Source organism: Mya arenaria, chromosome 16, assembly GCF_026914265.1.
Source record: "Mya arenaria isolate MELC-2E11 chromosome 16, ASM2691426v1".
Taxonomy (NCBI): Eukaryota; Metazoa; Mollusca; class Bivalvia; order Myida; family Myidae; genus Mya; species Mya arenaria.
The window spans coordinates 52,387,516-52,458,735 of NC_069137.1; the positions used below are offsets into that span (position 1 = coordinate 52,387,516).

The 71,220-nt window shown below is 34.6% G+C and overlaps 4 protein-coding genes across 6 annotated transcripts; 1 reads left to right on the top strand and 3 right to left on the bottom strand.

The window, feature by feature from the left end:
• Positions 1–22,666: 22,666 nt before the first annotated feature.
• Positions 22,667–27,903, bottom strand: LOC128221036 (uncharacterized). Its single transcript, XM_052929439.1, has 9 exons — positions 27,603–27,903; positions 27,185–27,487; positions 26,591–26,908; positions 26,050–26,331; positions 25,843–25,962; positions 25,422–25,473; positions 25,177–25,193; positions 24,655–24,752; positions 22,667–24,290 (listed from the first exon to the last, which is right to left on the bottom strand). Exons 1-9 carry the CDS (start codon positions 27,877–27,879, stop codon positions 24,111–24,113), a joined length of 1,647 nt encoding a protein of 548 aa, XP_052785399.1. The 5' UTR covers positions 27,880–27,903; the 3' UTR covers positions 22,667–24,110.
• A 189-nt stretch (positions 27,904–28,092) lies between these two features.
• LOC128221792 (uncharacterized) lies at positions 28,093–30,317 on the bottom strand. Its single transcript, XM_052930394.1, has 3 exons — positions 30,273–30,317; positions 29,477–29,794; positions 28,093–28,433 (listed from the first exon to the last, which is right to left on the bottom strand). Exons 1-3 carry the CDS (start codon positions 30,310–30,312, stop codon positions 28,093–28,095), a joined length of 699 nt encoding a protein of 232 aa, XP_052786354.1. The 5' UTR covers positions 30,313–30,317.
• A 15,193-nt stretch (positions 30,318–45,510) lies between these two features.
• LOC128221038 (uncharacterized) lies at positions 45,511–51,509 on the bottom strand. Of its 2 annotated transcripts, none has more exons than XM_052929441.1 (10): positions 51,419–51,509; positions 50,835–51,152; positions 49,694–49,990; positions 49,141–49,446; positions 48,722–49,024; positions 47,421–47,534; positions 47,044–47,095; positions 46,847–46,863; positions 46,181–46,278; positions 45,511–45,838 (listed from the first exon to the last, which is right to left on the bottom strand). In XM_052929441.1, the coding sequence occupies exons 1-10, from the start codon at positions 51,468–51,470 to the stop codon at positions 45,659–45,661; spliced, it is 1,737 nt and encodes a 578-aa protein (XP_052785401.1). In that variant the 5' UTR covers positions 51,471–51,509; the 3' UTR covers positions 45,511–45,658. The 2 variants fall into 2 exon arrangements, with proteins under 2 accessions (XP_052785401.1, XP_052785400.1); XM_052929440.1 differs by having other exon boundaries at positions 46,181–46,284.
• A 1,586-nt stretch (positions 51,510–53,095) lies between these two features.
• LOC128221039 (uncharacterized) lies at positions 53,096–60,265 on the top strand. 2 transcript variants are annotated; one of them, XM_052929442.1, is made up of 3 exons: positions 53,096–53,282; positions 53,855–54,003; positions 57,089–60,265. In XM_052929442.1, exon 3 carries the CDS (start codon positions 57,090–57,092, stop codon positions 59,562–59,564), a length of 2,475 nt encoding a protein of 824 aa, XP_052785402.1. In that variant the 5' UTR covers positions 53,096–53,282; positions 53,855–54,003; position 57,089; the 3' UTR covers positions 59,565–60,265. The 2 variants fall into 2 exon arrangements, with proteins under 2 accessions (XP_052785402.1, XP_052785403.1); XM_052929443.1 differs by having other exon boundaries at positions 53,855–53,998.
• Positions 60,266–71,220: the final 10,955 nt, after the last annotated feature.

A 71,220-nucleotide genomic window follows, 5' to 3' on the forward strand; every position in this document is an offset into this window, starting at 1 on the left:
AAGAAACAATTATTTCACGCCTTCTTTTCGTACTTACGCTTCCATGTAAGACTTTTATCAACAGAAATTTCGTTACAGTTAATAAATTTCATAATATATCAACAATTTAAGCATATGTAACTGCGCAACATGTCTCTGACGTTCTTCATCAATAAATCAAAGGTATAATTAATACATACATTTCAACTGTGTTGAGTGCGTTGACCTTTTGCCGTTTAAGAAATATATACCCTGAAACAGATTTTCATACATTTGAAACATATATTCTACATTTTTTCCAAATAGTTTTGTTTGAAGTGTCTATGTAGATAGTATTTTTATTTTGTGATAGTTTTACAATTTGAAAAGATGTATAAAACTGCATGCTTATACTAAATATTTTTCGCACAAACATTTATATTCCCTTGTTGGCCTTTGCCTATAATTCAATCCTTAAACCTACTATTAAATATTGTGCTGTTAAACGGACTGTTGTTTCTTTTTCTAAATCAAACAATACAATTTGAATAAAGAGTTTGTCCACGCCAGTAAATCTTCTTAAAACTGCACCTTCTGACTTATTTGCAGAAACGTTTCACTTTATTGAAAAAATCCTTACTTCCCATTGCAAACACGATGCAGAGGCCACACAGAACACCTGTTCCAATTAAAAGGTTCTTGACAGGAAATCGGAATTTCGGAGAAAATGTCTGATTGTCATTGTCCTGGCATTGCATTCCTGCATTAGCATTTTTTATATCATTAAAAATATCGAAGACATTTCATTTATTAAAATGTAATAGATAAACAACTGAAAACTACCAACCATATGTTGGGGAATACGTTACTATTGGGGAGACGTTATTAATGTTATTAGAACTTGTGTCCAACCGATTTGGTTTTATTTATACTATATATCATTGTTGTAAATACCGATCATGTTGAATGAAAAAAGGCAATAAAATATGTAAAATCACTAACCATCTGTCCTTGAGCTAAAAACGATCAAGGAATTTATCAGATGCTCTTCTGATTTCCAAGCAGTGCAAGTGTATGTATTTTCCACTTCTCCTGTATGATTGAGTCTTAACAAGCATCCCCCTGTTTCATTACAATACTTTATAACAGTGCTATTTTCATCTTCCCAGCGAAGCGTCCATTGCTCTTTAGCATTGCACCCATCCACAAGACATTTTACTGTCAATGTAGTTTTCGGACATAAATTAACATGTGATGTCGTGTTCAAATTAAGAGTTGGACAATCTGAAATGTTGTGTAGCAATTGTTGAGAAACTAGTTATCACACCTAATAGAAAACAATAGATATTTGCATAGTGTAAGGTTTCTATCATCTCATCCCTGATACATGTTTATAAATCACCTCGAATAAAAGATATGATAAATAAAATACGTTTCGGAAGATAGATCCTGAGGAAAAATGTACATGAACATAGCAGTCTCGGGTTTAGAGTGAGAACGAAATATAATAAAATCGAGTACCTACCTGAAAAATTTATTGTATAGTCTTTATATAAATGCGATGGGAAATGGTTACATTTTGTTGCACATGTAATTGTTTCCCCACCATTTTCTTCAGTGACATTATAAAGCACGTTGAACACAGAACGGTAACTCCCATTTTTACCAATCGTCCAGTTGTTGCTATGAACGACTGTTATATTATTGTTGTCGCTTGACCATTTTATTTTGCAAGGCGGATTGGATTCATTCGTTTCACAAAACATGCTTAAGTAACTGACTGAAACAGTGTTGTTATATTTCAGTATTTTGTTGACGTATATAAAAAGGTCTGATGGCGGATCTGAAAACAGAAGTAAAAAAGTGTTTCCGTTTCTAATTTAAAATATATCGTTTATTTTCCAATGATACGAACTCACACACACATCAATAATACAATAATTTCCTATGTGAAATGAAGTCATATTAAATGTGTTTTTCTTATCACAATTTTAACTTTAACTGTGTTTTAAACAAACCTTATGAGTTTTACTTACATTTTATACTGATAATTTTGCATACTGACACAGCTTTGAAACCAAAATAATATTTGCTTTGCCTTTTGCAACACATATCTTTTCCATTCCACGTGTTATTAGTATTTGTTCTCTTTGCCCGACTTGTAAACATATAAGAAGATGTATTGAATGAATCAGTTTGTTGAACATCAGTTAGCAATTCATTGCCAACGTATATTTCTATTGCCGGAGCTGGGAAAGCATTGCGCACTTCACATACTGTTGTTGCGTTTTCTCCAACAACGAATTCGGGAACTGTTAGTTCGGGCGAGCTTCCTTCCTCTGGAATTGAAACAAAATGATAATAATTAAACAGCATTCAATATGATGCAATACGTTTAACCTCCACTAAACCACTAATCAAAGCTGGTTATTATGCGTCTCATGTTTTTTTACCTACGGTACATAGGATGCCGTGCACTTCGTAAGGTGTTTCAAGGGCTGCATTTGAAACTTGGCACGTCACATTCCGTCTCGACAGTCCAACCATATGCTGATGAACGTTATGAAAACGGTACAACCCTTTGTTCTCTTTGCTTTCAGCAAGAACAAATGAATCATTGCCAATTAAAAGTACGACTTGTACGGGTTCGGTTCCATTGTGAGTTATGCAATACACGTCAGAGCCACTATAAACATAAATGCATCCTGTTATATTAAAGTCAGGGGACATTGGACCGAGTACTGGGTAACTCGGTCGCTCTGAAAAGAAACAGAATTCATTTAAATCATTTAACATATTGCATATCATTTAAAACTACATAACAAAAGGTTTTTACATTGCTGCTTATGCACTAATTATTATGATCATATACTATTTTTACAACACTGGCTCATGGTTATACTTAATACATTCGTAACAAAACTCTCGTTTATATAACCAAATTTATTATAAATAACAAATATTTCAATAGTTGGTGAAGAACAATGAAAGTACCCTGCATATAAAGGTGTACTGATTCAGTGTTTCCTCCTTGATTGCACTCTAAAATATATGTTCCCTCGTCTGTTTCATCAAAGTTGAATACCGTTAATTTGTAAAAATATTCAGAAACTTTGTTTTCTTCGTAAGAACCGTTTCGTAGCTGTATCACGTTTATGTTTTTCTTCCATGTTCGTGTATTGTTTGTTTGGCGCTTTATATAATGATCAGCTGGAAAATATCCCATTTCGACGTTTGCGCCGCGTATAACCGGGCTTAACAGCACGAGAGCTCCACATTGTCCAACAATATCTGTTAATCATACGAAATGATAAAAAAGACTTAATCTACTTATGTTTTTGTAATTTCAGGTTGTAATTAATTAAATTTCACTTCTAAAAAGACAAACATATATTCATAGGTATTTTAGGGATACGGGCCCAGAAACAAATAATAGTACAACAGAAACTACATTGGGAGGCCCAGTGCCAAACACACTACCCTGATTGTGTAGATATACTTAGAACACCATGGCCTCTCGCTTATATTATTAATATATTACTGTTTATGTCATCATTTCTGTCTAGGTACCAAGTGGTTAAAATGCCCTTGAATTCATTTTCATATTATTTCTCTATGGTCACTGGCAGGTATCAATTGTACATTCTGAGGATAGGTGGAACAGTCAATCGCGTAAGTATTTGTTTCGGATGTCTCGATGACTTGAATAATATTAAGGTCCAGTCATTTGGTAATATCTTACTGTGCTTGATATTATCGAAGAGCAAGAGACTTCGACCTTGTGTTCAATCAATCAGTCAAAAGAGTTTGGCTTAGCTCAATTATACTTCACGGATTATTTTGATTCACAATTAATGGCTATAACCAGTAACATTCTTTAAGAAGTATCATTTGATGTTGACACATTATGTCATTTAACTATCAGGTGAATTATAAAAAGTTTTTGAATGACATAGTCGAGTTTCAGGTCAAATTGGAAGTATATAAGGCTGATATGGGCCTTTGTCGCGAATTTCAAGGGATTCTAGAAAGATCTGCAGAGTGGTTAAATCTAAGAGTATGTAAATGGTGTTAAATCTGTGGGACTGTGGACCGAGTTTGAGGCAGTCTGCTTCTGGTTAAGATGCGGATTTTACTTTTCTCTCCCTTGAAAGAATTAAAGCACTTGACAACAAAAAAAATAATATTTATGAACATTAAAACATGTATTATCGGACTTGGCTGTCATAAAATACGGTTTAACGGCTACGCTACAGGACACAAATTAGTGCGACCGTGCTATATCTTTAATGATGATGGAGCAAATGCAACAAACATTATTTTTAAACATAATACAACCAAAACAATACAAGCTGTGGTTATAGCCTAAAACAGTATTTTATATTTACCTTTCATATTTAAAGATACCATGCTTGTTCCTATCGACGTGTTTGTTGAACATACTGCGTAGAAGTCAGCGTTCTCATATTCAATTGTAGCCATCCATTTAAAAAAGAATGACCCATCTTCCGAATATCTTTTAACTTTCGTCCCAGTCATTGTTTGGAATGTTGTGCTGCCCTCCCTCATGCATCTCCATTCTACATCACATCCCCAAGGAAAGGAAGGGGTCATTTTCAGTGTAACCTCCCTGTTCACAAAAGCTGGACCTACCACTGATACCGTTCCATATTGGTTCCCGGCTGAACAGGCGAAGCCAAAAAGACCTGGAATAGAGGTTGCAAACCAACAACAAGTACATGTTTTACCACAAATAACGCTATTTGACATTTTATCTCAAATTAAGTCTAATTATTGACAGTAACATATTTCAGGTTTGAAGAGCTGTTACAATCCGATGTTTCACGACGGAGAATATCAAGTTAAAGCTATGAAGAGTATGTGAATATCGAAACATGAAGCTGCACAGATTCCTTGATAAGACTTAACCACAACCGACAAAATCTTGAAAAATTAAACAAAATAAGAAATTCAAATACAAATAAAACTTTATCATTATCTAAATACTAATTTATTTATTATAAACAATTTGAAAAGGAATATCAGGCATTCTTCGACTAGTAAAATTGTTGTAAGACTCTGCATCACAGATGAACGTTTTAAAGTACGCAACAGCTACATAATAATGATGTTCACACAACGTCATTACAACGAAAATGCTTACCGAGATCAAATATCAGGGTTAACAGGCAGCACCTATCCATTACACTTGCGCGGTACCATGAAGAAATGTGCATTGATACGTAGCGGTTGTTAGACATGTGCCACTAGTTAGATACTACAGAAAATGGTTGCCTCACGCTTTCAGTTAACAATAATAGTCCAAAGTCTTAAATTCTTTCAAAATCATTAAAATGACACATGTAACCCCACAATGCAATACCATTTAATTTCCGCCGAAACATGAGTAAACAATATCCACTCGTGTTGGCAACTCAGTTGACACTTCCTGTTCCAACATTTGTTCTTATAACATACAAATTCTTATTATCTGCCGCGTATTCTACCGCCTCCTTCCGTCCTCACATAGAGGCCAACAACAAACGGAAATGATGATGTTTATGAAATAAATAGATGTTTCCTTGAGTGTAGTTAATAATTAAGCCGAGGTTCAGTCATATTCGGAGGCTGGCCGCTCACCAAAGGCTATATTGCCAGATGTGATGTGTAACATTAAGGATATTATACAAAATATTTTCATTTTACCTACCGAACTACATTGTTATAAATTTAAAACAAATCTCTCAAACAAGTAAAATTGTGTTGAAAGATGAAATAATGTAGAAAGGGAATGTTTCTTTTTATAATTTATTGAAACTTCAAATTGTATCAATGATATATTTAACCCTCAAATGAATACTAGTAACTAATATGCTTAAGTATACAGAAATACATAGGAATAAGTTCAAACATCTCACATACAGTGCACCCATTTAATCGGGAATATTGACAGTTGTGTCTACAAGCTATGAATCGCAAAGCTAAAAATATCAATTTGGACATTGAATCCATAGACTTTGATGAACACTTTGCAACTCAATATAATGATATTTTTTTCTCAATAAGAGTATTTAAGCAAGCGGTGATATATAATATATTTAAGAATTGTGCTGCTGCCCTAGTCTTTGGGGAACTGAAATTGTATAAGGTACAAAGAAACACATTCTTTCCTTGATAAGGTAATTCAAGACTTACATTGATGCAGGCACTTAAACCCATATCGACAGTGTTATCACTGACACAATACCCGGCCTTTCAGTATGAAGTGGTTTTGTACATCATTCGAAACCTACATTGCTATAGGCGTTTACTTCCCCCCACACCTACCAATAAAGCTTAATTGCTTGCTGTCAAGAAATTTACTAAATTATCCCCGACCTTTTATTATATAGTGCTGTAGGTACATCATTCAATACTTGTAATCTTGATATAACAAATCATTTGCATCATATAACCCAACGGTAACTGTAAGTATTATCCCTCGTTCATCTATCTTCAGTTTTTATTGTTCTGTTAATTCATTTTTTTCCCACAAGATGGAAAAAAACAACATTTGTTTAGTAAGGCAAGACAAAAGGGTCAATGAATGTGATCTACAATTAAGAAGAATACATATGTACGTGAAAGTTTAACTGTAAAATGTCTAAACCCGAACTTTGTTTCACAGCGGCTTAATATTTTACCCTATCACAGCTTAAATGAATTAGAATTCAGCTTATTTCAATCATTATCTTTAAAACAATGTTATATATGTTATGTCAAATTAATTCATCATTTCAAATACTTGAAAGTAAAAATATCTTGGTTTAAGAAATGTGAAAAATATTCTTCTGCTGCATTAGTCGTAAGTGTTTGAAGGCACATCATTTAAAACCTACATTGTGACAGACCTTAACAACAACCCCCACGCCCCCCTCCACACCAATTATGCTTGATTGTTTGCCGTCATGAATTTTACTGAGCTATACCCGACCTTTTAGTATTAAGTTATGTAGGAACAAAATTCAAAACCTACATTGCTGTAGGTATTAAACTTCCCCCTCCACCAATTACGCGTAATTGCTTGCTGTCGTGAATTTCACTGAATTGTCCCCGACCTTTCATTATATAGTGTTGTAGGTACATCATTCAATACATGCATTGCTAAACATTTAGTTATGTACATATCATTGACTAAATCTAATCATAAAGAACCGTATCGATGTACTATTTCAATTATGTAGGATAATCTTGATATTTTAAATCACTTACATTTTCATCATAAATACCCCAACGTTAACTGTAATTATTATCTCTCGTTCATCTATCTTCAGTTTTTATCGTTTAATCCAATTGTTTTCCTACCAGATGTAAGTAATAAACTTGAAGACAAGACAAAAGGGTCAGTCTAGGAAATATACAATTCAGGAGATATATACATATTTACGTTAATTTTTCACTGTAAAATGCCTACAACAGAACTTATTTTGTATATAACTGAATTTAGCAAAGCATTTTAACATTTAAAATATGATCAGTAGATGTAGATAGAAACAATAAAATGATACTGTCAAAACATGCATTTAAATCCGCACTGGAAACACGAATAAATGTCAAATACAACGAACATGAACAGTTTTACAGCGGCTTAACGGTCTTCCTTATCACATTTTAAATGCACTGAAATGTAGCTCATTAATTCATTACACTGTTACCATATATAATTTGTCAACTATATTTAATGCCTATACATTGAATGTTTCAGACTCAATGACTGTGTTATTGTTTAATCGAATGTTTTTTAACCGTTCATTTCATTTTATATTTTAGAATGTTATACATATCTATTGTTGAAATGATACATTTTCTTTTGTTGAACTTTCTGTTCAGTTTAACCGATTCGATAATTATTGTTATTTTGTTCATGCTGATTTTGTTGCTGTTTCTTTTTTCTTATTTTTTGTATTGTTGCTGTTGTTTGTGTTTTTAGTGTTGTTATTGTTTCCATTGTTGATAAATTATGTAAGAAGTTCGAAATGGGAAGATAGTGATTTAATATTTATATTGCCCGCTCGTTTTGGCATAATCCATACAAAAAGAACAATTACGTGAGTGGTAACGTAGTTTTGGTTATAAAAACAAACATTTTCGAAAGAGGGGCTAAGTATTGCTGCATCTATATGTATGTTAAAGATTATTAATTCTCCTTTTCTTTATGCAAAAAGTATTCCCATAACAATCGTAGATCGAATGTCAAATTTAAGCCAATAACGGTGCAAATAATTTAACCAAATGTTCATTGAGTCTAAATAAACATCTTGCACACGCTTGATTTTTTGCAGTTGTTGGCAGTTGTGATTCCTTCGGATCGCAATACAAATAGGTTCTTAATCCCCAGTTTGACACAAAATCATTAATAACCATTTTTGGTGTGTGTTTTTTTTAAACATTTTTATACAGCACCATTTTACAAAAATTTGGTTTAAGGTACAATTTTACAAATCCCTGAAAGAACAATCCACTGCCTGAACAAAAAAGGCAAAAACAGAAACATAGTTGCCATTAAAAATAGCCTTTGTAAATAAATGTTTTTGCTATTGCATCAAACCAAACAGGGAAAACATGAGTAGCAAGCTTGAAAAATGAGACAAACCTGTTAACAATAGTCCGTTTGGAAATTGTGTTTACGGGCTAAATATACAATGTGAGGTAAATTTGATATCGGGCCAAACCGGTTTACGATACAAGGTGAGTAAACATGGAAATGGTGAACACGGTTTAAGATACAACGTGAGCACACTTGGGAATGGGGAAAATTTGGTTTACTTTACAAGATGTCTCAACATGTAAATGAGGACAACCGGTTAACGATACCAAGTGTGTTCACTGGATAATGGGGAAACAGGTCTACGATACAACGTCAGTTCACTTGGAAATGGGGAAAACCTATTTATTACACAACGTGTGTAAACATGATAATGGGAAAACCGGTTTACTACACAACGTGAGTCAACATGGGAATGAGGACAACCGGTTTACGGTACAAAGTGAATTCCCTTGAGAATGGGAGAAAATCGGTTTACGATACAACGTGAGTTCACTTGGGAATGGGAGGAAAACGGGTAAACGATGCAAAGTGAGTCAACATGGGAATAGGGGCTAACCGGTTTACGAAACAACGTGAGTCAACATGGGAATAGGGGCTTACCGGTTTACGATACAACGTGAGTCAACATGGGAATAGGGGCTTACCGGTTTACGATACAACGTGAGTCAACATGGGAATTGGGGCAAACCGGTTTACGATACATCGTGAGACAACATGGGAGATGGGGAAAACCGGTTTACGATACAACGTGAGTCAACATGGGAATGGGGAAAACCGGTTTACGATACAACGTGAGTCAACATGGGAATGGGGGCTAACAGGTTTACGATACAACGTGATTCAACATGGGAATGGGGACTAACCGGTTTACGATACAACGTGAGTCAACATGGGAATGGGGAAAATCGGGTTTATGATACAACGTGAGTCAACATGGGAATGGGGAAAACCGGTTTACGATACAACATGAGTTCACTTGTGAATGGGGAAAACCGGTTTACGATACAACATGAGTTCACTTGTGAACGGGGAAAGCCGGTTTACGATACAACGTGAGTTCACTTGTGAATGGGGGAAACCGATTAACTACACAACGTGAGTTCACTTTGGGATGAGAAAAACCGGTTTACGACACAACATGAGTCAACATGGAAACGGGGAAAACCGCTTACGATTCAACGTGATTCAACACCATGACCTTCCGCTAATACTATAAGTACATTGTTGTTGCTTAAATACTCATTTCTATCTATAGCATTCATTGTCATATAGCTTCCTTATGATTACATGCAGGTGTCAATTGGACATTCTGAGGATAGCTGAAACAGTCAACTGCTTAAGCGTCTGTTTATGATGTCTCAATGACTTGATAAAAACATGTCTTGTCATTTGGTTATATCATTGTGTGCTTGCTATTGTCGAAGATCAATGTACTTATCTTCCTCTCTCTCTCTCTCTCTCTCTCTCTCTCTCTCTCTCTCTCTCTGTATATATGAAGTTTTTTTTAAGTTACAAGCTTTCGGAGACTGTTTTTACCTCTTGCCCATTCAATCTCAAATCTTTTGTTGTTGTTTTTTATTTTTTGTCTGATATCAAGTGACACCATGACATTATGACTTCTACAAGGAATAGTTTAATCTGAAGGCCCCAATATGTTAAACATAATTCACTTAATTCAGGAACCAATATAAGCTTACTGTTATTGCTTTGGCAACATTTTACATTTATTCTCGTTCTTAAATGATGAGTTTTCGAAAAGTCTAAAAAGTCCAATAATAATCACGACAAGCTATTCTTTCTTTGTAAAGTCAAGTTTAAGTTAAACATTTGGTGAAATGAAATAAGGTTCTTGAACATGTTCAATTATCAGTTCAAGTCAACACATTTATTCACTCATATGCATGTACACACGAAAACAATTGGGTAATTGATGAAGACAATACAATTCAGAGGATCGAATTGAGTATTCAAAGACAAAACATACATTCAAGTTTTTAAATACTTAAAGACCAGATAGTCCTGTCTTACAAAAGTAAGAATGAATATTGCGCATGCATCATTGGATTCAATCAGTGATATTGTTTACATTTATAAAATGGGTTAGGTACATTGGGAAATTCACGACTTTTAATTAATATGTACAAAATGTCTTCAATAAATAAGAATATTAATGGCTCAACAAATTTGTTTAACAATAGCAGATATTATTCATTATACATATTCACATTTCCTTTTTAAGTGTGTTTACCAACTAACTTTTCATGTTTGGATGTCTATTAAAATATTGTATGATGCTTAAACTCGTTATCAAAACTATCACACTCGAATAAAAAAAGTACATAGGTATTCCAAAACAAACAAATCCGAATTAATTAAAAAATTGGAAACATTTATGCCTCATCAATTAATTTAGTCACATCGGCAGCTTTATATAGCAGGTATAAAGGTTCCATCCGATGTATGATTACCATGGTCCCTGTGGTCGGATGGGGTATTCCCATAGTCGTAGTGGCATAGACTTCGTGATCTTTCTTAATCAATAGTGGAATTCTGGGTAAGTTTTCAGGAACACTCTCAGGTATTTTTCACTTTAAAAGTATGCAGTATATTAGTACTGTTACAAAAGATGTTAATATGTTATAAGAAGGTGAAATCGTTACTTTGAAAGTCTTCATTACTTTAGCTCTTTGCTTTTAAGTGGTATAAAGAAACAGAACACAGTTTAACGAGTTCATCTTACCATATATTTCTTAAAAGATTAATGGTCATAGATTACAAAAATCTTACCAGATCGTGAAGCGTAGTTATCTCAATAGTAGACTCAACTTCATCGTACACATGTCTACTAGGGTCGCTGTCTGCATTTCTGCTTCGGTGTAGAAACGTTTCATAAGCTGTGTCAAACATAAATGCCCTACATTATGTGCTAAGAAGTGTTTTGACTTTCACAAGTGAAATGCACAAACGCCTTAGCAGTCGAAATCGAATGATTCGAAAACGTAAAACCTTTGTTAAAGTTGAGGCGATATTAGAGTATGAATGAATACAGAATTAGTAAGGCGTAATGCGTGATCACAAATATCTCAACTAAATAAAATTATATAAATCGATAAAACGTCTTTTTTTCATGTACTAAGTAACTTCACAAGTACTGTGATGTTTGCATCGACGAAAGAGAAGCACGGTCAACGTTGTTACAAGAACAAGTAGAAAGGTTCCAGATAAGACGTAAAGGACCGACGTATGCCATTGTAGGGTTACAACGAATGCATTGTTGGTAGTTGTTTCTGCAATTAGATAACAGTTCTTAGTCAGGTAGTTAGTGATGTTTATGAAACTAAATTGTTTAATCCATCTGTTGTTGTATTTATTTCGTTTTATATATGAAATATAAAATGACCACTTACGTACCTTGATTAGCTTGAAAACGAATTGTGTATGTTTCCTGTTCTGAATCAGATGAATCGTTCCCACAAATTGCAGAACAATGTATCCGTTTACCGTCCACATCTTTAGTAATAAAGTATAGTGCATTTGAAACACTGATGTAGCCGGAGCTACTGTTCTTTGTACATTTCGACGTCGATATTGGGTAAAGAAAGACGGAGTTGCTGCTCCACGAAATTGAACATGGTATGCATGTTCCACCGGTGCGGCAGGTTAAGTAAAGTATGGATCGCTTTCTTTAACAAGAGCTGTCTCCATCAACAGACCCAAAGGGTAATGGGAACCATAAGACGATTAATGCTAACCAAAACAATGTCATAATATCAAATTTCATTCAGTTTTGACGATTCAGTGCTGCATATTGTTAAGAAATACTGATTAAACACAAATACAGTGAGTACACATATGTCATCAATTTTCATGTCATCTTCGGATGGAGGTGCAACGTAAACATTTCAATATCTTATTATTCCGAAGACACATGTTGTTAGCAATTGTCTTGTATTTAGAAAGAATGTATGTAGCTTAGAAACAGCAATAATCGGATCTCGTGCATACTTTGCCTGTTTTGATGTTACCACTGTTATCGATGAACAGTATTTCTCAAATTAAACTGTTTAAATTGTATGAATAATACAAAGCAGCAAAAAAGAAGTAGTTTTTTATACATACATAAACATAATTTATCTATAACAATGATGATATATGTTAGCACGGGCAGGCTGCCTTTCTCTGGAATTGAAACGCAATGAAATAGCAGCATTCACTATTATGCGAGATCCAATACGTTTAACCTCCACTAAACAACTAGTCATAGCTTGTCATTAGGTGTCTCCTATTTGCTTCGTAAGGTGTTTCAAGGGCTGCATATGAAACTAGGCATGTCACATTCCGTCTCAACAGTCCAGCCATATGTTTATGGATGTTATGGAACCGGTACAACCCTTTGTTTCCCTTGCTTTTAGCAAGAGCAAATGAATCTTTGCCAAGTAAAAGTACGACTTGTACGGGTTCATTGTCAGTTTTGCAATATATGTCAGAGTCAGCATTGACATGAATGCATTCCGTTATGTTAAAGTCAGGGGCTTTGGACCGAGTACTGGGCTACTCGGTTGTTCAGAAAAATAGCAAAAACATCTCATTAAGGTAATTTAGCATATTGCATAACATTTAAAACTACAGATAAAAAGGTTGCTTACATTGCTGCTGATGCAATTATTACCATGATCATAAATTATTCTACTAACACTTATCAGATTCGTAGTTTTATACAATACAGTCGTAAAAAACGTACATAATTATAATAATAAATTAATATATCGTAAATTATGAAATGTCAGAATATTAGTTGAAGTACAATGAAGGTACCTTGAATAGAAAGATGCACATATTCCCTGGTATCTACCGAATTGCACTCTAAAGCATATACGAAATTGCGTCAAAGGAGATTTGCTCTCCCCCAGAAGCCGACCTCTGTTCTAAGATCTGCTCCCGAGGGATTAAGTCCTTTTCTTTTCGCTGCAGGGCGCTGATAAAGTCTTCTACGCTGTCCCATTGGCCTATATCAATGCTTCGAGCTGGTCGAGGAACACTTGGTGTTGATCCATCGATATTTCTTGGTTGACTAGGCTAGTCTCCAATTTCCAAGGGGAGGAAGTCTTCCTGGTCCCAGGTGAGAGGTCCGCTTCTTCGGAGTTTCTTGGGAAGCTATCCACTGCATAGTACTTTGGCTGCTGGGTGAGGTGTCTCTGCACAATCTTAGGACTTGAAGGAGTGAGTTATCGACTACTTTAACTTCATCAAATAACTATGAGATAAAATGTGAGATAATCTCCTTATATACTTTTCAAATGATGCTTTCTCAGAGGTTTGTGCTTAAGTCAGATGTCTTATTTTAAAAAAAAAAATAGAAAAAAATAAGTAGTGTTTCTTGCCAACAACCAGGCTTAAGAGAGAGCTCCACAGTGTCCAACAATGTCTGTAAATTATATGAATTTATTAATGAAACTTAATCTACTTATGTTTTTTCCACTTTAAGGTTTTAACAATTTACTTTTATAAACTTCCCCAAAAAGCTGAAAAAATATGGTGTATAGAATACGGACACGGAAACAGATACTAGAAGAACAGAATCAACATCGACAAGCCTAGAGTCAAAAACCCTACCCTGATTGCGTTAGGATACTTTTTAACACCTTCGCCTCTCGCTAATATTTATAGTACATTTCTGTTTAGGTCATCGTTTCTACCTAACTTGGTCAAAATTGCCATTTCGTATAGCCTCACTTTGGTAAACGACAGGTGTCAATTTGGATAGCCGGTACGCTTAAGTATCTGTTTTGGATGACGACTGGAATAATAATAAAGTCTAATTATTTTGTAACATCTTTCTGTGCTTGAAATTATCAAAGGTCAAGAGACTTCGACCTTGTTTACAAACAATCAGTCAAAATAGTTTGGCGTAGCTCATTTATACGTCATGGAAACTTTTGATTCATAATTCAATTTCAGTTAGTGGCTTTAAACAGTAAAAGTTTGTAAGTATCATGTGATGTTGACACATTATATCATAAAACTATCATGTGAATTTAAAAACAAGGCTTTTTAGTGGTAAACCGCAGATTGAGGTTAAATTGGAAGTACAAAATGCTGATCAGGACCTTAATCGAGAAATTGAAGGGATTCTAGAAAAGATATGCAAAGTGGTTAAAATCTGAAAGTATGTAAATGGGTTTAAATCTTAGGGACTGTGGACCGAGTTTGAGGCAGTCTGCTTATAATTTAGCTCTGGATTCTAATTTTCTCTCCCTTGAGAAAATAAAAACACTTGACTTTCAAAAATAAATATTTATTTACAATAAAACTGGTATTATCAGACGTGGCTGTTTTATAAATTACAGGACATAAATTGGTGCGAGAGTGGTATATCTTCGATATTTACCTTTCATATTTAAAAATAGAACAGAAGCCAGACTTGTCATATTCAGTTGAAGTCTTCCATTTCAAAATGAATGAGCCATCTTCCAAATATCTGCATTGATATGTAGTGGTAGTAATTTTTATGCAAAAAGCTGCAGAAACAAGCTCAGTAGCAAACAGTTTAAACATAAACCCGGTTAAATGGCACTGGGTACACGCCAAAGACATAGAACATAAAATCACAAACAAGAAACAAAGAAGAACAGCACAAAACTCCACAAACAGCGCATACATACTATATATCAAAAACTAGGTATGTTTGTCAATAATTTTTAGGTACCGCCTTGGAACGGTGAGTACAATGTAAATTTACTGGGGGGTTTAAACTAGTTTATGTGCACAAACCTCACTCTTATCCCAACAATATATATGCAAAAAGCTAACCTTAATAAAGATTAAACGCAAAAATTAAATATTATCAGAGTATGCATTAACTTGAGGAAACGTATCAATATAACAAATAATAATAAACGTTTAGGTAAACCTCAAGTACTTCTATGATAAGAGATCCAAACTCTATCTGCAGACGGAGGAATTCAATTCAGAGCACCAAATGCAAAAAAAAACTTTTCAAAGATACGATGCAGTTATTGTTTGAAACTAATAACATCACACATAGTCTGCTTAATAAAAAAAGATTTAAATCTGTGTGATCAGAGAGTTTAATAATAAAAAGCATGATTGTACTAAAACTGGGAACACATAAGGAAATCATTATTAAAAATAAAAGCGACATTTATTAGCTAATCCTTCCTTGATTTAAAAATGTAAAATATTTGAAGAAAATGAAGTCACATGCCAAAACACTCTGAGTCAGCTAAAAACTTGTTCGCCAAAGACGGTTTTGATGATAACATGAATTAGCAAAATCTACATAAATTCAAAGGACTGAAAGCTAAGTTATGAAAGTATGCTATATTCATGTTTCACCAGTAAGATATATAATACGGAAATTGGTTGTTTGAAACTTTCAGTTAACAATGACAGTCCTATGGTTTCGATTCTTTCAAAAACATTAACAATCGCACATGTAACCACACAATGGTATAGCATTTAATATCCGTTTATATTTAATAAACCATATAACGCCGCTTAGTCCACTTGTGATGACAAGTAAGTTGCCACTTCCTGTTCAAAACGAGAGACAGAAGGAATAGGCCTTTGTTCTTATTAAAAACCCAGTATTTGCAGCGGATTCACCACTTCCTCCTTCCGTCCTCGTATATAGTAAAGCAATTATATGATAGTTTTTCTTATAAATAATGATAATCAGTATGAAATGAGTAGGTGTTGTCTGCGTGTAACTTATAACTAAGCCGAGGTTCAATCAGATTCGGAGACTAACAGGCCGCTCAGTATTTAAGAATTGATCGCATTTTTAGCGCTTCTTGATAATCTGCCCGCTTGCTCAACTTTGTTCATAAAGCATTAACGCAAGACAAAAATGCGACCAATTCTTATATTTATAGTTTAATAAAGTATTCTCATTACGATTAAAAAATGACTATATTTTGCAATTGAGTATTTGTTTTTAAAAAAAGTGTAATCAATAAAATACGTTCAAACAAAACATAGCTACTTTTTGTTATGTCGTAACTCATTGGTAAAATTACGTCGAGCTAATCCAATCGGAGCGTAAAATAAACAATGACGTCATTAAGCCTTGCGTTTTATGCAAAATGAACGTCAATGATTATGTATACAGAGTAGTAAGCGAATGTAGATATAATGTTATATTGCCAGAAGTGGTGTGTTACATAAATTATATTATACAAAATATTTACATTTTACCCAACGAACTATATGTTGATGAATTATTGAAGAATTTGTTGAAACATCAAATTCTATCAGGGCGATAGATTAACTTTCGTAATTAATATATGCTTAAAAATACAGAAAATACGTAGGAGCAAGTCCGAAAAACGCAAGTTATATGCAGCCAATTGCCCTGCATTATTTACCAAGTCAGTGAAGGGATTTTTTTTTAATAAGTACAAATTCCACTAAGCATCCATTGACCTAGTTGAAATATAAAAATGCTTTGCAAAGGGAACTCTATTTGTATAACATACATATTTCTCTGATAAGGTAATTCATGACTTATATTGCTGTAAGCAATAAATTCCCCCTCGAGAGTTTTATCACTGATACTATACTCAGCCTTTCAGTAGGAAGTGATGTAGATAAGTCATTCAAAACTCACAATGGTGAAGGCACTAAAATCCCCCCACAGTTTTATCACTGCCACAATAACCGGCCTTTCAGTATCGTGTAGTGTTGTGTTGTCGGTCAATCATTTAAAACGTACTTTGATTGTTTCCCCCCCCCCACTTCAAATTATGCTTAATTCCTTGCCGTCATGAATTTCACTTAAATATCCCCCGCCTCTCAAAATTAAATGCTGTAGGTATATCATTAAGGGTAATTAATGCAAAAGGTGACTCAAAGAAACTATACTCCTTGGTGTCTGAGTTGACAGGAACTAAGTCCGACAATCCTATGCCACCAAGTGAATCTGACACTGTTCTTGCTGAAAATTTCGCTGACTTTTTCATAAACAAAATTGATAAAATACGCAATTCGCTGAAAAACTATGCTAGTTTCCAACCACAATGTAAGGATGTTCCGCATATTGAACATTTTGAAGAGCTAAACCAAAATGAAATAAATAAGCTTATATGCGAACTCAACACAACATCATCTGAATTAGATGTTCTGCCAACACACATCTTAAAGCAATACCTTAGTAACCTATTACCAACTATTACAACATTAGTAAATTTATCTCTTAAACACGGTGTATTTCCGGTCAAATATAAACAGGCTATCGTGAGACCTCTTCTTAAGAAAACTGGACTTGATCTAGAACTTGCTAACTACAGACCAGTAAGTAATCTATCATTTCTATCAAAACTTGTAGAAAAGGCAGTTCTGCTTAGACTCAACGCACACGCAGACAAACACAACCTTTTACCAAAACATCAGTCAGCATACAGGCGACATCATTCTTGTGAATCGGCACTTCTGCGACTTGTCAATGATATTCTTGGTGGAATGGAAAGACAAGAAGTCACCGCCTTGATTGCTATTGATCTTAGTGCTGCCTTTGATACTGTTGATCACACCATTTTGATAGACGTACTTCATAATCAGTATGGAATGTGTGGTACTGCGTTGAATTGGCTAGAGTCGTATCTAAGACCACGGAATTGTAGAGTTAGTGTTAATACGTCTCTATCATCACCCCGTCCATTAGAATGTAGCGTTCCCCAAGGAAGCTGTTTGGGTCCCTGGCTATATCTAACCTATGCCGGTACTCTGTTTGATGTCATTCCTCCGTCGATTTCGGTGTACGGGTTCGCTGATGATCATATCGCCCACAAATGCTTTAGTCCAGCGTCTCCAATACATGAACAGCAAAATATTCACGAACTAGAAACATGTGCCGTTACGATCAACAAGTGGATGAACGCAAACAAACTAAAAATGAACACTTCCAAAACAGAATTCATTATGTTTGGCAGTAAGGCTCAACTAAATAAATGTGTCACTACAAATATAGATATTGCGGGTGATGCTGTACACCGAGAAAGCTGCATTAGATACTTAGGTGCCTTTCTTGACGAAACCTTATCCTTAAAGGAACACGTGAAGCGTAAATGCCGCACTGCAATGTTGAACTTTTTCAGGGTGAAGTGTATACGAAAATATTTAACCAGAGCTGCAACCGAAATCCTTTTACTTTCACTTGTTATCTCTCATTTGGACTACTGTAACCTTATATTGTATGGTATTTCTGAGATAGAGTTAACCAAAATGCAGCGCATCCAAAATATGTGCGCAAAATTAGTTCTTAACCGAGGCAATTATGACGGGGCCAAGCAAGCTCTCTTTGATCTGCACTGGCTGCCAATAAAGGCTAGAATCAACTTCAAGATATTGACAGTTATGTTCAACTGTGGCACTGGTAGGGCTCCTGCTTATTTGACTGAGTTATTGTCTGAGAGTGTAAGTCGTAGACAAGGATTAAGATCAGCTAGTGACCCTGGTATCAAGTATGATGTACCATTTAACAAGAGAACAAGGTTTAACGATAGAAGTTTTTGCACAATCGGACCAAAACTATGGAATAGTCTGCCATTGTATATCAAGCAGTCAGTGTCTATTGATGTGTTCAAGAAAAACCTCAAAACTCACTATTTTACACAGTTTTATGACTTGTTTTAAAACCGACTCCGATAAGAAATGTCTGATATTATATTTGATTTTTTAGAGTCTTAGAGTTTGTTTATTTTTCATTTTTTATCGGTTGCTTTGACCAATTATGTTTTTACTTCATGTACATATATTACTACTTTAGTCAATTACAATCTAATGAATGTTGCAAGTTTTAATATCTTATTGTTTAACTGCTTTATATTGTCTTATATCAAAATATGTTCAAATATTATGTTGGATATATAGAGTATGCATGTATTGTACAACGCCATTGAATATTATGTATAAAAATAGGCGTTTAATCAAATAAACACGTTTAACGTTTAACGTTTTTAACGTTTAACGTTTTATATCATGCAATACTTGTTTTGCTAATCATTGAGTTCAATATATGTCATTGACTAAACCTATTATAAAGAATCATATTGAAGTATTCAATTTCAATTATGTAGATTAATCTAGATATAACAATTCCCTTACATTTTCATCATTAAACCCCAATGTTAACTGATATTATTATTCCTTGTTCATATATGGGATTAAAAAAGGGCGGACAGGTAACAGGGAATTTACAGGTAGCGGTGAAAAACTGATTTTAGACTTGATTTGTTGTGTTTTTGATGGATTATTAGATTATTAGATTCAAAGAGTGAGCAAATAGTTTGGAATACCAACTATTATTGATTATGGCTGAAATCAGTGAAAGTTTAACACAATTATTAAAAAATTCCCAAGAAATTGAAAATGCAGATTTGTTCGGGGTGGAGATCCAACAGTGGCAACCAGCGTGACGTAATGGACAACCAGCTGGGGTAGCGTCAAACTTTCTTCTTTTGTGAGTTTGTCACTACACGACAAAATCAACATATTATTTTTAAAGATTGCTAACAGAGATAAATTTTAAACGAGTATAGAACAAATACAAGACAATGTAAAAAATATTAACCAGAGAGCTCATGAACAGGATGAAAAATGTTGGCCATTATATACAAAATTATTGATTTAGAGAGTGTAACAGAAATGTACTCATATATGGGCTTGAGGAGGTAGCCAGTTAAGACATTTATGATGAGGTAAATGACTTCATCTATGATTACCTCAACATGGACCCAGGAGAGCTGTGTATAGAAAGCGCCGAGAGACAGGGAGACCAAATAAGATTTACAGGGGGTAAAAACACGAGAAGGCCAATATTGGTGACATTTAGATATGTGTATAAGATAGAGAGAGTTATGAACAACGCTCGATTCCTAGCAGGCTCGGGACCGGCCATCGACAAAGACTATCCAGTAGAGATAAGAAAAGCACGGAAAAAGCTCTGGCCAAAGTATAAAGATTATAAACATAAACCGCTCAGCCAGAACTCAACTCCGATACCCGGCGGCTATTGTTGTTAATGGGCAGAACGTTCAGGATGAATTCCCTGATTGGCACAGATTACTCAACAGACCGTTGAAACGGACACAACCTGTACCGGAATAAGCGATGCCCGACGGTGCGGGCGGAAGCACATATACACAACCACCGACAACAACAACAGATGCTACGACAGTCCGTTCCCACAGTCAACGCTAGTCAACCGACTATGTTTGCAGACTGGAAAGACCGGCTAATATTGCTGTGAATAATGCTCAACCTTTGACAAATAGGCTGAATAACACCCAGATTCAATTTGTGCATGCTAATCCGTTTTCGGCACTTGAAAGTGAAAATTCGCAATCTCAATCACTAATTGATCATCAAAACATACAGCAGTACAGTACTACGCGTGCTACTGTTGACAAACAAACGCCACGTGGTAGACCAAGATCACGTGCGAAAGCTGTAGCCAATCCAGGCAGAGCAAGGTCAGCCAGCGCACACATTCGACGAGTTACGTCATCAACACCAAGAAAAGCAGCCAATGGGAAAGACAGCTCACAGGGGTCAACGCAAGGTCACGCTGGCTAGGAATTTCCATTTGCGAATAATGTATATACTAATACGAAATCTAAAGTTAAGTGTACATGGTTTAATTACCGAACGTCAAAATAAATTAAAAAATATAAATTTAGAAAGTTATACACATTTATTGTTAAAATGATTACTTTTGCATTTCTTAAACTCCTGTTCACAATTACCTTTGCAATAATTATTGTTGTTTTGTTGTTGCTGTTTTTGTTGTTGGTGTTGTTTTCGTATTTGTTGTTGGTTTTATTGTTGTTGTTGTTGTTGTTTTGGTTGTTGATTGGTTATGTAGGAAAAAATATATCGTAAGCTTCTGTTTTGAAAGGAAATTGAAAAGTAGTGATTTCATTTTTTTTAGCCCGATCGTTTCAAATTGTTTCGGCCAAAATCCGTACAATAAATAGTTTCGTGTGTAATTACGTCGATCTTGTAATAAAGTGTACAATTTTCGAAGGTTGGGCTAGTAATTACTTTATTAAAATGTATTTTTAAATATGTTAGGTTCTGCTAGTGATGATGCCAAACAAATAGACCCATAACCGTCGTAGAATGAAGGTTAAATTTTAGCCAATGAACGGTGCAAATATTTAACCGAGGTCCAAGCGTTGACTTACGTTATAACCACAACAAATAACACGCATTTGATTTCTTGCAGTTGTAGGCAGTTGTGTTTTCTCACAATGCACAGGTGTGCTTAATCATCAGTTTGACACAAAATCATGTAACACATGTATAACAATTGTTCTATTCAATTGGTGGCATAATAACATACAGCACCATATAACAAAAAAAATTGGTTCAAAGGTTCAAGTTTTTAATTCCTGAACCTGATCAAATATTTTAGTAACCATATCGAACCAGACAGCGAAAACATGAGTCATAAGTCAATTTAAAAATGGTGTAAACCGGCTTTTTGATTCAACGTGAGCTTAATAAGAAATCGGGGCAAACCAGTTTACGATACAACGTGAGTGTATGTGGGAATTGGGGCAAATTGGTTTGCGATACTGCGTGAGTCCACATCGGAATTGGGGCAAACCGGTTTACAATAAAACGTGGGTCCACGTGGGAATTGGGGCTAACCGGTTAACGACACAACGTGAGTCCACATGGTAATTGAGGCTAACCGGTTAACGACACAACGTGAGTCCATATCGGAATTGGGGCAAACCGGTTTACAATAAAACGTGAGTCCACATGGGAATTGGGGCAAACCGGTTAACGACACAACGTGAGTCCACATGGGAAGTGAGGCAAACCGGTTTACGACACAACGTGAGTCCACATCGGAATTGGGGCTAACCGGTTAACGACACAACGTGAGTCCACATAGGAATGGGGGAAAACCGGTAAACGACACAACGTGACTCCAAACAGAAATGGGGGGAAAAAACCGGTTGATGAAATCTCAACATCTAGCATAATTAAATGTATGAATGTACGAAGAGCCTGCAGAAACTTAAAAAAAACACCAACAACAACATATAAACGTATAATAAACATTTATTCCGCAACGACAAGATACAAACAATTGCATAAAATGATAGTTAATACAGACAGATAAACAGCTGACTCCTCTAAGGTACGATACACCAGAATAGACACCCGGCTTATACAAATAGTCTTAGTCAACGTTTGAATCGTTGCACACATATGTGTATTAATCATATGACCATGTACACAACCTAGAAGAGACACACACTAAGTACATGTTTAAATACATACACTCAAGTGTGTTATAATGATAGGGTCATTGTACAAACTCTAGAAGAGACACGTTCTCCATAACTGTGTAAATCTACACACTCAAATGTGTTATAATAGTATGATCATTGTACAACAAAATAGCGAAAATAAAAACAATAAGAGAAAACAAGATTATTCAATTTTAGATAAAGTAGATTAATGATTAATAAAGTTCATTAATAATTCAATAATTTGACATATACATTTACCATTGATACACTAACATGTTATTACGATGATTCTCACATGTTGAGAATACGTTACGGCCTTATGGACCAACACGTTACAGTATGGGCCAACACGTTACAGTATGGGCCTACACGTTACCGTATAATAAATCCACTAAAAGTATAGGTACATGAAAATGGGGGCTACAATTTGTGCACTACATCCATCAGGTTTCTACATGTTGTCGATGATTACAGTTCCATTCCTATTTTGAAAACTGGATGAAGTTTTAAAAAAAATCACTCGTTTTAGTCACTAATAATATGTGAATAATATAAGCCCCAATATATTTTTTTGTTTTTTACATTATTTGACTTCCTGTGTCGAAGCATTTTGCTCGTCTAAATATAAACTGTTGTTTTGCTTTCATATAACTTATATCTTATATTTTCCCCCGATTTTCAAATGCGGAAGAAAACAAACGAGCGAATAAAAAAACGATTTTGCAAAACAAATGCAGGTAAGCGTACTACGTTGGTCATAATGTCTATTTAACAAACAATCAAAAAGCGTCAAACTAAAAAAAGCAAACGACTTTTAAAGCCATTCGGATCCTGCTAATATGCATTTTCTTCAAAAAAGTAACTAACTCTATCGGTCAAACGAATAAGCCCAAATTAATAACGTTTAAAGGATTATCGATATAATCTGGTCATTGTACCCTGCATAGGAAATTAGAGGAGACTAAATTTAAAAAGCTATTTAAATCCGATAAAAATGTCTTTTTTAAAGTAGGTATACAATTGTTGGCATCGTATATATAAAACGAGCCAATAACAAAGCATGTTTGATAAAGAATGGCATAACAAGGGTGTAAAATATGTAAAACAAATGTATAATTACAGAAAAACATCATTTTTTGACTTTTCAACAATTTAATACAATACTTGTACAAGTGATGTTCTAAAAATTCATACATATTGAATACAATATACAAACAATACGATAAGATGCCGATGGCAGTATATTTTGGTTAGATGTTTTGGTATTTGATAGAGATCTACACTGATGCATTGTCGTACGCAGGTTCTTCTACAGCAGGTTTCTGTGTTGAGGACAACTCAATGATAGTATACACCGTCGGCGTATGATTTTTCACCAACGGAACTCTGGCGTGAGCTTCCTGTAGAAAGTAGGTGTCCACCTCGTCGTATGCATGACAATCGTCATTATGAAGTTGCTGGTATAAATAACATTGTATAACGTTAACAAATTACATAATAATCACGTATAAGTATAACCAATTATGGATCATGCAGGAAAAGTATTCTTCAAGTTGTATGTTTAAATTTGCTTGGCATCATATTTGGTAGTATATCGTATTAAATCAATATTTTTAAGTATATGAATGTCCGTTATCTAATGACAGATTGCACACCTGCTATACTGTTTTCAATTTAAGTAGTTCTCCATAACGGTGAAACTCAAAGAAGTTGGCTACCCTACACGGTCACTTTTTCTGGTCAAGCTACTTTAAAATGTTGGTATGACATTTGCATCACGGTAATTATCTCTAAAGATATCTCAAAAGTTTAGTTATTTACCTGTGTTTCAAGCCTCTGAGCGGTCGACTGCGTCTGTATGATTTCATACTGGCCGCCTGCCGTTGGTATGTGTATCACGTCATTCTCTGACGAGGTGTCTGTTTTTAAGATATCATTTATTATCTATAAAGGTTCATTTGGAGAGATAATGGTTATTATACTAGTGTATTGAGAACCATTAGTTTACTGGAAATGATTCCAAACCTTGAATTAGCCAGGATAAAAATAATATCTAAAGCGTAAGATTTTATAATGATGTTTACTTTATCTATTCATTTTTTTAGGAATCCAAAAGTAAAGCTGACATTTAATTTGGATATTTTTATTTGATTTACTTGAGAAAATAATGATACTTATATATTTATTTTCTTCCCAAAAGGGATAGTAAAGTTTCATACATGATAAGTAGATACGGTGAATAATCTTTGTTTAACAAAAACCTGGGTACATGATAGAATTTTCAAATATCATGAAATGGGCCAACGCATGTACGTACTAGTAAACTCAAAAATAGAAACTTACCGCTGTGATTTCCAACACTGAAAACAAACGCAACAATTATTTTATTAGTTTTTATTAGTTTTATTTTTGTACTGAGATCTATACAAGAATGGTTTATATAACAACAAATATCGTTAGACGAAGTTCTGCTTAGCGGAGAAACTGTCCGTTATCAATTTTATAACATATACACATTTTAATCATATCTAACTCACCAAATATCTAAGATTCTCAATCAATAAATCAAAGTTAAAATTGATACATACATTTCGACTGTGTTGACTGCGTTGGCCTTTTGATGTTTAAGAAATATACATCCTGAAAAAAATGAAAACATTCGTTCATTGAAACAAATAATCTTCACTTGAAACAAATAGTTTTGTTTGAAGTGTCTATGTAGATTATATTTGTTTTGTGAGATAGGTGTAGACTTTGAAAAGATGTATACAACGGTATGCTCGTACTTAATACTTTTCGCACAAAATATAATACCCTTGTTGGTCATTGAACCTTCTATAAATCAGTCTGCAAACCTACCTTATAATAGTGTAATTGCTGACGTTTTTCTAAATCAAACAATACAATTTGAATAAAGAGTTTTTTTATGCCAGTAAATCTTTTCAAAACTGCACGTTCTGACTTATTTTCAGAAAATTAGGTTTCACTACATTGACAAAAAATCCTTACTTCCGATTGCAAACACGATGCAGAGTCCACAGAAAACACTTGTTCCAATCAGTAGATTCTTGACAGGAAATCGGATCATTGATGAAAATGTCTGAATGTCATTGTCCTGGCATTGTCTTCCTGCAATAATATAGTTTATGTCATAAAAAACATTGAAGACATTTCATTTATTAAAATGAAATAAATGAACAACTGATAACTACAAACCATCTGTCCTTGAGCTTAAAACGGCCAAGGATTTTCTCAGATGCTCATTTGATTTCAAAGCTGTGCAAGTGTATGTATTTTCTTTTTCGCCCGTATAATTAAGTGTTAACACGCAATCCCCTGTTTTACTACAAGTCTTTATGACAGTGCTATTTTCATCTTCCCAGCGGAGCGTCCATTCCTCTTTTACACTGCAATCATCCACAAGACAGTTTACGGAAAGTATATTATTTGGACATAATTCAACAGGCGATGTCGTGTCCAAATTAAGAGTCGGACAATCTGAAATGTAGTGAAGAAATTGTTGAGAAACAAACAAAGTAAAACGAATACACAGCTAATAGAAAACAATAGATATTATACATTTAAGGTTTCTTAAATCTTATCCCAGGTATATGTTGATAAAGCAGCTTAAATGAAAGATATGATAAATTTAAATGCGTTTCGGAAGATAGATCCTGTGATAAAGGTACATGAACATAGCAGTCTCGCTTTGAGAGTGTGAACGAAGGTCGACAATTTAATAAAATTGAGTGCGTACCTGAAAAGTCTATTTTAAAGTCTTTATATAAATGCATTGGGAAATGGTCACATCTTGTTGCACATGTAATAGTTTCCCCAGCCATGTCTTCAGTGACATTGTAAAGCACGTTGGACACAGAACGGTAACTCCCATTTCCACCATTCGTCCAGTTGTTGCTATTAGCGTATTTCAAATTATCGTTGTCGCTTGTCCATTCAATTGTGCAAGGCGGATTTGATTCATTGCTCTCACAAGACATGACAAGGACATAAAAAGAAGCATTGTTGTTATACTCGTGTATTTTGTTTACGGATATTGAAAGGTCTGACGGCGGAACTGAAAACAGAATATGAATATGACAAGCTTAAACATTAATTTAAAACAATATCACCGTTTTAAATTTAGAAAATACAAATACGTATTGCTTATTTTTTAATGATACGCACTAAGAAAATTCAAAACTATAATGTTTCTTGTTCACACATACACACACACATACACACTAATTAAACGAACACTTACCACGGGAAATAAAGTAATATTAATCACATTTTTCCATTTTAACTTTTACTAATACGAGTGTTTTAAACAATCGCTTGGAGTTAGACTTACATTTCATACTGATAGTGTTGCATGTTGACACAGCTTTTAAACCAAGATAACTCTTCCATTGCCCTTTGCAACACATTTCATTTCCATTCCACAATGCATTAATATTTGTCGCCTTTGCTTGACTTGTAAATGTAAAAGATGATGTATTAAATGAATCAGTTTGTTGAACATCAGCTAGCAAGACTGTGTCAACGTATATTGCTATTGCCGGAGCTGGGAAAGCATTGCGCACTTCACATACTGCTGTTGAGTTTTCTCCAACAAGGAATTCGGGAACTGTTAGCTCGGGCGGGCTTCCTTTCTCTGAAGTTGATACACAATGAATAACCAGCATTCAATATCATATACAATCTAAACATTTCGACTTGCACAAAATAACGAATCATTGCTTGTTATAATGTATCTCCTATTTGCTTACCCACGTTACATAGAATGCCGTGCACTTCGTAAGGTGTGTCAATGGCTGCATTTGAAACTAGGCATGTCACATTCCGTCTCGACAGTCCAGCCATATGTTGATGAACGTTATGGAACCGGTACAACCCTTTGTTCTCTTTGCTTTCAGCAAGAACAAATGAATCATTGCCAAGTAAAAGTACGACTTGTACGGGTTCGGTTCCATTGTCAGTTTTGCAATACATGTCAGAGCCAGCATAAACATAAATGCATTCTGTTGTGTTAAAGTCAGGAGTCATTGGACCGAGTATTGGGTGGCTCGGTCGCTCTGAAAAGGAACATAACTCATTTGAATCATTTAGCATATTGCATATATTTAAACACTACAAATGAAAATGTTTATTACATTGCTGCTTATGCACCTATTATCATGATCATATATTATTTTTCTAATACTTATATGGCTCGTGGTTATACAGTCGTAACAAAACGATCATTTATATAACCAAAATTTAATATAAATAATAACATGTTTGAATAGTTGGCGAAGTACAATGATGAATATACACATGTACTGATTCCGTGGATCCTCCTAGATTGCACTCTAAAGTATATGTTCCCTCGTCTGTTTCATCAAAGTTGAATACCGTTAATTTGTAAAAATATTCAGAAACTTTGTCTTCTTCGTAAAAACCGTTTCGTAGCTGTATCACTTGGAAGTTTTTCTTCCATGTTCGTCTGGCACTTGTTTGGCGCTGTATATGATAGTCAGACGGAAAAAATCCCACTTTGACGTTCGCGCCGCGAACAACCGAGCTTAAAAGCACGAGATCCCCACAGTGTCCAACAATGTCTGTAAAATATATGAATTTATTACTGATATGTATGCAAAAAGCTGAAGAAACTTAGACTTAAATGAGACTTAATCTACTTATGTTTTTTTTTTCCACTTTAACCATTTAATCTCCACTTTTAAAAACTTCAGCAATACGCCGAAAATATATGATGTACAGGAAAACGGATTTGCGTTAGTATGCTCTTTGACACCATGCCCTCTCGCTAATATTAAAAGTACATTTGTGTTTAGGTCATCATTTCTATTTGGCTATTAAGTGGTTAAAATTGCCAAAGCATGTATTTTCATATAGCTTCCCTATGGTTACCGGCAGGTGTCAATTTTACATTCTGAGGATAGCTGGAACAGTTAATAAGGTAGGTATTTGTTTTGGATGTCTCGAGGACTTGAATAATAATAACGTCTACTCATTTGGTAATATCATACTGTGCTTGGCATTATCGATCAAGAGACTTCGACTTTGTTTACAAACAATCAGTCAAAAGAGTTTGGCTTAGCTCAATTATACGTCACGGACTATTTTGATTCACATTTGGTAGCTATAACCAGTAAGATTTTTTAAGAAGTATCATTTAATGTTGACACATTATGTCCTTAAAATATCAGTGAATTGTAAAAAAGTTTTCGAATGGCAATATGGAGTTTCAGGTCAAATTGGAAGTAGATAAGGCTGATATGGGCCTTTGTAAGGGAATCTAAAATTGTAAATGGGTTTAAATCTGAGGGACCGTGGACCGAGTTTGAGGCAGCCTGCTTCTGAATAAGACCTGGATTTTTACTTTTCTCTCCCTTGAGAAAATAAAAACACGTGACCACAAAAAACCCAAATATGTACCAACAATAAAACATGTATAAGCGGACTTGGCTGTCATAAAATACGGTTTAACGGCTAAGTACGCTACAGGACATAAATTGGTGCGTTACTGTTATAACTTTAATGAATAATATGGCAAATGACAACAAACAGTAATTTATAAACATCATACAACCCAATCAATACAAGCTGTGGTTATAGCCTAAAAACATTATTCGATATTTACCTTTCATATTTAAAGATACCATGGGTGTTCCTATCGTTGCGTTTGTTGAGCATACGGCGTAAAAGTAAGCTTTGTTATATTCAGTTGAAGCCTTCCATTTCAAAAATAATGACCCATCTTCCGAATATCTTTTAACATTTGTCCCATTCATTGTTTGGAATGTTGTACTGCCATCCATAATGCATATCCATTCTACATCACACTTCCAAGGATAAAACGGTGTCGCTTTCAGTGTTACCTCCCTGTTCACAAAAGCTGGTCCTTCCACTGATATCGTTCCATATTGGTTCCCGGCTGCACAGGCGTAGACAAAAAGACCTGTAATAGTAGTTGCAACCAGTTATAAATACATATCTCACCCTCAATAACGTTATTTGACAAGATATCTCTAATTAAGTCTAAAACTGTACGGTAATTATGTTTAGGTTTGAAGGGTTGATACAATACGATGTTTAAGGAAACAGAATATCACACAAACTATAGCAATGACCAATGTGTTAATATCAAAACAGGAAGCTGCACAGCTTCCGTGTTGTCGCATAATAAGAACAAAATCTTGAAATATAAACGAATGAAAGACAATATCCAGTAAAAATTCTTTAACATGTGTCTTTATCTAAATTCTTATTTATGTATTCTTTAACAATTTCAAAAGCATTATCAAGGAAAAAAATCTTCCACCTTCTACAACCACTTAAATTGTTCTAAAACTCAAAAACACAGATGAACGTTTCTGACGCAACAGCTACATAATTCTTTATCATTTACACAACGTTAATACAACGAAAAGGCTTACCGAGATAAAATATCAGAGTAAACAGGCAGCACCTATCCATTTCACTTGCACGGTACCATTGACAAAGTGCATTGATATGAATTGTTTGTAAGGCATTTGTCACTGTCTAGTTAGATATATAATACGGTAATTGGTGGTCTCATACTTTCAGTTAACAATAATAGTCCAACGGCTGCCATTCTTTAAAACATTAAAAAACACATGTTACCACAAAATACAATACCATTAAATGTCCGCTTAAACATGAGTAAACCATATAAAGCCGCTCTGTCTACTCGTGGTGGCTATTCAATTGCCACTTTCTGTTTAAATAAGCGGACAGGAACACATATTTGTTTGTTATTACAAACCCAGTATCTGCCGCGTATTCACCACCGCCTCCTTTCGTACTCACGTAAGGGCCAACAACGAACGGAAATGATAATGATTATGAAATAAATGGGTGTTTTCTTGTGTGTGGCTAATATTTAAGCCGAGATTCAGTCATATCCGGAGACTGACCGGATTTATTTAAGCGGTGTGTAACATCAATGAGATTATAAGACGTATATATATTATACCTAAAGAACTATATCTTGATAAATGTAAAACTAATTTTCCATAAAAATAATAATGTCTTGAAAGATAAAATAATGAGAAAAGGGAATGTTTCTTTTCATATTTTTTTTGAAACTTCAAATTGTATCAATGCGATAGATTTAACTTTCAAATGAATAACTAATATGCTTAGATATACAGAAATACATCGGAATAAGTTCGAACATCTCACATTATGTGCAGCCATTTACTCGGCAAAGTTGACAGTGTTAGTGGTGTCTACAGGCAATGAGTTGCAATGCTAAAGAAACCAATTGCACATTGCATCCATTGACTTTGTTAAAAACAAAGAACGCTTTCTACCTCAATCTTATGTTAAATATTTCCCCAAAAAGAGTATATAAGCAGGCGGTGATATATAATATATTTAAGAATTTTGCTAATCTAAGGGGAACTGAAATTGTATAAAGTGCAACAAACACAATCATATTTCCCTGATAAGGTAATTCATAACTTATATTGCTGTACATACGTAAACCCCTCCCGACAGTTTTATCACTGACAAAATACCCGGCCTTTCAGTTTGAAGTGATGTGGGTACATCATTTAAAACTTACATTGCTGCAGACATATTCTAAATTGCTTGCTGTCATGAATTTATTATTATTATAATTATATCATATTTATATAGCACTCTTTTCATATGACACATACGTTGAAAATTGCTTTACAATTAACATTTCTATACATTTTTATACATACAGGCATACGGCTTAAAAATAGCATCAATGAACTACATAAATATTTCACTAAATTGTCCCCGGCCTTTCAGTATTAAGAGCTGTAGGCACATCATTCAGTACTTGTATTCTCGAATTCAATACATTTTATTTACTAACTTTAATCATAAAGAATAGTATCGAAGTTTTCAATTTGAATTATGAAGAATAATCTTGATGTTACAAATCACTTACATTTTCATCATAAAACCCCTAACGTAAACTGTAACTATTATCCCTCGTTCATCTATCTTCAGTTTTTATTGTTCTGTTAATTCATTTTTTCCCAACAGATGTAAAAATAAACCCAATTCATTTAGTGAGGCCAGACAAAAGGGTCACTGTATGTGATCTAAAATTATTAAGAATACATATGCACGTGAAAATTTAACTATAAAATGTCTAAAACAGAACTATATTAATGCGAAAATCTACAGAAACTAGCTCATTAGCAAAAAGTTTAAACATAAACCCGGTTTAATGGCACTGGCTTAACGCCAAAGACATAAAACATAAATTCACAAACGAGGAACATGGAAGAACAGCACAAAACTCCACAAACAACACAGTGCATACATACTATATATAAAAAACTAGATATGTTTATCAAGGATGGTTAGGTACCGCCTTGGGACGGTCAGTAAAATGTAAATTTACTGGGGGTTTAATAATGTTTATGTGCACAAACCTCGCTCTTATCCCAACAATCCTAAATAAAGATAAAACGCAAAAGGCAAATTTTATCAAAGTATGCATTAACTTGAGGAAACTAAACAATAAAACAAATAATAATAAACCTATAGGTAAACCCCAAGTACTTCTATGATTAGAGATCCCAACTCTATCTGCAGACGAAAGAATACAATTCAGAGCACCTAATGCAAAAACTTTTCAAAGATACGATGCAGTCATTGTTTGAAACTATGAACATCACACACAGTCTGCCTTATAAAATAAAAGGTTTAAAACTGTGTGATCATACAGTTTCATAATAAAAAGCGTCATTGTGTTAAACTGGGAACAAATAAAGAAAACAGTATTAAAAATAATAGCGATATGTATTAGCTAATTTTTCCTTCCAAATGATTTGAAAATGCAAAATATTTGAAGAAAAAGAAGTCATATGCCAAAACACTCCGAGTCAGCCAAAAAGGTTTCAGCCAAAAAAGGTTTTAAAGATAACATGAATTAGCAAAATGTTCATTAAATCAAAGGACTGTAAGCTTAGTTATGTAAGGATGATATATTAAAACCTATATTTTGTTTCAGTAATTCATCTTCAAAAACTAGAAGGCAAGTGCTCTTCAAAATAGTGCCTTTATATCCACAGTTTAAATAAAATCCAAGTAATTCATTAAGTCTATCTGCCCAACTACTTGCTGGAAACATTTTGATTTTAAGAATTTTCTTTAAAACATCACCATAAGAATCGGGATGAGCAATGCTATTAGCAATCAGAGATTTAAGACTAATATTGTACTTTGATATGAGATTATAATGACCATTAACAAATCTTTAGAAAGTTTTCCTTAATTTATAATATCTGTAACCCTGTTTTAGAAGTTGTATGTTTTACAGCGGTTTAATATTATACCCTATCACAGCTTAAATTTATTAGATTTTAGCTTAATTCAATCATAATCTTTAAAGGGGCTATACACCGTATGATAAAATAGCGAAAAAAAAATGTCGAAAACTGACACAAACTTGGTATCGATGTGTACAATGCATTGAAACTAACTAACTGACATACCACATAGTTTACAATTAATTTATTTTTCGCAGTTTTTTTTTCTTATTTTTTTCATTAAAAAGATTACTTGGTATACCTAGTAGAATTCCTTCTTATGCGCGATGCGTCAACACGTGCTATAACTAAGTTAGGTATATAGCTTAAATACTCCAAAGATATAGAGTAAGACTACGTAGCACAGTGGATACAACACTGGATTGCAATTTTGGCGACACCGGATCGAACCAGATCTCCGACTCAATTTTTTACATTTTGGTATTTTTTTTTACAATTATGATATCAAAGAGTAAAACATTTTTTTTATAGTTGTCCTGAGATACGTTATAAAAGAAACTTCTTTGGTGCCAATCTGGTGTAAAGTCCCTTTAAAATATGTTGTATTTATTATGTCAAATTAATTTAATTTATCATTTCAAATACTTGAAGATAAAAATGAAAATATCTTAAAAGTTTAAGAAATGTGAAAAAGATTTTTTTACTGTATTGGTCTTAATGCAAGCAGGATTTGTACATTTCATCTAACATTTTTTAACATAGTTTTGACTGGTTTTGGGTTATGTTATATTTATAGGAAATAAATAAGAATATTGTCTGTATTCTCACTGAGATGTTTTTGCAGATGTAGTGTCAGAGTTGCTTGGCTCTCAACAGTTCATTTAGCAGACCCATTCAATTTTACTTAAAGCATGTTAGCATTTAGAATGAATTTATGATTTAACTATTTTTTCATATTTCTATGTAAGAATAGCTAGTTTTGTTTCGGTTATTATACAGATGTCATATTTGCACTGATGCTAATTTAAACTATTTTGCAATCATTCTTTGTTTGTTGGCCAAGGGCTATCATCCTTTGGTGGAAGACCCAAAGTCAGTATTGTGACTCGGACACTGTAGAGATTCACAACTAAACTGTATGGATTACACAGCTTCGCTTTTTCCTATCACCAAATTAATCATTTGGCAATATTTGTTATCTTCATATTATTTTTATTTTTCTTTAACTTATCACAACATAACTGTTTTAGCCTATAAATGGCCTTATGGCTCGTGAAACTTTCACTACAAAACATCAATCTTCCCAACATATATTCATGAAATGTCGGTTCATGCTGCTTTATGCTTTATTCCAATGCCAATGAAATATTGTTCCAGGCTCAATGACTGATTTATTGTTTATTCGAATGTAATTAAACCGTTTATTTCATTTAATATTTTAGAATGTTATACACATTTAGTGTTCTAATGATTTCGTTTGCATTGCTAAAACTTCTGTTCAAAATTACCCATACAATAATGATTGTTGTTGCTCGTTTTGTTGCTGTTGTTGTTTTCGTATTTGTTGTTGTTATTTTGTTGTTGTTGTTATTGTTGTTGTTGTTGTTGTTTTTGTTGTTGATTGATAATTTATGAAAAATACGTCACTATCGCAAGCTTCTGTTTTGAAAGGAAATGGAAAAGTAATGATTTAATATTTATTTTGCCCGCTCGTTTCATATTGTTTTGGCCAAAATCCGTACAATAAACAGTTACGTGTGTAATTACGTCGATCTTGTAATAAAATGTACAATTTTCGAAAGAGAGGCCAGTTATTACTTCATTCAAATGTATGTTATAGTATATTACGTTCTGCTAGTGTTGATGCCAGAAAGGTAGACCCATAACCATCGTAGATCGAATGTTAAATGTTAGCCAATGAACGGTGCAAATATATATTTAACCCAGGTTTATTGACTTTGATTAAAAACCTAGCACATATCACACATTTGATTTCTTGCAGTTGTAGGCAGTTGTGTTTCCTCGCAATGCACAGGTGTGCTAAATCACCAGTTTGACACAAATCATGTATAACAGTTGTTATATCCTATTTGTGACATAATAACATACAACACCCTATAACAACAATGTTTGGTGTAAATGTTCAAGTTTTAAATTCCTGAATCAGAACAAATGTTTTGGTAACCGCATCGAATCAGACAACAAAACCTGAGTAATGAGCTAGGAAACGGAGTCAACCGGTAAACGATAAAACATAAGTCAACTAAGAAATGGTGTAAACCGGTTTTTCGATTCAACGTGAGTTAGCTTGAAAATTATGTAATCCGGCTTTTCAATTAAACGTACGTTAAATTAAAAATCAAGGCAAACCAATATACAATACAACGTGAGTCCACATGGGAATTTGGGCTAACCGATTTACAATACAACGTAAGTCTACATAGGAATAACGCAAACCAAGAGCCTGCAGCAACTTTTGAAAACATGACACCAAAAACAACATATAAAAGTATCATAAACCATTAGGACTCAACAAAATGTTACAAAAAATGCATTGAATAATAGAAGGTACAGACGGATAAACAGTGGTGACTCGATCCTCTGATATATTTATTTAATTAATATGAAAGTTTTATGATTATTATACTTATTTTTCTTCCCGAAATGGATAATAAAGTTTCATACGGAATAAGTAGATGGTAGTATAACAAAAACAAATAAAAAGATCCACCTGTGTACATGATGGGATTTTCAAAGGGCAAGAAAAGCACCAACGCAAATACATATTAGTAAACTCAACAAAAAAACTTACCGCTGTGAATTTCAACACTGAAAACGATCGCAATAATTATTTCATTACTGTTTTTTTTGTTCTTACGCTTACTTGTAAGAATTTTATAAACACAAATAACGTTTGATGAAGTTATGTTTTAGCGGAAGAACTGTACTTAATAAATTTCATAATATTTCAACAATTTACGCATATCTAACTGCGCAACACGTCTCTAAAGTTCTCCGTCAATAAATCAAAGTTATAATTAATACATTCATTTCAAATGTGTTGAGTGCGTTGACCTTTTGACATTTAAGAAATATACATCCTGAAACAGATATCCGTTCATTTGAAACATATTTTCTACATATTTTCCAAATAGTTCAGTTTGAAGTGTCTATGTAGATAGTATTTTTATTTTGTGATAGTTTTACAATTTGAAAAGATGTATAAAACTGCATGCTTATACTAAATATTTTTCGCACAAACATTTATATTCCCTTGTTGGCCTTTGCCTATAAATCAGTCTTAAAACCTACTTTTAAATATTGTGCTGTTAAGCGGACTGTTGTTTCTTTTTCTTAATCAAACAATACAATATGAATAAAGAGTTTGTTCACGCCAGTAAATCTTCTTAAAATTTCCCGTTCTGCCTTATCTGCGGAAAATAACGTTTCACTTCATTGAACAAATCCTTACTTTCCATTACAAACACAATGCAGAGTACACAAAAACACCTGTTCCAATTAAAAGATTCCTGACAGAAAATCGGAATATTGGAAAAATTGTCTGATTGTCATTGTCCTGGCAATGCCTTCCTGCAATAGTGTTTTTCATATCATGAAAAACATCGAAGACATTTCATTTATTATAATATTATAGATAAACAACTGATAAATACTATCCATCTTTCCTTGAGCTTAAAACGGTTAAGGAATTTCTCAGATGCTCTTCGGATTTCCAAGCTGTGCAAGTGTAAGTATTTTCCACTTCTCCTGTATAATTGAGTATTAACAAGCATTCCCCTGTTTTATTACAATACTTTATCACAGTGCTATTTCATATTCCCAGCGGAGCGTCCATTGCTCTTTAGCATTGCAGCCACCCACAAAACATTTTACATTCAATGTAAAATTCAGACATATACTAAGAGGTGATGTCGTGTTCAAATTAAGAGTCGGACAATCTGAAATGTATTGTAGAAACTGTTGAGAAACTAGTTATCACACATAATAGAAAACAATAAATATTTAAATATTGTAAGGTTTCTTTAATCTAACCCCAGATACTATTGATAAATCACCTTGAATAAAAGATATGATACTTAAAGTACGTACGTTTCGGAAGATAGATCCTGTGGGAAAAGGTACTTGAACATAGCAGTCTAGGTTTGAGAGTGAGAACGAAATTAAATAAAATCGAGTACGTACCTGAAAAAAAACATTTAAAAGTTTTTATATAAATGCGATGGGAAATGGTTACATTTTGTTGCACATGTAATTGTTTCCCCACAAATTTCTTCAGTGACAGGGTAAAGCACGTTGGACACAGAACGGTAACTCCCATTTTCGTCCAGTTGTTGCTATGAACGACTGTTATATTATCGTTGTCGCCTGACCATTCAATTGTGCAAGGCGGATTTGATTCATTGCTTTCACAAGACTTGTTTAAAAAACAGGTCTTGTAAACATTTTTGTTATACTGTTGTATTTTGTTTACGAATATTGAAAGGTCCGACGGCGGAACTGAAAACAGAATATGACAAGCTTCAAAAATAATACAAAAAGGTTACCGTCTTTTTCAATGACACACACACACACACAAATAAAACCAACATTTACCACGGTATATGGAGTTATAATAAATGCATTATTCCTTATCACATTTTCCTTTTTAACTTTCAACAATACTCGTGTTTTTAAACAATCGTTTTGAGATAAACTTAATATTGATATTTTGGCATATTGACACATCTTTAAAACCAAAATATCCTTTGATTTGCCTTGTGCAACACATTTCATTTCCATTCCGCGATTGAAAAGTCATTGTCGCCTTTGCTTGATTTGTAAAAGTATTAGAAAATGCATTGAATGAATCAGTTTGTTGAACCTCAGCTAGCAATACTGTGCCAACGTATTTTGTTATTGTCGGAGCAGGGATAGCATTGCGCACTTCACATACCGCTGTCGAGCTTTCTTTAACAAGGAATTCGGGAACTGTTAGCTCGAGCGGGCTTCCTTTCTCTAGAATTGAAACACAATGATTAACCAGCATTCAATATTATACAAAATCCAACATTTTGCCTTTTACAAAAGAACGAGCCATAGCGTATCATTATATATCTCCTTTTTGCTTACCCACGTTACATAGAATGCCGTGCAAGGTGTTTCAACAGCTTAATTAGAAACTAGGCATGTCACATTCCGTCTCGACAGTCCATCCATATGTTGATGGACGTTATGGAACCGGTACAACCCTTTGTTCGCTTTGCTTTTAGCAAGGACGAATGAATCATGGCCAAGTAAAAGTACGACCTGAACGGGTTCGGTCCCATTGTCAGTTATGCAATACACGTCAGAGCCACCATAAACATAAATGCATTATGTTTTGTTAAAGTCAGCGGACTTTGGACCGAATACTGGGAAACTCGGTCGCTCTGAAAAAAAACTCTTCCAAGTCATTTTGCATATTTCCTAACATTTACCACTACAGATGGAAAAGGTTATGGTTGCGTATCCACTTATTATCATGATCATTAATTTTTTGTCCTAATACTTATAATGCGCGTTATTTTATTCCATAGACAGGTAACAAAACGGACAAAGTTATAAAAATAAAATAATATAAATAATAAAACGTACGAATATTCCGTGACGAACCGTACAGTTACATTGAATAATAAGATGCACAGATTCCGTTGTTCCTACATCGTTGCAATTGTACTTGTTAAAAGTATATGTGCCCTCGTTTTTTTCATCAAAGTTGAATACCATTTATTTGTAAAAATATTCAGAAACAATATCCTCTTCGTAAGAACCGTTTCGTGGTGGTATCTCATGTACATCTTTCTTCCATGTTCGTCTAGCACGTTGGGCGCTGTACAAAATAGTCAGACGGAAAATATCCCAGTTTGACGTTCGCGTCGCGAATAACCAGGCTTAAAAGCACGAGAACTCCACAGTGTCCAACAATGTCTGCAAATTATATAAACTGATTAATTAGATTTAAACGGGGTTAATGTTTAAATTTTGGCTTTTGTTGTTGTTTCCACTTCAAAATTTTTAAACATTCCCCAAAAGCCGAAAGTATATTGGGTATAGGAACACGGACTCGGAAACAAATATTAGTACAACAGAATCAACATCGACAAGCCTAGAGTCAAAAACCCTACCCTCATCTCGTAAAGAGACTTATTAACCATGGCCTCTCGCTAAAATTATTAATAATATTAAACATTTCTGATTAGGTCATCATTTCAACTTAGCTATTAAGTGGTCAAAATTGCCATAGCATTTATTTTCAAATAGCCTTACTATGGTTACCGGCAGGTACATTCTGAGGATAGCTGGAACAGTCAATCACTTAAGTGTTAGTTTCGGATTTCTAGATGACAAATAATATTAAGGTCTACATATTTGATAAAATCATACTGAACAAGATATTATCGAAAATTAAGAGTCTTCGACTTTGCTAACACTCAGTCAAAAGAGATTGGCTTAGCTCAATTATACGTCACGGACTATTTTGATTCACAATTGTTGGCTTTAACCATTAAGAGTCTTTAAGAAGTAGGATTAAAAATATGTTGAGAAATTCAAGGGATTTCTAAAAATATATATTCAAAGTGGTTAAAATCTGAGAGTATCTAAATGGTTTAAAATCTGAGGGACAGTGGACCGAGTTTGAGGCAGTCTGCCTAAGAAAAGATCTGGATTTTACTTTTCTCTCCCTTGAGGGAATAAAAAACACTTGACCACAAAGAAAAAAAAAATACCAACAATAAAACATGTATTATCGGACTTTGCTGTCATAAAATACGGTTTAACTGCTAAGCTACAGGACATAAATTTGTGCGACAGTGCTATGTCTTTAATGAATAATAAAGCAAATGATAACAAACAGTAATTTTAAAACATAATACAACCAAAGCAATATAAGCCTAAAAACAGTATTCGATATTTATCTTTCATATCTAAAGAAATCTTGCTTGTTACTATCGCTGTGTTTGTTGAACATACTGCATAGAAGTCAGATTTCTTATATTCAATTGGCCTTCCCTTTAAAAACGAATGACCCATCTTCCGCATATCTTTTAACTTTTGTTCCATTCATTGTTTGGAATGTTATGCTACCATCCATAATGCATCTCCATTTTACATCACATCCTAAAGGATAGGTCTGAGTCGCTTTCAGTTTTACCTCCCTGTTCACAAAAGCTGGTCCTACCACTGATATCGTTCCGTACTAGTTGCAATCTGCACTGGCGTAGCCAAACAGACCTGGAATAGAGGTTGCAAACCAGTTACAAGCACATATCTCACCCTCAATAACGCTATTTGACTACCTATCTCTTACTAAGTCAAATATTGTACGGTAATTATTTTTAGGTTTGAAGGGTTGATACAATAAGTTTTTTAATATTACATAAGCCTTAGCAATGAACAATTTGTTAATATCAAAATATGAAGCTGCACAGATTCCGTGTTGTCACAAAATCTTGAAATATGAACGAAAGAATGACAATATCCAGTAAAGTTTCTTCAACATGTGTCTTTATCTAAATTTTAATTTATGTATTCTTAAACAATTTCATAAGCATTATCAAGACAAACGTTTTCTTCCACTCTCTTATACAAGTACTAAAATTGTTCTTATATTTTAAAAAAAACACATGAACGTTTTAGACGCAACAGCTACATAATTCTGTATAATTCACACAACGTCAATACAACGAAAAGGCTTACCGAGATCAAATATCAGAGCAATCAGACAGTACCTATCCATAACACTTGGTGGCAAGTAAGTAGCCACTTCCTGTTCAAAGCGACAGACGGAGGCTTCAAAGGAAAATACCTCGTATTCGTATTTCAAACCCAGTATCAGCGTCCTCGCATATAGTAAAGCAACGATATATCGTTTTTCTTATAAATAATGATAATCAGAATTAGATGAGTGGGTGTTGTCTTGCGTGTAACTTATAATTAAGCCGATGTTTAGTCAGATTCGGAGACTGACCTGCCGCTCATTATTTAAGAGAATTATCGCAATTTAACGCTTCTTGGTAAACTGCTCGCTTGCCCAATTTCGTTCATAGAGCATTAACGCAAAACAAAAATGCGATCAATACGTATGTGAAAAACTACAGAAACAAACTGAGTAGCCAAAAGTTTAAACATCAACCCCGTTTAATGGCACAGGGTAAACGCCAAAGACATAGAATATAAACACAAAATATCACAAACAAGAAACATGAAACAACAGCACAAAACCCCACAAACGACACAGTGCATATATACTATATAAAACACTAGGTATGTTTATCAAGGATTGTTAGGAACAGCCTTGGAACGGTCAGTACAATGCTTCTATTACTAATCATCAACCTCAATACATTAACATAGCTCAATTTTAGAAGTTTTCAATTTCAATTGTGAAGAATTATCTTGATATAACAAACCATTTACATTTTCATCATAAAAAACAATGTAGACTGTAGTTATTATCCCTCGTTCATTTATCATCAGTTTGTCAATTTCTGATAATACAATCTGTTTCCCACAAGAGGTAAAAAAACAAAACTTTTTGTCAGAAAGCAAGACAAAGGGTTCACTCTAAGTGATCTAAAATAAAAAAAAATACAAATGTACGTGAATATTTCGCTGTAAAATGTCTAAACCAAAACTATGTTTTTATATATAATACATTAATTTAGCAAGGCTTTGATAAGTTTGTGAGTAACATTTTAAAATGATACGTATGTTAAGATAGAATGAATAATTTGATAAGTCAAAATATACATTTTATTCCGTACTGGAAATACGAACACTTTTCAAAATACAACGAACAAATATAGTTTTACAGCGGCTTTATTTCATACACTTTCACAGCTTAAGTGGATAAGAGTATACTTATACTTATACTAATAGGTATTTTAAACTTTTCATTTAAATTTTAACAACACATGTGTTCATGTTTAACATTTTGCAACAGTGGTTATGGGTTATGTTATATTTATAACTAACAAATAAGAATATATTCTGTATTCTCACTGAGATGATTTTGCAGATGTAGAGGTGTCAAAGTTACTTGGCTGCAAATAGTTCATTAATCAATGATTCCTATAAATTGTAACGTTAGAGATCTTTTTGTTTCATTTATATTAGTAATTGTGTAAATGTTAAGACATGATTTACCTTTATATTTAGATGGAATTTTGTCCATTCAATAATCATTATTATGTGATATGGTTTATTTCTATTTCTTTTATTACACATTCTTCTAATAAAAGTGTGTACTTTGCCAATTGCATAGTGGCTCTGTCTAATGTATACACTTTCTATTTTACATGTTTGTGTACATATATAATAAATTGTCAACTGCAGCAGAACTGTAACAAGAGGGAAAATACTTTCACGTTTAATAATTATATGACAAAGACTTCCTTTTCACTCCTTGTATGTGTTACTTACTAACTTGGTAAAATTTAAGTATAATAATGTTTCCGGCAACAATACTTCAAGACATTCACAATTAAACTGCCAGGAGTTATACTTTATTTTTCTTTGAAACACGAACTAAGTTAAATGAATACAATAGTCAAACTTAAACTGCGTCCATTTATTTAATGCAGAAAAAATGTTTCACAGGTCTAAGGTGTCATAAATATGTATTATTTTAGATGTTTTTTTAGTTTTCTTCACAAGAAAAAGGGATATATGTGGATTTTAGTTTGAGATCGTATTTTATTCGAGTTTCATAGAAAAGCACATTTCCAGTATTTTTGCAATTACAAAATACATTATTTTGCATTATTTGTTATTCTCTACATTATATCTAAAGAAAGCGTAAAATGCTTTAAATTATCACAAAATCTTTTTAAACCTATTTATGGTATCACGGCTGGTAAAAAAATACGCAACATAATTTCTACCAACATATGTTCATGAACTAATGTCGGTTCATGCTGTTTTATCAAATGTCAATGAATATTTTGTTCTAGGCTTGTTTAATCGAATGTACGTGTGTTATAAAGTCAGTCTTGAAATAAATATACACTTTTTGAAAGAGGAGCTAGATATTGCTATATCTAAACGTATTTTATATTATATTAAGTGTTTATGCCAAAAAGTAGACACATTTCCATCGCAGATCGAATTTTAAATGTAAGCCAATGAACGGGGCAATTATTTTTACCAATCTCAATATCACACATTTGATTTCTTGCTGTTGTAGGCATTTGTGTATCCGTGTAATGCACAGGTGTGCTTTATCACCAGTTTGCCACAAAATCATGTTTAACAATTATTGTTTCCAGTTGGTGAAATTATTGCAAACATCATTCTTTAACACAACTTATTTTTGTTTTAAAGGTACAAGTTACAAATTCCTGATAAAACAGTCCACTACCTGAACATATGATTTGGTAACCATATCGAACCAGACATCGAAAACCTGAGTAACTAGCAAGAAAATGGGGTAACCGGTTAACGATAGAACATAAGTCAACTTGGAGATGGTATAAACCGGCTTTTCGATTCAATGTGATTTAGCTTCGAAATGGTGTAGCCCGGCTTTTCGATTAAACGTCAGTTAAATAAGAAATTGGGGCAAACCGGCTTTCGACACAACCTGTGTTTACGGTGGAATAGAGGCAAACCGATTTACGACACAACGTGAGTTCACATCGGAATTGGGGCAAACCGGCTTTCGACACAACGTGTGTTCACGTGGGAATAGAGGCAAACCGGTTTACGACACAACGTGAGTTCACATCGGAATGGAGGCAAACCGGCTTTCGACACAACGTGTGTTCACATCGGAATTGGGGCAAACCGGTTTACGACACAACGTGTGTTCACATCGGAATTGGGGCAAACCGGTTTACGACACAACGTGTGTTCACATCGGAATGGAGGCAAACCGGCTTTCGACACAACGTGTGTTCACATCGGAATTGGGGCAAACCGGTTTACGACACAACGTGTGTTCACATCGGAATTGGGGCAAACCGGCTTTCGACACAACGTGTATTCACGTGGGAATAGAGGCAAACCGGTTTATGAGATCACAACATCAAACGTAATTAAACCTATGGATGTACGAAGATCCTGCAGCAACTTGAAAAAATACCAACAAAACACCATATAAACGTACTTTAAAACTTTAGTAATCAACGACAAGATACAAACAATTGCATTGAATAATAAAGTACAGACAGATAAACAGTACTGACTCCTCTAATGTACGATACAGCCAGAATAGACACCAGGCGAATACAAGTAATCTTAGTAAAAGTTTAAATCGTTACACACCTATGAGTATTAATCATATGATCATTGTACAAAATCTAGAAGAGAAACATTTTAAATACGCATACATGTTTAAATCCATACACTAAAGTGTGTTAAAATGATATAATCATTGAACAGCAAAATAGGGAAAAATAAAAACACGATTTTATTTAATTTTATTCAGTAAGTAAGTAAGCAGGTAAGTAACTGAGTACATTAATAATTAAATAATGTAAATATGCATTTTATCATTGATCTACTTACATGTTTTTACAAGGATTCTTACATGCTGACAATACGTTCCCGCCCTATGTGCCTACACGTTACCGTATAATAAATCCACTAAAAGTATAGGTACATGAAAATGGGGCTACATTATGTGCACTACGTCAATCAGGTGTATACATGTTGTCGATGATTACAGTTCCGTTCCTATTTTGACTTACACTGGATAAAGTTTAAGAAAATCACTCGTTTAAGAAACTAATGATGTATAAATAAAGTATAAGCCCCAATAATTATATTATTTTGGTTTTTACATTATTTTACTTCCTGCGTCGAAGTATTTACCCTTGGTAATATAAATTGATGTTTTGCTCTCATATTACTTATATATTGGATTTCCCCTCTAATTTCAAATGCGGGAGAAAACGCACTGGCAAATAAAAAGACGTTGTTTTTTTTTCAAAACAAATGCCGGTCACCGAACAACGTTGGTCAATATATATTAACAAACAATCAAAATGGGCCAAACTTAAATACAAACGATAACACATATAAGGGGAGACTTAGTTCTTTAGAGCAATTTGGATCATACTAATATGCATTTTCTTTAAGAAGTTACTAACTATATAGGATAAACGTATAGGCCCGAATATATAACGTTTAAGGACTGTGCTTGATCTATAAAATCATTATCATTGAATCCTGCGTAAGAAATAAGAGTAGACTTAGTTTTTAAAAGCTATTTCGTTCCGATATAAATGTTTTTACAAGTAGGTATACAATTATGGGCATCATACATATACAACGAACCAATAACAAAGCATGTTTGATAAAGAATGGTATAACAAGGATGTAAAATATATAAAACATTTGTATGATTACAGAAAAAAACATCATTGTTTGACTTCTTAACAATTTAATACAATACCTGTACAAGTGATTTTCCAAAACATCATGCATACGGAATACAATATAGAAACCATAGAAAACGGCAGCAGTATTTCTTGGTTATATGTTTTGGTATTTGATAGAGATCAACACTGATGCATTGTCGTACACTTGTCTTCTACTGCAGGTTCCTGTGTTGAGGAGAATTCAATGATAGTATACTTCGTCGGCGTATCATTTCTCTTTGACGGAACTCTGGCCTGAGCTTCCTGTTGAAAATTGGTGTCCAACTCGTCGTACGCATGACTGTCGTCAGTATGTGGCTGCTATAATATATAACCATGTACTACGTTCACAAATGACATAATTAATAAGTATAAGTATTGCTAATTACGGATCACGCAGGAAAAGTATCATAGTATGTTTAAACTGGCATGACACCATATTTGGTAGTATATCATGTTAAATCATTTACTCTGAAGATATGAATATCCCTTACATTATGACAGAGTGCATACCTGCCTTACTGTTTACTAACTCCATAATGTGAAACTCAAAGAAGTTGATTTCCTTGCACGTTTTACTTTTTCTAGTAAAGCTATTTTAAACTATTGGTGTGACATTTGCATCACAGTAATTTTCTCTAAGAATATCTCGAAGTGATTTACCTGTGTTTCAATGCTCTTTTGGGCAGGCTGTCTCTGTACGACTGCTAACTGGACACCTTCCATTGTTATGTGTGAAACATCATTGTCCGCCAAAACGTCTGTTTCTTAAGGTATCGTAATATGCTATTATTTATAAAGGTCCATTTGCAGGGATATAGTTTATTATACTAGTAGAAAGAAAACAAGAACATAGAGTATAAAACTGGATATGATTCCCAATGACTGTATTTCAAATTGTAAGTGGCTTCTGATAACTATTTTATCAATAATACTCAATCAATACATTTGAAATAATATCATAAGCGTATTTTTTTATGAATGAGTTCTTTTCATTTCTTCAATTAGGTTAGGGATACAATAGCAACAATGAATATTGTATATCAAATAAAATACAACAAGCAATTGCATATTTAAATAATGTTCATTGCATTTGAACTGGATATGTTTATATAATTAAATTGAAAGTTACATGAAAATGATGTTTTTACCTTATAACAAATCAAAAGAAAGCAGCGCACACACACACACACACACACGCACGCACGCACGTATTTATATATATATATATATATATATATATATATATATATATATATATATATATATATATATCCACCTTGAAAAGAACCAACGCATGTACGTTTTAGTTAACTAAAAAAATCTTACCGCTGTGATTTTCAACACTGAAAAAATACGCAACAATTATTTCATTAGTTTTTATTTGTACTTATACGACTTAAACGTAATTCTGTTTTACCGGTTATATTAAATTTCATAATATATTACCAATTAAAGCATATCTAACTGTCCATCACAGATCTGAGATTTTCCGTGACTAAATTAAAATTATAATTGATACATACCTTTCTATTGTGATGATATTGCTGACCTTTCGTCGTTTAAGAAATATACATCCTAAAAAAGATATTTGTTCATTTCAAACATTTATTTGACATTTGTTCCAGATAGTTTTGTTTGAAGTGTCTATGTAGATAGTTTTTTTTATTTATTTTGTGATATTCGTACAATTTAAATATATGTATAAAATTGCATGCTCACACTAAATACATTCGCACAAAACATAATTCCCTTGTTAAAATATTGTAACTTTTTTTTTTCTAAATCAAACAACACAATATGAATAAAGAGTTCGTTTACGCCAGTGAACCCTTTTAAAACTGCACGTTCTGATTTTTTTTGCAGAAAATAAGGTTTCACTACATTCAAACAAAACTCATACTTCCAATTGCAAGAACGATGCAGATTCCACAAAAAACACCTGTTCCAATAAGAAGATTCTTGATAGGAAATCGGAATATTGAAGAAAATGTCTGATTGTCCTGGCATTGCCTGCCTGTAATAGTATATTTCATATCATAAAAACATCGAATACATTTCATTTAATATAAATGTAATAGGTACACATCTAATAACTAGAAACCATCTGTCCCTGAGTTTAAAAAGGCCAAGGAATTTCTCAGATGCTCTTTTGACTTCCAAGCGATGCAAGTGTATGTATTTTCGACTTCTCCCGTATAATTCAGTGTTAACAGGCACTCCCCTCTTATATTACAAGACTTTATTACAGTGCTATTTTCATCTTCCCAGGGAAGCGTCCAATGTTCTTTAGCTTTGTAACCATCCATTACACATTTCACGGTCAATGTATTATTCGGACATAAATCAACAGGTGATGCAGTGTTTAAATTTAGAGTTGGACAATCTAAACTGTAGTGCCGAAATTGTTGAGAAGGTAACAAAGTATAACCAATACACAGCTAATAAAAACAATAGATGTTATACATTTTGAGGTTTCTTTAATCTTATCCAAGTTACATGTGGATAAACCACATTGAATAAAATATATGATAACTTAAGTACGTTTCTGAAGATAGATCGTGTGGAAATTTGTAGATCAACATGAAGATAGCAGTCTCGATTTGAGAGAGTGAAAGAAAATCGAATTAAATAAAATCGAGTGCGTACCTAAAAAGTCTATTGTATGGTCTTTATTTAAATACGATGGAAAATGGTGACATTTTGTACCACATGTAATTGTTCCTACAGTCATGTCTTCAGTGACAGAGTCAAGCAATTCGGATAACGAACGGTAACTCCCGTTTTCACCATTCGTCCAATTTTTGCTTTGAGCGTATGTCATATTATCGTTGTCGCTTGACCATTAAATTGTGCAAGGCGAATTTGATTCATTCGTTGCAAAATACGTAATTAAAAACATACAGAAACATTGTTTTTAAACTCGTGTATTTTTTACGGATATCGAAATGTCCGACGGCGGAATTTAAAACAAAATATGACAAACTTAAACATTAACTTTTATATCGCTTTTTTAATAATACGCACTTAGAAAATTCAAAACTTTAATGTTTCCTTTTTAGTGATACACCTTAAAACACCAATAATACAAACCTTTACCATGGACAATGAAGTTATATTAAATATGCTTTCCTTGTCACATTCTTCCTTTTTTTACTTTTACAAATACGCGTACTTTAAACAAACCTTTCGAGTTAAACTTACATTTCATACTGATGTTTTTGCATATTGACACAGCTTTTAGACCAAAATAATCGTTGCTTTGCGTTGTGCAACACATTTCATTTCCATTCCAAGATTTGTAAGTCTTTGTCGTCTTTGCTTGACTTGTAAATGTATTAGAAGATTTATTAAATAAATCCGATTGTTGAACATCAGCTAGCAAGACTGTGCCAACGTATATTTCTATTGCCGGAGCTGGGATAGCATTGTGCACCTCACATACTGCTGCCGAACTTTCTCCATCAAGGAATTGAGGAACTGTAAGCTCGGGCGGGCTTCCTTTCTCTGGAATTGAAATACAATGATTAAACAGCTTTCAATAGCATGCCAGATGCAATACGTTTTACCTCCACTAAACAGCTAATCATATCTTGACATTATGTGTCTCAGATTTTGCTTACCTACGTTACATAGAATGCCGTGCACTTTGTGAGGTGTTTCAAGGGCTGCATTTGAAACTTGGCATGTTACATTCCGTCTCGACTGTCCAGCCATTAGCTGATAAACGTTATGGAACCGGTACACTCCTTTGTTGACTCTGATTTCAGCATAAACAAATAAATCATGCTCAAGTAAAAGTACAACTTTTACGGGTTCGGTTCCATTGTCAGTTTTGCAATACACGTCAGATCCAGCATAAACATAAATGCATTCTGTTGTGTTAAAGTCAAGGGACATTGGACCGAGTATTGGGTAACTCGGTCGCTCTGAAAAGGAACATAACTCATTTGAATCATTTGGCATATTTCATATCATTTAACACTACAAATGAAAAGTTTTTTTTTACATTGCTGCTTATGCACCAATCATCATGATCATAAATTATGTTTTTAACACTTATATGGTTTGTGATTATACTCAATACATTCGTAACAAAACGCTCATATATATATATCCTAAAATTAATATAAATAATAAAATGCTTGAATAGTTGGTGAAGTACAATGATGGTACCCTGCATATAAACATGTACTGATTCGGTGGATCCTCCTGGATTGCACACTAAAGTGTATGTTCCCTCATTTGTTTCATCAAAATTGAATACTGTCAATTTGTAAACATATTCAGAAACTTTGTCTTCTTCGTAAGAACCGTTTCGTAGCTGTATCGCGTTGGTGTTTTTCTTCCATGTTCGTGTATTGTATGTTTGACGCTGTATATAAACGTCAGCTGGAAAATATCCTAGTTCGACGTTCGCGCCGCGTACTACCGGGCTAAAGAGCACGAGAGCTCCACATTGTCCAACAATATCTGTTAATTATAAGAAATGACAATTAGATTTTATTTAATTATGTTTTTGTAATTTTAGGTTGTAATCATTTAACATTCACTACAAAAATGACAAACATATAGTCTTAGGTGTTTTAGGAATACGGGCCAAGAAGCAAATAATGTTACAACAGAAACTACATGGACAGGCCCAGTATTTAAAAAATCTTTGAATGTATAAATATACTTATGAACACCATGGCCTCTCGCTTTTTTATTACTATATTTCTTTTTAGGTCATCATTTCTGCCCAGCTACTAAGTGGTCAAAAATGCCAATGAATATATTTTCATATAGCTTCACTATGATTACCGGCCGATTAAGTGTCAATTGTACATTCTTAGGATAGCTGGCACAGTCAATCGCTTAAATATATGTTTTGGATGTCTCGATGACTTGAATAATATCGAGATCAAGTCATTTGATAATATCATACTTTGCTTGACATTATCGAAGATCTAGAGAACTCGACCTTTTATTCACACAATCGGCCAAAAGAGTTTGGCCTGGACCAATTATACGTCATGGCTATTTTGTTTCACAATTGGTGGCTATAACCAGTAAGATTCTTTAAGAAAAACATTTTATGTGGATACATTATGTCATTCAACTATAAGGTGAATTTAAATAAAAGAAGCTCAGGTCTCATTGGAAGTGCATAGGCTGATATGGGCCTTTATTGAGAGCCATAAATTGGTGTTAAAGCGTTTTATCTTTAATGAAGAAACATATAATGACAACAACCAGTAATTTAAAAACATAAGACGACCCAATCAATACAAGTTGAAGTTGTGGCTAAAGCCTTAAAACAGTCTTCGATATTTACCTTTCATATTCAAGGTTACCATGGGTGTTTTTATCGTTGTGTTTGTTATACACCCGGCGTAAAAGTCCGACTTGTTGTATTCAAATGAAGCCTTCCATTTCATAAAAAACGACCCATCTTCCATATATCTTTTAACATTTGTCCCATTCATTATTTGAAGTGTTGATCTAGCATTTTTTATGCATATCCATTCCACATCACATCCCCAAGGGTAGAACGGTGTCGCTTTCAATGTTACATCCCTGTTCACAAAAGCTGGTCCTTCCACTGACATCGTTCCATACTGGTTCATGGCTTTGCTAACGTAGCAAACATGAGCTGAAATAGAGAATAGTAGTAGTAGTAGTAGTAGTAGTAGTTGTGGTGGTGGTGGTGGTGGTGGTGGTGGTGGTGGTGGTGGTAGTAGTAGTGGTAGTGGTAGTGGTAGTGGTAGTAGTAGTAGTAGTAGTAGTAGTAGTAGTAGTAGTAGTAGTAGTAGTAGTAGTAGTAGTAGTAGAAGTAGTAGTAGTAGTAGTAGTAGTAGTGGTAGTAGTAGTAGTAGTAGTAGTAGTTATATTGAATTTAACACGATTTATCCAACACACCAAAAAGGAATACGGCAAGTTGCGCACATATTAGCATCCAATGTCGTGGCATATCTCCAAAAAATGATGTATTAATGAATGTGACTGTTGTTGCTCGATCGTACTAAATGCAAATGTGTTACATTTGTTACTTATTATTTTCAGAAAATTCAAAAAGACCTTCCCTACAATTTCTACAAGGGAAAATAAATGCTGATCGCTCTTTCTGTTCACAATTGCTTAACTGGCGTACCGGAAAAGCTTTAGTTATACTTGACAATGAATTCGGCTGATAGATCGTGTATATATATATGAAAGAAGCTTTCAACCGCAGGCGGACGCTATATTCTTTATCTCAAAAAGGAAATAAAATGGGCCTAACAAAGTTCTTAAACGGTACATAGTTAAGTTGTTTAACTATGAACGGAAACATGGTCGTGTTTTTATGAGGAAAATAAAGATTATTTCATGGTATACCACTACTCAATCTTACTAAAAACCATAAAGAGCAAGTGTTATGTAAATTTCATCTGGCTAATTTTCATTTTTTGCTTTGTTTGTAGCGGATATAAAAGTTGGCTCTTTAAATATAAGGAACATACATGTTAAATTATATCTAACAATGTTTTATGTTAACGTTTGCAAGACATTTGAAATACTTAAGTATCATCTCACTGGATGACATAACAAAATTTAAAATTCTAGAACAGACCATGTAAACACCTTATCTGAAAAACAACCATTTTATTCTTTATTGAGTGAATAATATAATATGATTTAAAGACAAAATAAACCTGTTAAAACTCAAAAAGCACCCTTGTAACGTTATCTAAATCTAGACTATTAAATAGCATTTAGGTAAATCAGTAGCGCCAGTAAAAGTCCGACATGGCTTTTAAAGAAGTATTTAAGAAAAAAATCTTACTGGCAATTACGGTACGTTCCACTCAAATTGTTTATATGATGGCTGCGTTGCGATACTCACCCTTTCTTTCAGTTCTTGGAGTGAGAAGAGCAGTACGCGTTTGCTCAATTACGTCCTTGAATTCTGTTGACACCTGATCATTGATAATTTATATTATTTTGATAAGATGAAGCATTGTTTGTAAAATCCCATTAAAAGTATAATACCATTATTTAAAAAAGAGGTCCTTTTCCACAAATAGCCTATTTCCCGTGAACAATACTTCAGCTGATCCGTTGGTTCAAATCTAGTTACCAAAATAATACATTTGGAACACAGACCGGTGTTATGTTCCCTGTAACGAGGGGAATTTTAGAAAACTTAGATACATGTTGTATTGCTTGATAATGTCATCACCATGTTAAAAATACTCGCTCATGTTTATAGACCATTGTTTGTTTTTACGGTAATGCTCGTGAATACATCTTATTTTACTCTCCTGGCGAAATTGCAAAAAATATACAAAAAGAGTATACAAATACAAGTTTAAGTGGGTAGTGAAATCACACCTAAACAGTTAAGAGTTCAAGAAAACTGACATTAAAACCTCTCGTCTACAAGGACTAAACATAAACTTGGAGATACTAAATCCTTTAAGCCTTTTGTTAAAAAGCGTTACTTACGCTTTTTAAAATCATGGACTTCAAAGACAATATTTGAGCATATATCAACATTTTTCTTGAAGGGTCATGGCCGCCAGTTGTTTAGTTTTAACAATGTGTTGTGATCTGGGAACCAGTCACATTATTCATTTATGATAACCAGTCTAATAGAAGCTGATGTAGGGAACCAGCTAGCAGGAAACAGACAGACTTTGACTGACCACGACTGAGACCTGACGGACTTATTACTTCTTGACGATCATCTTATATCCATCATCATCCGATACATAGATTCGACGCTAGTGCTCATCTTTATCAGGTATGTTTGTATGGATATTAGTTATTATGTCGGGATCACAATAATGGCGCTGCGACTTAAACTGGTACATTTTACCTGCGTTTAAATTGTTGCCAAAAAGTCTCAATTTTGTGGTTGGCAGCCATCTTGAAAATTTGTGTTTCAAGATTTTCAAATCATTATATTGTAATTATTTCTCAATGACATGTTGAGAATACATTGGATGTATGTTATATTTATGAATTGCAATTGATTTGGACCAACTTTTGATATTTTGGTCCGTTATTTCAGGATTTAATATTCTGAATCTGATACTTTCACTTTCACTTTGAAATTTATCGGAACAGGCTTCCGTTTTATTTTCAATTGTAATATTGCAATAACTGTTCAGTGTAATGCTGAGATTACATTGAATCATTGAATTGTGTATAACATGCAATTGAAATAGACCAATTATTGGCCTTTTTGTATCATAATTTGGAATTTGAAATTTTGAAATTAGCCGGGAGATTTTCCGTTGAATATTTCTATTTCATCTATTTTGTTTGCACTAAAAATTGTTTACTGACATATTTTTTATGCATGTCTTGTAGAATTAGTGCGTATTTCATGCATATTACATTCCGACGTTAACCGGAAGTGACGTTTCATTGACCGGAAGTGGCGTGTTCATCGCCATAAGTTGGGGAATATTCAGCTCTCCTATACCTGAGGGCACCAGTTGCTGACTTTTGAAGGTGAAGTAAGTTAAAGTTAAACTAAACATCACATCCAAATTGTTGGATATTGGATGTCTGACAAATTAGAAATAATTGTCGGTGAATACTACTATGTTAAAGAATCCAACTATTGGATATAATAATTTTCACTAAATACTACTGTGTCAAAACAACGACAACAAGTGTCTGATATAATAATTGTCACCTATTAACTAGGGTGTACTACTCTGTGTCAAAGAATCCAACTATTGGATATATAACAATTGTCACTTAATTCTAATGTGTAAAAACAACAACAACAAGTGTCGGATATAATAATTGTCTATATAAGTTTCCAAAGTGTTTGGAAGAGCTATTCTAAATTATTGATAATTTTGTGATATAAATATAGATTAAAGATTGAATTACCAAAAACTTGGTATATGTATTCTGTAGACAAATATTGCAAGCTGGGGAGAAAGAGTTTTACAGAGTGCTAGTTATTTATACCAATTATTTGGTAATAGTCATAATGGATGAATATAATAAATTGACAGTTTAACCATAAAAGAAATTTTTTCAAGAAGAAGTGGATTGTTCCTAAGTTCTTAGGAAACACATAGGTATTTTGAAATTGTGATTTTATAACGATGATAAATATAAGTAGTCAAACTGAATTAGGTTGTATTCTTTGAGAAAATAAAATCATAAAAAGGGTGTTAACTTGTGCAATCATTAATTATTTCCAATATTTTGGAAAATATTAATAAAAACTAATAAAGGTACTATATCTGCTTCTGGGAATAAGAATTTATTCCAAGAAATTGGATTTTCACCTTAAAAACAGCATTTGATTTAAGTTTGCTATCCGTTACAAGCATATCTATAATAAAGTTTCCAAGTAATTTGGAAAGTAATGAGATGAAATGAAAATAGCCAAAGGTTTAAATACAACTAAGAGTTTTAGGATAAGGTTTAATTTGGTGAAAAGGGGGAGATGTTTAGGGTTGTATTAAATTAGAGAACTATGAATAAAGCAAGTGAAAAAGTAAGGGAGGCACAAAAGTTCAAAGCCACAAAGTTCTAATAATTAAACTGTAGGAAACGCATCAAGGGACTCATGGCATATTCAGTTCCTCTTGTTGGTACATTACCACTAGTGTATCCATCAATGCAACCAACATGTGCGTACCAATCCCATCTACCATTTCAACCACCCAATCCATATCAAATGGGTTCATTTCCGACTATGATGCCGCCTTGGATGTATCCATATCCCATGAATCCATACATGATGCACCCACAAATGCAACAAGGCCTGGGAATGAATGGCATGTGCCCAGGTTACATGGGTTATCAGCCAGGGTACCAATGTGTACCAAATGCTGGTTTCATGAATGGGGTTAGGAATAATGAACCTAATAACTTGAGCAGTGTACATGAGGAAATACCTCAAAGTAAAGTTCAGAACCCGATTTCGGGTACGTTAAGGGATAGTGGAGAAAGTATTGGGGTTATGAATTATGAACCTAATAACTTAAGCAGTGTTCATGGGGAAATGCTTCAGAGTAAAATTAAGAACCCGATGTCGGGTATGTTAAGGGATAGTGGAGAAAATACTTGTATAAGTGATGCCCAGGATAGATTGGACGATTTAGATAGAGGGCCCCACTTTGACAATTTGGGTAAATGTGGGGATAGAGAAAGTAACTCCCGAACAACAAATGATAATGTCCGGGAAAGAAGGTCCCAATTTGATGATTTGGGTAGTTCTGAGGCTGTAGAGAGTGACTCCCGACCCACCTATGGTAATGTTCGGGAAAGAAGGTCCCAGATTGATGATTTGGTTAGTTCTGGGGCTAGAGGAAGTGACTCCCAAATAACAAAGGGTAATATCTGGGAAAGAGGGTCCCAATGTGATGAATTAGGTAGATTAGGAGCTGGTGAAAGTAAATTCCGACTTTCGGAGAGAAATGGCCTGGACACAAAGTCCACGGGAGACAAACTATCACATCAGTTTAGGTACAAGGAAATAACCCAAGACCAAACATGTGATGAACGTGCCATAAGAGAGAGGCCAGCTACTGTGGCACAAGTAATGGACAAAATGACTTGCTTGTGCCAAGGATCTAAACCCATAACGAAGGTGTCCGCAGAGAAAAGCGTAGCTGCGGTCGCTCAAATGTCCCAAAGTAAGATACTTGAAATCCGGGTGTCCAGACATATTGGACTAGATTATTTGAACTGGGGGAGAGTAAAATCAAAGGTACTGATGTTACGCTCAATTCCAGCAAGTAAGCGATGTTTTCAATATGCACGAATGGGGCATTTCCAATCAGATTGTCCTGAACATCATCAGGTTAGGGTTAAAATAAAGTTGCAAGGAAAGCTTATTGTGGAAAGCTAGAAAGGGTTGTTGGTAGTAGTTTTTATCTCAAGTGCAATATTGATATTTCATGAATACAACACTCAACAGTTCAGTTCAATGTTTTATCAACAGTTTATGTTTTAACAACAATGTCCAACAAATAAAACGCATATACCACTTCAAGAGAAACACTATCAACAGTACATGTTTTCTCAACACTAAATGTCCAACAAATAAAAGCATATACACCACTTTTAGAGCACCACTTTATTCAAAACATTCACCCATAATAAATGTCTAAATTAATAAAAAGGGGGAGAACTGTAGAAAATAACATTAAACAAATCAAAGCACTGAAAGCACTTAAAATAAGTTCAAGATTACCAAGCATGATATAAGGAATCATGATAAATTATTTTACAGAAAGTTTATTATAAATGAACTTGTATAACTAGAATTTATATTGCTGCAGACGCTATTGATAACGCTATATGATTAATAGCGAAGTGTATTGAGTTGCAATTAGGTGTTCAGAATTATTTAAAATAAAAACCTGAAGACGTTATAATTGTTATATGACTTCATCACAAACAGAGATTAAATGTAGGATACACTGTGATAAATGTAAGGATATGTTTTTATGAGCGCTGTGTGAATGATAGAGGAGAGGAGTGGGTGACTTTGAGTATGTATGATTGTACGGCTTGCGAGAAGGAGAATAAGGGCATCTCAGGATAATGGAATTTGATTTAACTTTACAGGATGACAGATTCCGAGTCTTTGGAAGGGAGCCCAAAAAGGTCATGGAAAGAAACAGAACGGATAATTCCAATTAATCCCGATGATATTGTACGGGAAATGGAAACCTTATGTTCTCGCAAAGTACAGATGCCATCTGCCAAATTATTGATCTTTCAATTAGGTTTGGTCAAGGACCAAGAAAAGATTAATAGGATTGTTACAGAACAATGTCAGATTGCACAGAGTCGTAGAAATTTTAAGTTCATCCGTGAGGCCAAACGCTATGCAGATAATATTCTAACGACCGAATGTTTAAAATCATTGGAATCAATTTGGGGAAAGAGTAACCAACCTATTAAAAAGGGAAACTCCTGTTTATCAACAGACACTGGTGATGACGTTTTTTCTAGTAGGGATATTCGCTTTTTGGGAAATACTGTTAAAAGTGAACCGGTGGACTCTTTCAGTGTTGACTCTATTGTTACCCCAGATGAAGTTATCCCAAATCTTTTGGGTGATGAAGATGATATGGCAAATGACTCACTATTGAATTTAGAACCCAAAGACTTGGGTGGAAATCATACAACTGAATCAATTTCAAATGACTCACTTTTGGATTTAGAACCCAAAGACCTGGGTGGAATGCATACAACTGAATCAAATTTAGATTTGGAACCCAATCTGTTGGGCGGTGACGAAAGAGTGGAAACTGAAATTAATACATCTGTTCCCATTTTGGATCTGGAACCCCAATTTTTGGGTGAAGAGGAGATGGTGGAAACTGAAATTAAAGACTCTATTGACATCTCGTCTAGTCAAATTAATGAGACAATACTACCTGTGAAATTAGAATCCAATATATTGGATGAAGCTATGGAGGTTGACATGAATAACAATATAAACTCAAACTCAAATGTAATAGTAATCTCAGATGATGAAACCAGTCAAGATCCACAACTTCTAAGAGATAGGACATTAAGACAGAGAGGACCCAATACTTCAGTTCCAAACAAAGGGTCAAAGGTGCGTATCAATGACCAATCGTGTCCACTGTCTTGTGGGGCTTTCAGAAATCTTCGTCAACACGTTGAGTATCATCATCTTCCAAAACAATTTCATCAAAAGAACATGAACAATTCCCAAATGCATAATTTTAGGCTTGAAAGTTTGTTTTGGCTCGCGGAGAAAATTGTTAGCAAACGTAGTATTGTCAAACTCTATCATTATTGTCAAAAAACAATTTGGATTTCCAGGAATGTTCCTATTACAGATGAAGTGAAGGAGTGGTTGGAATTATGGAAAGAACTTGAAAATTGGGATTGTCCCAAACATTTCCAGTTTAACCCAATTAATTCTTGGGCACTGGTTGGACATTGGAGGATCCTTTTAGAACTTATCCAAACTCTGTCAGTTGAAGATAGGCATCAATTTCGTAGAAACATGCCAGACACTCTGGAAGTTACTCTAACTGAAGGAAAAAGAACAGTGCATTCTACAAACACAGACGACGCTGCAGTCCAACTTTCTACTCGTTCGTCTACAGTACAACCAATTTCTATAAACACTTCAACGGCACCGGTTCAACAAGTCAGTTCAGTGCCAACAAATTCTGAAGCCATGGACAACAATTTTTCTGTTCAACAAGAGATTCCAGTGCCAACCAAACCTAAAGCCATGGATAGTCATTTCCATTTAGACCGCTCACTGTTCAAACTAAATTTAAACAAGTTCAGCTCTACCCAAGATTTGATAAATGTGTCTGTGGGTTCAATTCCAAGAAATGAAGTGGAAGTAGTAGGTGGAATAGCCAATTTTTGCGATCCCAAACACTTTTTGGGAGATTATACACATCTTGGGCATGGTTTTTCAGCCTCGGTAGGAATACATCCACGGAACGTTTCATCCATTGACAGTTTACCGTCAATTCTTTGTAAGTTAGATCAACAATTAAAACTTGCCAATGTTGTGGCTTTGGGTGAAGTAGGATTGGATCATACGGAACCAGAGGAGAAGTGGGAGAACCAAGAGAAGGTGTTGGTAGAAGTTTTAAGTTTGGTCTCAATCCGGACTCCCGTGATTCTACATATAAGAGATCAAAGGGACAAAGAACCTGGAGAATTATACCGAAGATGTTTGAATCTCATCAAAACTAGTGGGAACACTGCCAGAAATCAACCTTTTCATTTACATTGCTTTACTGGTACAACTGAGACCATGAGAAGTTGGCTGTCTGAATTTCCCAATACTTATTTTGGGTTTACTGGAATGGTCTGGTTCTTTGACAATTATCAGCAAGCAGCACTGCAGAAAGTACCACAGAATCGGTTATTAATTGAAACGGATTCTCCATATCTGAAAATGTCAAAAGCTGCAAGTATGAACAATCCCAAATTCATTGGGGATGTAGCTGCTGAAATAGCCAAATGTCGGAACTCGACCGTAAAAGACATATGTAGCATGACTATGGAAAATACCAGACGTTTATACAAATTATAAACGACAAGGAGATTGGAAGACAAATAAGCCATAACTCAGATTCGTTAAATAACATTCAATTTCTTTGTACTATAACCCAATGGTTGGGTCAAACTTTTATATTTTATTTGCATATAGCTCAATATGTGTATGGGCAGTTATGCATGGTAATTAGTAATCAATATTATGTGATAACCCAATGGCTGGGTAATTTTCAAGTGAGTAATACTCAGTTGACATTCATTTATTTATATATATGTAGATATTTGTAAATATCAAACATTTTAGTTAATGGGGTATCATCCAATGGTTGGGTGTTTTTAAGTGATCTTTTTAATGAGAATTTGGGAAGTTTTCACAAATAATAATTTCCCAATTGGTTGGGTATATTTTAGCTTTGTCAAATTGACATAAGGCTTATTTACTATTTTCATATATCTAGATAGATAATGAAACATCTTAAAAAATAGAAGGGGGAGGTGTGTTGTGATCTGGGAACCAGTCACATTATTCATTTATGATAACCAGTCTAATAGAAGCTGATGTAGGGAACCAGCTAGCAGGAAACAGACAGACTTTGACTGACCACGACTGAGACCTGACGGACTTATTACTTCTTGACGATCATCTTATATCCATCATCATCCGATACATAGATTCGACGCTAGTGCTCATCTTTATCAGGTATGTTTGTATGGATATTAGTTATTATGTCGGGATCACAATAAATGCTAATTGTTCGCCATACTTTATTTATTCATAGTGCATCTAACAAAACATGAGCTAGTCCCTTTAAACACTTGATTCTTTTGATATATCACAAACAGTTCATATTTGTTTTCCAGGGAGATAATTAGGCCACAAGACCAAAAAATGCAGTCCAGAATAATTTGATGTTGTAAATTATATCGTATTGTATATGAACACCTGCTGTGACACTGTTAAAGTGGAATAAATTTGCCCATGACAAGAAAACAACAACATACATTGTATTGCATATGTAAATATCTATAAAGCTTAACGTTTTGTATAAAATTCGAACCTTTACATTTCAATTGATATATATTTCGTCTTTTAATAAATCCCTATAATATAAAGACTGTATTGGAAGCCCCGTTGCGACTTCGGTCTGGATTTATCGCTCAACTTACTCGGAATCTTATCAAAGTGACTGCGTTTGGCCGCATATTCAACCTTGTGAAAAGATTTACAAATTACCGAGCACAGAAAAAACTTGCGAGCTTTGGCATCCTCATGTATGTTGTTTGTTTAAATCATATATTTAACAATTTTGTTGACTGTGTGTGTTGTCTGATAAGCCATGTGTCCCTCGTTGAATATCAGTTCCGCAATGAACTGTATGTGTCTCTGAAAAGTGCCATAGTTTATTGCTAGTCATCTAGTTTCTATTGTATAATTAAATATCTGGAAAACGGAATACATAAAATCAAGATAAACATATGGTGCAAACTTTTCTCGATAATGTAATATTTTTATTAATCTCAACCTCAGTCTCAATACGTGGATATAAGCCCAGGCCCCAAATACCACAGTCGAATGTCAATCTCAGTCTCAAGACGTAAGTGGATATGAGCCCATGACCCAAATACCACAGTCGAATGTCAATCTCAGTCTCAAGACGTAAGTGGATATGAGCCCAGGACCCAAATACCACAGGTCGAATGTCAATCTCAGTCTCAAGACGTAAGTGGATATGAGCCCAGGCTTTACCACAGACGAATGTGAATCTTAGTGTCAAGACGTAAATGGATATGAGCCAAGGCCGCAATTACCAAAGTCGAATTTCAATCTCAGTCTCAAGACGTAAGTGGATATGAGCCCAGGCCCCAAATACCACAGTCGAATGTCAATCTCAGTGTCAAGACGTAAATGGATATGAGCCAAGGCCACAATTACCACAGTCGAATGTCAATCTCAGTGTCAAGACGTAGTGGATATGAGCACAGGCCCCAAATACCACAGTCGAATGTCAATCTGAGTGTGAAGACGTAAGTGGATATGAGCCCAGGACCCAAATACCACAGTCGAATGTCAATCTCAGTGTGAAGACGTAGTGGATATCAGCACAGGCCCCAAATACCACAGTCGAATGTGAATATCAGTGTGAAGACTTAGTGGATATGACCCCAGATCACAAATACCACAGTCGAATGTCAATCTCAGTCTCAAGACGTACGTGTATATGAGCCAAAGCCCCACACACCACAGTCAAATTTCAATCTCAGTCTCAAGACGTTAGTGGATATGAGCCCAGGACCCAAATACCACAGGTCGAATGTCAATCTCAGTCTCAAGACGTAAGTGGATATGAGCCCAGGACCCAAATACCACAGTCGAATGTCAATCTCAGTGTCAAGACGTAAGTGGATATGAGCCCAGGACCCAAATACCACAGTCGAATGTCAATCTCAGTCTCAAGACGTAAGTGGATATGAGCCCAGGACCCAAATACCACAGTTCGAATGTCAATCTCAGTCTCAAGACGTTAGTGGATATGAGCCCAGGACCCAAATACCACAGGTCGAATGTCAATCTCAGTCTCAAGACGTAAGTGGATATGAGCCCAGGACCCAAATACCACAGTCGAATGACAATCTCAGTCTCAAGACGTAAGTGGATATGAGCCCAGGACCCAAATACCACAGGTCGAATGTCAATCTCAGTCTCAAGACGTTAGTGGATATGAGCCCAGGACCCAAATACCACAGGTCGAATGTCAATCTCAGTCTCAAGACGTAAGTGGATATGAGCCCAGGACCCAAATACCACAGTCGAATGTCAATCTCAGTGTCAAGACGTAAGTGGATATGAGCCAAGGCCGCAATTACCAAAGTCGAATTTCAAACTCAGTGTGAAGACGTAGTGGATATGAGCACAGGCCCCAAATACCACAGTCGAATGTCAATCTGAGTGTGAAGACGTAAGTGGATATGAGCCCAGGTCCCAAATGCCACAGTCGAATGTCAATCTCAGTGTGAAGACGTAGTGGATATGAGCACAGGCCCCAAATACCACAGTCGAATGTGAATCTCAGTGTGAAGACTTAGTGGATATGACCCCAGATCACAAATACCACAGTCGAATGTCAATCTCAGTCTCAAGACGTAAGTGTATATGAGCCAAAGCCCCACACACCACAGTCAAATTTCAATCTCAGTCTCAAGACGTTAGTGGATATGAGCTCAGGACCCAAATACCACAGTCGAATATCAATCTCAGTGTCAAGACGTAAGTGGATATGAGCCCAGGACCCAAATACCACAGTCGAATGTCAATCTCAGTGTCAAGACGTAAGTGGATATGAGCCCAGGACCCAAATACCACAGTCGAATGTCAATCTCAGTCTCAAGACGTAAGTGGATATGAGCCCAGGACCCAAATACCACAGGTCGAATGTCAATCTCAGTCTCAAGACGTTAGTGGATATGAGCCCAGGACCCAAATACCACAGGTCGAATGTCAATCTCAGTCTCAAGACGTTAGTGGATATGAGCCCAGGACCCAAATACCACAGTCGAATGTCAATCTCAGTGTCAAGACGTAAATGGATATGAGCCAAGGCCGCAATTACCAAAGTCGAATTTCAAACTCAGTGTGAAGACGTAGTGGATATGAGCACAGGCCCCAAATACCACAGTCGAATGTCAATCTGAGTGTGAAGACGTAAGTGGATATGAGCCCAGGCCCCAAATACCACAGTCGAATGTCAATCTTAGTGTGAAGACGTAGTGGATATGAGCACAGGCCCCAAATACCACAGTCGAATGTGAATCTCAGTGTGAAGACTTAGTGGATATGACCCCAGATCACAAATACCACAGTCGAATGTCAATCTCAGTCTCAAGACGTACGTGTATATGAGCCAAAGCCCCACACACCACAGTCGAATTTCAATCTCAGTCTCAAGACGTTAGTGGATATGAGTACAGGCCCCAAATACCACAGTCGAATGTCAATCTCAGTGTCAAGACGTAAGTGGATATGAGCCCAGGCCCCAAATACCACAGTCGAATGTCAATCTCAGTGTCAAGACGTTAATGGATATGAGTCCAACCCCCAACTACCACAGTCGAATGTCAAAATCAGTGTCAAGACGTAAGTTGTTATGGCCCAGGCCCTAAATACTACAGTCGAATGTCAATCTCAGTGTCAAGACGTAAGTGGATATGAGCCCAGGCCCCAAATACCACAGTCGAATTTCAATCTCAGTGTCAAGACGTAAGTGGATATGAGCCCAGGCCCCAAATACCACAGTCGAATGTCAATCTCAGTGTCAAGACGTAAGTGGATATGAGCCAAGGCCAAAAATACCACAGTCAAATGTCAACCAGAGTGTGAAGACGTAGTGGATATGAGCCCAACCCCCAAATGCCACAGTCGAATGTCAATCTCAGTGTCAAGAAGTAAGTTGATATGAGCCCAGGCCCCAAATACCACAGTCGAATGTCAATCTCGAGCACAACTCATTACCAAATAATAAGCATATTATGATTCAAATTGTGTCTGTTCTTCTTAAAAAACGTTTTTTTAAATACATGGAATTTAATAAAACCCTTTGTCAATACTTTAAAGAAAGCTAATCCGGAGCAAAACTTTTATTTCAGTAAAAGCTAAAAATCAACGATTTCTTCACAAAAATACATTTGCTGTTATTTTAGCTGTATAATAATTTTGTATGGAATATTTACATTATTTTAATCAAAATACTCTATACAAAATTGCAAATAAAAAGGGTGTAAAAACATTTCGAATTATGTTTGTGGAAATGTGGTATAATAAGATGACTTTAAAATTAAGATGTGACTTAAAATATTGTGTTTGATATTGAAGCCTTATTTGTGGCACTACTGTGGTGTTATGGTTTACGTAAGGAACGCCGTGTATTTAGTTCCAAAACAAGTTGTTTAAAGCACACGAACTATTAAATAAAGCGATGGATAAGTGTCAGGTAAAGATATATTTAGGATATGACTAAGATGGTTAAAACCGGATGTGTATGTGTTATCACGGTCGAATATCTCAATGCCAATGAAGCATCTGACTAAAATGTACCTTGCATATCAGAATGTCCCGGGTTCAATTCTCAAAATCCGCGTAATGACTGAATAAAACGACAACAATTGGTGTTTAAGTACTTTATGGCTTTTATGAAATATAAACAGAACTTTTTTTTTCTAAAGATATACGGACCACTGTTTTTTGTTTATCATATGCATTACAGTGTACTAGAACGCTTGTGTTTTAACTATAAGGCCAAGACATCTCAACCAGAAGACCAAAAGGCTCGGCTGTTTTGATATTAAAGTTAATGTTTTTGCCATATACTTGACATCGACTGAGCTTTGTTGTGTTTAGCTTCTAGATTACAATTACAGTTGAGATAATGTTGGAGGTTTTTTTTCCAATTAGAGTTCAGGAGATCGTTGCCAGCGATATTGCTGTTATTATTGTGGTTTCTTCTTTCAGTTTGTCAACACTTATTTCGTTTGTAGTGTTGATCGTTAAATTTTGTTCTAATTGGCTTCTTGTTACGATGACAGTGGAGGGAATCATGTACGTTTTCCTTCTGTTTAGATTTAAGTAGATCATTACCGGAGAAGATGCTGCTGTAATTGTTATCTCCGCATTTGTTTTCGTTTTATGCTATTTCTCTTACTGTAAACCTTTTGTATAAATCGTTGTTGGAAGAGTTTCTTACTGTCTGTGAAATTCAACTTTACTTTATATTACTTGAATATTATTTGCTCCTTTATTATTCTAAACAATAATACAATGTAATATACAGGTAATAGCGCAACACTCGAAAGAAAAAAATAACCCTGTTGAGGGACACAAGAAGGGCCAAAACGTAGCAAACTATAGACACAGAAATATTAACACTACATACACATATACAAACACCGAAAACAAACTTATACCTCGTATACAAATACAAACGCTACAAACAAACTAGCACCACATACACAAATACAAATACACAAGTACAAATACAATTATCTCAAACAAACCATGCCCTCATCAGAACTGCTTTAACGTTAAATGATGGGATTACCGTCTTGGAGCGATCAGTGAAACAAGAGTTCACTGGAAAAAGCTTACGGTGGCAAAGACAATTACAAGAAACCTCATAACTGCAAATATTCTATTCGTGTTCTGCCATCTATGTTTTCATAAGCTTAACCTTGCTTGATCCTTTTCTGCGTTTACTTTTGTATTTGCCTGGAATGGCTTATAATCGAGAGAAAAGAGACCTAGATCTACTTTTAAGGCTCGGTGCTAATGTATACGTCTACTGTATGAGCGGCAAGTGCTTCGTTATGTATGTTACCGCTGTTTCGTCTTTATTCGAAGAAAGGTTAGAAACACATCAAAGAAAGAGCGTTCAGATGTAGATAAGTAAACGTGAATCGTTTTAATCGCGGATTAACTATAAACAAATATATTCAACTTTGAACTCATTTCAAGAAATGAAAGCTTTTTATTAATATTAGGACGTACAAATCCCAAGAAATCGCTGAGGAATTCAAACTTACTAGAAATTGCATTATTCTATGTCGACGCTTCGCAAGTGATTTTACATTTTGATAATTTTCTTGTCAATGTGTTGCTTTAAGTTCAAAAAAGGTTTTAGTGATATGTCCTTAGTGGAAAAATCCAGGTGTGCTTCCAATGTCGTAATAATCACAGTATCATAATGATTGGGACTTTTTTCTGAGTTTGATAGATCAAGTTGACCATACGGTATATAAGAAAGTGACATTGTGCCATATTTCAATTGTGCTGCGTCGAAAAGGAACGCCAGTCAGGTTCTAAATTATGTTATGGCTACATTATTATAAATATAAATGTGAGGTTGTATATTCTTTCCGTTTTTATGAACACGCGAGTTTTAGTTTTTTCGCGCATGCCTCATGAGTATATGTAGCACCATTTCGGCTAATTCCTCTCTTCACTCATACTTAACGTGTTTCATCAATCTTTCATTGCCTATGTATCACAATTTTGGCCTGTTCCTCATTTTACTGATTGTTTTTTTTTCGATTTTCCCCTTGTCTTTTTTATATGCTAAAATTGCAGTTTTTCTGTATTCATTTTGTATACATTACAATGTTTAAAGAAATTGCATTGGTTACTATGGCCAATATGCTCTCTTATTTTGATGTGAACACTTTAAGCTTAAAAATTCCCCATTAAGTTATTTGAGTACATAATATAATAAGTAAGTGACTATATTTTATCGGTGCCCCGCTGAAATGGCCCGTCTTTTATGAAACGGTTTTTTGTGGTTATACATTCGTTCCTTTTGCACGCTAGATTGTCCCGTGGTTGTAAATTTATGTTGGGAACATGACGACAGACGTGGTTTATAATACGACTATCGTATCATACGAAATCTTTGACTGTCTGGTGTTAACTTTTCACGATCGAGTGACATTATGCAGACATTTGTATTTAGCTTTATGCCGAACTATTTTAGATTAAGATAAACTCTTTTCAAATCAGTGTATATAGTAGCAACAAGAGGAGGTTAATTGCGCTTAAACACAAAATTTGAAATAGTCTTTAGGTGACCAGTGCATATTTACCGAAAATTCCGAAGGTCATTTTAAATGAATAGTTAGTAATAAGGCTTAGTTAATACAGTATAATTTTGTTGTTTTATGCGATCGCAAATAGCAGTATATGTTTAACAATCATCAAACCCAACATAATAATTAATAGAGACACGTACTATAAACATTTATAATATATACACGATACAACTTTTTATGCGAATATACGTGTATATGCTTCATATGCCACCCAAGTGCAATTATCATACGATGTTTGATGCCATCCAAGTGCAATTATCATACGATGTTTGATGCAATCCAAGTGCAATTATCATACGATGTTTGATGCCACCCAAGTGCAATTATCATACGATGTTTGATGAGCTATGTTTGATCAACTCTGGTTGATTATACTAGATCGCCGCTATCTCTTGTGTAACACAAGCTTGCGTCACACTGTCAAAGTTCACAGAGACACCAGAGCTTTCGAAGAGTACAGTTGTTTAACTGGTGGTCTAAAATAATTGATGTGTTGTATTTTGTTCAGTATAATTTAAATTTGTTATCTCTGGATCTATTTAAAAAGTAACATAATGGACGGAGTTTTGAAATATGTGTTGCTGTTGGCAATTGCTTCTAAACAAGGTAAGACTGTTTTAAACGATTAAAAATATATCAACATTTATATTTATATCCATAAGTGCAATGCACTGCAATAATGTAACTGACTCAAAATTATGATTATTCTTATAAACATATACAAATACCTATCAAGCACGTTTGTTAAATCATCGTTTGAGAATGTAGGCGCTGTTGATTTGTTGTGTCATTGCGTGAGACCAAGAAAGCTAAAGCCGAATCGTGTATCAAGCATATGTTCTCCCATCTCTTCTCTTATAATACAATATCAAGAATTACCATAATATATAATAATAAAGCAACAAAATGTCCTATGTGTGCATGACATTGCTGCCTTGCCTTACGCCCCAAACACGGTTTATATTTGAATTTTCAACTACTGGGTTTGTCCCTGTATTTGTCATTGTAATATTGAAATAAAATACTGATATATTTTTGTATTGTGTTACCCAAGGAAAAAAAACAGGAAATAAAAGTGAATATTCATATGAAATGTTTATGTAGGATTAATTTGTGCAATATATACTTATTGTGTTGAAGCGGATTGCCTGACGTGTCTCCAGTGCAACAACATCGCTCTTCCTCGCCTTTGTATAAACAGTTGCCCACTGTAACGATGGAGATATAAGTTGTTTGTAGATTTTGGATATTGCATTCGCTTTACCCCCCCCCACACACACACACTTTGTACAAGAATTTTCCATTGTTACGATGGAGATGTAAGTTGTTTGTAGATTTGAAATATTGCATTCGCTTAACCTTGCCTTGGTACAAGAATTGCCCATTGTAACGATGGAGATGTATGTTGTTTGTAGATTTCAAATATTGCCATCGCTTTATCCCACAATTGTGCAAGAATTGCCCATTGTAACGATGGAGATGTAAGTTGTTTGTAGATGTCAAATATTGCTTTCGCTTTACCTCGCCTTTGTACAAGAATTGGCCATTATAACGATGGAGATATAAGTTGTTTGTATATTTGAAATATTGCATTCGCTTTATCTCGCCTTTGTACAAGAATTGCCCATTGTAACGATAGAGATGTAAGTTGTTTGTAGATTCAAACAATTGCTCTCGTTTTACCTCGCCTTTTTACAAGAATTGCCCATTGTAACGATGGAGATGTTAGTTGTTTGTAGATTCTAACAATTGCTTTCGCTTTACCACGCCTTTGAACTAGAACGTAACGCTTGGGATGTAAGTTGTCGCATATTTTGTAAAATCATTATGATTAAGAAGGTCAGAGCGAGCGGAACGAGCCAAATAACCCTTCTTAATCGTTTGGATTTTACACAAAATCTGTTTACTGATACAGACTAAAACCTGTTTTCTACAGGCGGGGAACCAAATTACGATGTAATGCAAGTTCTATTTTGTAGCTATATGATTTAAAGATTAAGTGTTGACATTATTGGAAGCGGATAGGTGATTTCATTGGCTGGAAACTAGGTTATAATAAACATAACATGTGTGGTCGATATTAAGTGAGCCTGTTTAACCCAATATGAACCTATAAAATACAAAATTACTTATTTGGCTATTTGGCGTTGTTTATGTAGCTTCTTTCATAATCTTTAATATATTAAATTTTAAGATATAACATGTTAATCTATTTGTTCAATTTTATGTTTAACACCTGTAAGTATTTTATTGGTATTTTCACCATGCAGGTATGTAAAGCAGTAGAGTTTGTCAACGGCCTCGGTGAGACGAAATATGACATGGGCTGTTCTCCAAAAGATGTAAGAAACAAGTTGTAGTTGTTAAATCCATTCACTTTTCCATTACATAAGCTATAGAAGTCAAATTAAGTTATGCATATACATGTATCAGAAACGTGGTAATGTGTCCTCAACAATAGTTGTGAGTATATTTAATACAATCAAGTGTTGTCATTAAGTGTCAATTACGCACCAGTTCAATCGGACTATTTTAAGGGAAAAAATAGCTGTATGTATATACTACTTTGACCAGCTTGAGCAATTATCTACCATTAAACTGTAATCATGTAAGAACCTATCGTATACGGACCTGTCCAATAACAGTGAAAACTGTATGGTCCTGTTATCATTGAACTGTTATCATGTAAGAACCTGTCGTATACGGACCTGTTAAGTAATAGTGAATACTGTATGGTCCTGTTACCATTGAACTGTTATCATGAAAGAACCTGTCGTATACGGACCTGTTAAGTAATAGTGAATACTGTATGGTCCTGTTACCATTGAACTGTTATCATGAAAGAACCGTTCGTATACGGACCTGTTAAGTAATAGTGAATACTGTATGGTCCTGTTACAAAGGCAGGATTGCCGAAACGTGTCGTCTATGTAATATAATCATTACATGATTGATTATATGCAGGGTATTAATATGGCTTCTGCAGGTCAGTACAGGCATTGTTGACATACAATTATTGTTAAGAAGCAGGCTTGTCACACAGTGGATTATAAAAGCCAGTAGCTGTATATAATTATTTACATGCAGAATGATCACAACGTGTCCCTTATTGGCCAGAGCTTAGTTTTAATAAAATATCTAAGTCGTAAAACTTACGTTGCGTAAAAGTGAGCACATACGACCGTAAAGGTAAGGACATTATCTATGCGATACTCTAAAAGAAACGCAGTGACGTCCATGACAGAGTTTCGCATAGAAGGTAACGATCCTAGTCCAAAGCCCTACGATTTTTATTAAACGGGGGCCTCTGTCATAGGATTATTAACACAGGGTTATCACAATGTGTCATCTACAGGCTAGCTAAGGTGTTGTTTACATACATGGTTATCTGCATGCAGGATTGTCACATAGTGTCACCTACAAACCAGTCCAGTAACTGCAAACATGCTGTACCCAGCATCTGTGTTCAAGCGACGCGTGTGGAGTACAGGGTTTGATTATTATTTTAAACAAAACATACCAATGTACAACAGGGTATGATAAACGATATTTTAAACAACACAGAAAAATGTAGATCAGGGTTTGATACCCTATATTTTATTTAAACAATGCGGAACAATGTAGATCAGGGTTTGATACACGATATTTGATTTTAACAATGCAGAACAATGTAGATCAGGGTTTGATACACAATATTTGGTTTAAACAATGCGGAACAATGTAGATCAGGGTTTGTTACACGATATTTGATTTAAACAACACAGAACAATGTAGAGCAGGGTTTGATGCACGATATTTTATTTAAACAATGCAGAACTATGTAGAACATAACGTGTGGTGAGGTTATAGGAATGCCATCTTTATCCTTCCGTCCGATCTTTCCCTTTTACCGCCCTAGGTCAATGGCGCTGAAACCTTTCTCCGAATAGAGATCAAGTAATGATCCAATGGTTAAGCACCACATGGTCACTTACAAAGTCACAATATAAGGGTTCAAGCAATATTTTTGTCCATGACATTTAGTGGTTTTCAACAAATAAGGACGTGTTTTTTTCTGCTGATTA

What these genes read in the sequence shown, in the direction of transcription:
- LOC128221038 (XM_052929440.1), bottom strand. Translation starts at nt 51,470, where the DNA reads ATGCCACGACATTGGATGCTAATATGTGCGCAACTTGCCGTATTCCTT. An exon ending in AGTACATGTTTATATGCAGG is followed by an intron (nt 49,447 to 49,693) that starts GTACCATCATTG and finishes GTTCCTTTTCAG; the next exon opens with AGCGACCGAGTTACCCAATA. An exon ending in AAAAGAGCATTGAAACACAG is followed by an intron (nt 45,839 to 46,180) that starts GTAAATCACTTC and finishes TATATATTATAG; the next exon opens with CAGCCACATACTGACGACAG.
- LOC128221036 (XM_052929439.1), bottom strand. Translation starts at nt 27,879, where the DNA reads ATGACTCCTGACTTTAACACAACAGAATGCATTTATGTTTATGCTGGC. An exon ending in TTTAAGCTCAAGGACAGATG is followed by an intron (nt 25,963 to 26,049) that starts GTTTGTAGTTAT and finishes ATATTATTGCAG; the next exon opens with GAAGACAATGCCAGGACAAT. An exon ending in CTCAGAGGCTTGAAACACAG is followed by an intron (nt 24,291 to 24,654) that starts GTAAATAACTAA and finishes TATTTATACCAG; the next exon opens with CAACTTCATAATGACGATTG.
- LOC128221039 (XM_052929442.1), top strand. Translation starts at nt 57,090, where the DNA reads ATGACAGATTCCGAGTCTTTGGAAGGGAGCCCAAAAAGGTCATGGAAA.
- LOC128221792 (XM_052930394.1), bottom strand. Translation starts at nt 30,312, where the DNA reads ATGGATAGGTGCTGCCTGTTTACTCTGATATTTTATCTCG. An exon ending in TACTCTGATATTTTATCTCG is followed by an intron (nt 29,795 to 30,272) that starts GTAAGCCTTTTC and finishes CTACTATTACAG; the next exon opens with GTCTTTTTGTCTACGCCTGT. An exon ending in GGTATCTTTAAATATGAAAG is followed by an intron (nt 28,434 to 29,476) that starts GTAAATATCGAA and finishes TATATTTTACAG; the next exon opens with ACATTGTTGGACACTGTGGG.